The sequence below is a fragment of the Molothrus aeneus genome, chromosome 26, assembly GCF_037042795.1.
Source record: "Molothrus aeneus isolate 106 chromosome 26, BPBGC_Maene_1.0, whole genome shotgun sequence".
NCBI lineage: Eukaryota > Metazoa > Chordata > Aves > Passeriformes > Icteridae > Molothrus > Molothrus aeneus.
In genome coordinates this window covers 4,966,648-5,038,325 of record NC_089671.1, presented here as the reverse complement: position 1 = coordinate 5,038,325, position 71,678 = coordinate 4,966,648, and the positions used below count along the sequence as shown (strand labels likewise).

The window sequence follows — 71,678 nt, the reverse complement described above, 5'->3', positions numbered from 1 at the left end:
ATATGTTACTGAGATAAAGAGGAAGAAAACCTACTGGGCCTCAGTTGTTTAGGATGGAGCAGAGAGGGATTTGGGGTGGAAGTCTGCAATCTGTGATTTTACCTCAAGACATTTTAGTTTCCACATCCTCTGTTCCACGCCACTTGTTCACCCTGTCTTAAAGCAGGTACTTCCTAAAGCTGAGATTAGAAGAATTAGAGTATGAAGAAAATTTCAGACAAAGGCAAGCTCATCCCAATGAGAGGAACGAGAACTGCCAGCCAAAGAGAAAAAGCAGCTGAGAGCAGATTGAAGGAGAGATCCCCAGGCACAGTGGTGCTTCCACGATGCAACAAAGGGTTCAAAGGAGCCAAACATCTTGAGGAAAGAAAACAAAAGAACTGGCCTCACGTGAACTTTAATTTTGTCCAGAAATTCCACTCTGGATCAAAGAGCTACAGTGAAAGTTTAGTTGGAAACAGCATTTTCCTGCACAGAAGTTCAGCTTCAGCAAGTGGAAAACTTTTCCCCTCCTCATGAAAGACTAATTTGTCAAAGTCCTGGCCTTCTAGTCTAAGTCCAAAGGCATCTTTTGAGGAAAAAACAAATGCAAGCCATGTTTGGGCTGTTATCTGGGCAGACAGGGCAAGGCACAGAGGGAACATTGGGAGACCCCTTTAGCAACTGCTCTGCCAAAAGCCTGGAAGCCAAATTACGAGTTACAAAACCAAGAAAGAAAGAGGCTGGTCCACAGGGAGATGTGGACGTGTCCCTGGGCCTGAACTAGGAGGATGTGGAGCACAAGGTGACCTAGAGACAGAGTCATGAGCTTCTGAGATGTGTCTGCTGAGCTTGGTGATGTTCCTGTGAGGAAAGGAGCTCCTGGAGGATGCTGAGGGATGAAGCTTCTGCAAACACTGAGGAGAAGAGAACAGCAAGCAGGGACAGCTGTCTCTTGTGTGCCTCCTGTTGAGTCATTCCAGTACAAGTGGAGCACATGGACACATCTGTGAATTGTGTCCCATTGTGGGATGAAATTTCACATTTCAGAAAAGCAAGAGCCATACCAGCTCTGAGTGTTAACCACCCATGTTGCCCTCTGATGAGGATTTCATCATTTGGTTTATAGAGATCAGACATGATAGATTTACTACCTTCTCCCCCCCACAGTTTATTATTTATTGACATAGTTTTCTTTGCAAATTTTAGTTTCCAACGACTTGCTAGTGTTAGCAGTGGAAAAGCAAAGTGCAGAATGATGCCAGTGAGCTCTGCTAGATGTGCCGAACATGACCCTCGCTGCTGCTCTCAGTTCTTCTGAATAGATTCAAAAAGTTATTGGAAATCTAAAGACTTTTGTTCAAAGCTGGAATTACTATCATTTGGGTTTTCAAGGAACTGCACAAGGAGTTGTTTATAAAAATTAACTGACAAGAATCTGCCTTCATCCTTTGAAATAGGAGCACAGCTCAGGAAGGGATCCTCAGCACTGCAGACACATAATTGTTCATATCCACCTAGTAAACCTCATCTTAGGGGGGCAAAAAACCCAACCAACAGTTCCTTTCCCACACTTCTTGAATGAAAGAAATACTCTCTGATGGCTAGAGAGACCTTCTGCCAAGAATATTCCACCAAGAATATTTATGGCCAGCCTACACTTATTTGTTCTTGTGCCAATGTTGCCCTGTTTAAATGGCTCTTTCTCCCTGGTGCTTTACCCCTCCAAAGCATTTATTACCTTCCTGATATAATCCAGTGAGGATGGTTTGTACTCAGAAAGCTTTTACATCTTTCCCATTGGTTTCTCTCTTGCTGTCAGAGACTGTAAGTACCTGTCCCAGGGGTCACTGCACCTGGTGGCTCACCCCAAGGGGACAGCGTGGCAACAACTGGATCAACTCACAGATTACAAAGAGTTATTGAACATCTTCCTATAATGTCCTGTTTGTTCACTGTTAAATTCTCTGAAAATGGATACAGGAAGAGGAATCTGACTTTTTTTAGTCACAAGGCTACCACTGAGTGACACCTCAGCTATTCGAAGCCAGGGTAGTGAGACATCAGCACAGAAAGAGTCCATGGAGGTATAAATGCACATCTTCATCTAAACATCATTAAAAGTTAATTTATACCTTCACAACAGTGGCCACAACTGGAGACAGGACCTGGTGGATCAGTATTCCAGCCCACAACCCCTCCCCAAATTGCTGCAGGTACTCAATTCTCACACAGCAGCTCAGGGCTCTGGCAGATGTGTCATGGCATTCATGGCATTTCAGAAGCCAAGAAAATGATGTGTCATCCTTGCAAAAATTAGGTTACAAACGTAAAGAAAGGCCAAAAAAAGTCACACCACACAGATCTGAATATTGGTTCTGCCCACCTCAAGATCTGTGGATGTTTGCTCCTGAATGTTTTTGCTCAAGCTGAGGTTGGAAAGGAATCAGCTTGGCACGTCCACACTTGATGTCTTTCTTTTGCAGTGATCCCATTGTTCTGAAACATAATGGGGCAGAGTTTTCTATAGTCCCACTGGGACTGTATCAAAATTGAAATCAGCACTGAAAAGTGTGCTGTGTAATGCTGCTGCCTGCTCTTAACACCATGATTTCAGCCAAGAAACAGTAAGTTATTCACATTTACGCCCAGTGAACTGGAAAGTCTTTTATCCAGGCTCCACATTAAATTTCAGCTGCCAAAAAGGTCTCATTCTTATTCAGGTCAATACTTTTGACTTCTTAGACTTGTCCAGTTCCCAGGGCAGCCCAGGCCTGTGGCAGCTCTGAGGAGCTCTGTTCTCATGGTGTTGTTACTTGACAGCATGTTGATTTTAGGGCACTGGCTTCCTTCAGACTCCTTCAATCAATACCCAGTAAAGGAGTATGGAAAACAAGCTAGTCAAAGGCATTGTATTCTCCCCAAAATTCTGAATTCTTGTCAACATCCTCACCTTTAACATTAAATCTTGAGTCTTGAGGCTATATCTGATTGCAGAGTATTTTGTGCTTTTCTCCTTACCCCAAACACACGTACAGCTGAGGTACAGGAGGACAGACAGCCCAACAGCTATTCCTCAGTACCACATGCATAAACCCTCTATTAGTGTCCTCACAGTGCCTCATTTCACAGATTACATTTCTTTAGAAAAGCCGCTGAGGAACCTTTTCCCTGTCATTTACACTGGTGACATTCACTTAGGGACTGAATTCGTGCTACATGCTGTGGGACAAAAGAGCACCAGGAGCCCAGGGAGGATGCTGGGGAAGAGATGGTATTCAGAGCTCCTACCCTGATGAGAAAGGGCTCACAAACCTGAAGAGGCTGCAGGTGCTGTGGATCTATAGGGACTTAAAATTAAAATATTAAAAAACTTCCAAAAAAATAGGGTCCATGGGGATCATGATAAAAGATGAAAAATTATCAGACTGCTTATCCCTGAGGAAATGATTTTTCTTCTCAGTGATTTGAGATAAGGTTCAGGGATATCCAAGAAGCCAAACTGCCTCTTCCCTCAAGCAGGTAGGGACTGAAAGCACTGGCACAGAGTTTGTGGGGAGAAACCCCAAGTTAAATTGCAGCCATTCCGTAAATGCTGTCTGGTCCCCAGCAGCAGTGACAGCCATGTGAGCAGCATGGGACAGCACTGTGGTCTGCACCAAGCCCTCTGAAAAGGAGCTCTGTTTGTTTTAATTTTCCCTTTCCACAGAAGTTGTGCCAGCACAAAGCCGGGGAAATCGAGTATTTTCTTTGGAAATGCCTCAGAGATAACCAGGCTCTTAGAAAGTGCTGCAGATATGGCACCTTCCACACACACACACCTCAGCAGAGGGCTGAGGGAGCAGCTGAATGTCCCTAAGCTTGCTCTGCTCCTGCTCCATGCTGGGGCAAAGCCTCACAGTCCTCACCTGATGGGGCATCCAAGCTCTCAGTGGGTGCTGGCCTCCTCTCTCCTGGCAGCAAACACAGACCAACAGGCTCTTGTGAGTCTGTACCAGATTTCTGCTCTTGGACATGTCTCACCATGCTAAAATCCATTTCACCACACCAAGCTTCCCCCCAGTTGGACACAGGCTGTATCAAGGGTCATCTCCTCTGTGCCCACAGGCTCTGCTGGGAGCTGTGCTGCTGTGGCCAGCACAAACCCAGGGTGCCTTTGGCACCTTGACATAAAGCACCAGGCCAAAACTGAGAAAATCCACAGCTCATACCAAGAAAGGGCAGAAGGTGCTTTGCTTCCTTCTAAAGATCAGCCAAGGTGGCATTTAAAACCCCACCCAAACACATCTGCACAGGATGGAACACCCACACTCCTGAGGTCGCTGCTCTGCCCTCCACAGGTTTGGGTGCTGGAAACCCCAAAGATACACACTGAGGAATTTTGGGACCTGTGGATGTTTCTGCACCTGTTTGTAAATGCAGCTAATCCAAAATTAGCCAGGAGAAGTGGAAGAATCATTTGTCAGCTCCTGGTCTCCTCAGCCATCTTGAAAAAAATGTCACAGATACATTGACACCTCTGCTGCTGATTTAAATAGCAGCCACCGGCCAGGATCCGCTGCTGGGTGAGGGGCAACGTGGAGCTCCTGTCTCAGGCTCCTCCTGTATCAGATGACTCACCAACATGCCTGAGAAACTCCCTTGGACCACAGACTCCAGTAGCAACCCCACAACAAACACTGTGCGGGGCTGCAGCCACCCCTGGCGTTTGGGACGCGCTCCTGGCGCAGCTCTGCTCCCTTCTGCTGCTGCCCTGTGCCCACGCTGCTGGGCTGGCACTCAGGGACATGGAAACCACCACTTGGCCACAGTTTCTTTGCCCCCTAGTAAGATGTTCAGTCTCTCAGTCCTGTTTTTCCATGAGTACATTTGTGACAGTAAAACCTCCTCCCCAACCCTTCCAGCCTTTCCTGTGAGCTCCTTGAACAAGAGGACGCTCATTCATGCTCTCATTTAACAGAGCATTGCTCATTGTGCTAGCTGGGCCCTTGTGCTGCCCCATCTCTGGACTGTGACTGCTTCTGTGGGGCTCCACTGAAGTGTCCTGATGCACAAATGCATCCTCAGAACACTGGGTTTGTGAAGCAGAAAAAGTCATACCCCAAAGCAGCTCTTGCAGCCCCCCAGTACCTCCTGTGTGCAGAGCAGGCTAAGGAGGGGTTTGTGTTCCAGCCCACGCTCTGGCAGCAGGACCTGCCAAGCCTGCCTGTCTCACATGGAAATGTGAGCTCCTAGGAGTGACTTGGAAAATCATTTCCCCTCTGCCTCTCCTATCATGCTGAGGGCAGGAGTCCTGATTGCAGTGCTCCCAGCCCTACCCCAGGAGAGCTGCAGCTCTACCTCCAAAATGCAAGTTAAGCATTCTGCCTCTGTGGCTCCCAGCTCTGGAGAGGACACTCCTAAGAAAACACTTCTCATGTGCACCAAGAGAAACTACAGAGCTTCCTATGAGCTCATTGTGATCTGCACCGTGACCCTCTGCAGCTGCATCAGACACACCTTCAGCCTCCTCCAAAAGCAATTCTTGTGCCCAACTCCAGCTTTACTCACAGGAGTAATTTCTGCTCATTCTGTTTCACCAGAATTAGTGGGGCTGCACACAGTGAAGGGCTGTACTTTAATATGGGTTAACAGGAACAGACACTTCATGGTTTAAGCTATCCCAGCAAAACCTTAGCACACTAAATATTTTCTCTTCATCTGTCAAGAGAACTTGACCAATATCCAGGGATTTCCCCAGAAAGACTTGGAAAAAAACCTCTGGAATACAGATGATGTATAATTTTCAATACAAGAGTGAAACTATTACATAAAGGACTTCAGAGCCAATACAAGTCAACATCCTATGAGGTTCTCATATATTTTCCAGATGAGTTTCTGCTCTGGCCATACCAGTTCTAGTTTTGGTTTTTTGGTTTCAATGTTGGTTTTTTTTTGTTTGTTTGTTTGGTTTGTTTTTTTTTTTTTTCTTTTAAGGTGCTAGATAAAGCAAGAGATTACCTACAATTTTGGTAGAAAAACAATTGCTGAAATAAGCATCTACTAGTCCTAGAATATAACCACTAAGCTAAGTCTGATGATCTTTCTTAACAAGAGAAAAAAGGGCAATTATTTATTGAAAACATTAAATGTAATTTTAATATTGAACTTTTCCTGCTGTAACTTCACTTGTGTCATCTTGCCTCCACTGATAATTAATTCTCTAAACACACAGTAACTCAAGCTATTAGAGTTAGAAATTCACTTTGTGGGAGTTTTTAATGCTCTGAAGATAATGCGTGTTTATATCCAAAATCATGTCTTTATTTGGAACCCCACTCTTCAAGCACATAATTCTGTAAATAGTTCTTGGCCAGGCAAAAAAGAAAATATTGTCTTCAGGATTTGTCGGCTGTGAGCAAAGATCCCCAGTCTGCTGTGGCTGTGCTAGGAGGGAGCCTGCACAGGGCAAGAAACACACACCCACCTTGGGCTGGGGTGCCAATATTTGGCTGTATTTATTTCCCATTCAATGCTCACCTTTTTTCACACAGTTAAGGAGTCTGGGGGTGGCCCAGCCACAGCATCACTGAGTGTGTCCCCTGACCAACAGAGTCCCCTGCCATCCTTGCTGTCCCAGGTCAGACACAGGTCCTGCCAGCCCAGAACCCATCCCCAGCAGCCCCTGGTACCAGTGGCTGTGGGATTTGATGTCAGCAGCCCAGGAGCCAGCCCTGTAGCACATGATATATATAATTCATTGTTCTCACAGACCCAGGAGAGGCCCAGGGCTGTGTGTACATCCAGATGGAACCACAACCCTTCCCCACTGCTATCTACTGCACAATGTTTATCAGGGCTTACAGACCACTTCCTTTTCAAAACCCTTATTGAAATCTGCACAATAAACAATTTGCCCAATTGGGTTTAGGAAACCCTCAGCCCTTTTCCTTTCAAGGCAAAAGAAAAGAGATTTATTTATTATATAGAAGCAGCCTGGACTCTGGAGGGGCTGGGGGAGTCAGGCAAGAAGGCTCAAGGCTCTGGATGTGAGCACAAGCATTAAGAGGGGACATACCTGCCCCAGGAGACTGTAAGACCTCAAGAGACGAGAACAGATAGTACCCACCCCCAGTCTAGACAGTAAAAGTCACCCAGATCAGAGGTTAAAGCCACTTTGCTGAAGTGTGGCAGCAGCACAGGTGTCACACAGCAGGGTAAGGAGTCACACACAGCATGGCCTCAGCCCTTCCCTTCTACAGGAGCCTGCCCAGCAGGAAAGGCTGAGCTCCTGGGGACCCCATGGCCCAAGTTTGCTGTAGCCAGACACAGCTCTGCCCTTATTTCTGGTTTTGGTCCCTGGATTTTGGTTTTGCTCCCAAGGAAGCTCTGGAAGGCAGTCCCAGGGCCACAGGAGCTGCCAAGAAAGCATCTCTCATCAGATATGGGTGGCACAGGAGGGAGCACAGACACTTCCCCCTTACTGGGTTTAACTTTCAAATGTCTTCCACATCTTCCAGGTGTAAAACTCAGAGTGAATGCTGCATCCCATAGGAATGCCTATGTGCATTAAGGATTTGAAGTGCAGGCACCACATGCCAAGCATGCACTGCTGCATTCAGGACATCAGAAGGGAGACTGAGAGACAAAGGAAGAAGGAAAAGTCTTCCTGAACAGAAAAGGTACATTTTAAACACCATTCCTCCAAAAAGAGGGGCCAAGAGAAGCAAGGTAATGCTTGCTTTTTGGGAGAAGATGCCCATTCAAATGAGATTTTCTGAAAGCCACACAGATATGAGGAGGACTGAGGAAATCTGCTCCCAGCTGAGAGCTGCTGAGACCAAACCTCTGCCCCAGGTGAGCTGTTATGGGGCAGAGATGCCAGTGCAGGAGCAGGGGAATCTTTGAGCCTGCAGCAATTCCCAGGTACAGAGGACTCTCAAAGGGGAGCAACAACTTTTCTTATTCTTTTGATAAACCAAGAATTTCTACCAGCCTGAAGCCTGAGGAGTTCCCTCTCCTTTTTCTAACACGAAAACCCCTCTGAAAATCCTCTGTTGGATTTTTGGTGGGATTTTTAGTTTTTCTCTCTGAAGCTCCCTGTAGTACAGGGTACAGTGGGGAGAAGACACAGTTATCACCCAGGAACAGTAGCTTTGACACAAGATAGAAATAATTTCTTTTCTTCTTTGAACTGCCATCATCTGCAAGGGGCAGCAGAGCCAGGATGCCCTTCCCACCCTGGGGAGGGCAGGCAGCTGCCTTGGGCAGGAGCTCCCACACTGCCTGGAGACTTTGAGCCTTTGCCCAGCCAAGCAGTGGGGAAATGCTGACCTTTCTGCAGGGCAGGAATTCAAGGCAATGCTGTGAATATGAGAAGTGCAGCAGCACTTGGTATGAGATGCCACATTAATAATCCACATAACACCAAGAGAGGGGCTTTCATGTTAAAGAGCTCCACACTTCCTTTGATGAACTTTACACCCCGGGCAGATCTGGCAGGAAATGCAGCCACACCTGGAGAGGAAGGAGTTAATCAGCCAGCATCAGGCATGCTGCAGATGAGAGAAGTCAGGGATGGGTACAGTGGCACCAGGCATGCATCAACTGCAAAATCATTAGTGCTTCCAAAAAAAAAAAAAAAGGAAAAAAAAGGGAGTAGAGCACAGATTTCTGCTGGAGTGCTGGGTAGGAAGTATCACAGCTGGGGCTGGGACAGTCCAGTCTTGCAAAATTCTATTTGCATTTTCTCAAGGCAATGAGTACTTGCTGGGCAAGCCAAATGCAATTAATTCATGGTAAGAGCTGGCAAGTACAATTCCAGGACCAGATTTCCACCCTTCCTGTCCATCCTGACACACACATTCTGCCTCCAAGAAATATAGTCTCATCAGGAAAGAAAGTGAGGAGGAGTTCTCTGTTCTGGGTTCAAGCTCTGCCTCCCAGCACTGAGCTCCAATATCCAGCCTTCCCAGGGCCAGTCATTTTTTCTGTCTGCTTTGGCCGTGGTTAGCTTTCTTTGGGGAGGGGATGGCAATTAAATTCACAATTAATCACAATTTTAAAGCACTCCTCTACTTTTCAGAAGAGAGATGCTGCAGATGGGGAAGTGTTAGAAGGGAGCAGTAAAAGGCTGTGATTAAGCACCTGAAGGTCTGGGATGGCCTCGGGGAGGAGGAGGGAAAACTTCCTCCCCACTGCCCCATCCCTTCATGATAGCACAAATTAAAAACAAAGAGAGCTGTTCAGTCAGGAGTGACTTTAGTTTAAATCTTTCTGTTTCTTGCTCAATAACTCTTTCATTATAAGCTTCCTGCTGGGGGAGTTTGTGAGCCAAGGCTTGCTACTGAACACGCAGCACTCGGGGGCTGCAGAGCACAAGCGGCCAGCACGCCCCTGTCCACACCTTTCTGAATCATTTCAGCTTCTAGATGTGATGGGGCAAATCCACAATTAAAAATTAAAAATATTTAGATACAAGCTGTTCTCTGAGAAGCTCATCCCATGCTGGAAAGTTCTCTAGCAGCTTGAACAGAAGCAGCTCAGGGATTTGCGTGAAGCAAGTTGTTCCTAGCCTTGCACAGATTACATTAATAAAATAACTTTTCTAATTGAAACAGTTTGATAATTTATAAGCTAGTTCCTTTGAACTCTGTAGGAAATTCCCAGGATCTTGGATGGGCTTGTGCTCAAGTTCTCCGCTGTTTGCATGAAGGAATAAATATGAATATTGATATAAGCCCTGCAGCTTAGAGGCCTTGCTAACAAACACAGGATCTGAAAAAGGGAGGATGGAGACAAGTTAAACACAGTCGGAAAACTGACCTGGTCCACCAATGGAATGTTTGAAATGGCTGTTAATGGCTCTGGAACACTTAAACCATTTATATTTGGTACGTAGATGCAAATTGAAGAGCATACCACAGGAATCTCCAAAAAGCTTCCTCTGAAGCCCTGCCCTCAGAAGGGACTATATCAAATTCACTCAGGAGTGGCTGGGTGATGTGACTGTAAGTTTACTGAGCAATGTTATTTTCTGTGTTACCTGCCTGCCCACGTAACTCCAGGGGAAGTGCACAGAGCCCAGACAGCCCAGCGTGGGCTGTGACCTGATGGACACTGCAGGCAGGGCCAGCTGCTTTGTGGCATCCAGAGAGTCCAAATATCTCCCCGGGCTGGGAGCATCCAGCTTCAACCTTTCCAGTACCCCTAGCTCAGATTTTTCTTCTGCTGAACCATAATTGAAGTGAACGACCTCTTCTAAGCTTCAGACCTGTCCACACAAACTTTGTTTATCCAGACTTGTCAGCAGTTTAGCAAACCATAGTTAATTGGGCTGGCTCCATCCCCACAAGAACACTGTGGCCATTCTTTCCCCTTCCAACACCTCTCGACCCGCACACTACTGACACCAGAGAGCCCAAACCCTGCTCCTCCCCAGCACTGCAGTGTGTGTTCCATTCCAACAGGTTCACCACCTTCACCCCCAGAGCTGCCACTTCACCTCACTAGGTCACTCATTTTGAGTATATTTATTTGCCCAAGGCTGAATATCCTGTGTCAGCTGCCATAAGTGATTGCACAGCGGCAGAGGCTCCTCTCCCACACACAGAGTGTGCTTAGGCTCTTTTGGGGTTTGCTCAGACCTCACAGGCAGCTGGATCTGTGAGACATCAATCAATCTTTCAGAACAGTGGCTGACAAATTGTTTTAACCCAAGTCTCTAACCAAAAAATCCTACTGCTCTTCTACTGCAAAAGTTAAAGGGGATTTTTTTCCACCTACAATGAAACCTGAATACCAGGCCTGTTTCAAATTATAGAAAACATGAAAGTTATGATTACAGAATTTAGCTTGCAAGTGGAAGAGGACACTGCCTTCTACCTCAGAGTGAGATTCCAGTGTGCAGCTACAAAAACACACAGGAGAAGGTAAAGCCAGTGCCAAACCGTAATGACTTGCAGTAGCTCTGCAGCAGAGGCAGACTGCTCCTCCTACAGCCATGATCCCTTGGGAGGGTAACACACCCCTCTAAGATGAGCCTGAGCACAACACCATTCCCAGGGTTTCATCCAGTAATTTCTAAAGTTTTCCAAAGGCCTAAGATAGAATGTAACTTTAAAGATAATCAAACCTATAAAAGCTTTAGAGCAATAGCCCAGTGAGTTTAATCTCTCTGAGAGGCAGAACATTCATTAAATGAGCTCGTAATGCGCTAATTCGGGGAATATCTTTTTTCCGAAAGGCTAGCGTTACAAAATAGTGTCACCAGGCACTACCAGGAAAACAATCCAGTCCTCTCTAAAGTTCAGCAGTGCTCATGACGACATTCCTGTCCCGAGACTGCCACCAAGATGTTCTCAGACAGCCCAGGCATATGGAAATCATAGCTCCCACAGAACAGCTGTGTTTTTTGGAAGTGACTTCATATTTTTGGATGTTGTCTGTCACATGGAATCTAACATCTTCAACAGCAAATAAAGCTCTTCCTTTCATCCCCTGCCATGTTTCCTTCGTGTAATAAAGGTGGCAGATGATTTTTTAACTCCACAATCACTTTTTTCCCAGCCTTTCCTTAGAGCACAGGGACTGTAGCTCTGTAAGTGCCTTTGCAAGTTTCTGGTATTTCTAATAGGAATTGCACTGAGATTTTACCCAAGAATGGAAGGATTCTCCTTTCCACGGGCCTCACATCTGGGCTGATCTACTGACTCACTCCCAAACAGTCACTCTGGAAAGTAAGTTCCTTTCCCAAACCCCTGTGTTTCATAATGGCAGTTCCACCACATGTTTGCCTGGCAAGCCACACACATTGTTTGCCACCATCTTCAGGAGAGGTCCAGCCTCTGTGGGACATGCCAAAACCCATCCTGGGCCCTGCCATGCAAACCAGCCGCTCAGAAGGCTCAGGGGTTGCTGTTGGCCAGCACTTCTGCAGCCTCTGGTAGTTAAGGGGTGGCTGACAAGTCCTGTAAGAAGGCAGTGAGAGAGATGCCAGGCTGCAGCAACAGAAGAGATGAAGGGCTGGGTTCACCTTCTTTATGGGTGAAATAGGAAAACTTTGCTTTTGCTTGGCATCTGCCCTTCCCCAGCTACTCCCTGCAGGTGCTGTCCTTGGAAGAGGAGGCAAAGCATCCTGGAGGCAGCATTTGTCCCCACACCCTGGGGCAGACAAGCACAGGTACAGCAGCAGCCTGTGGAGTCACAGAACAGTCCCCACAACCACCAGCCAAGGCAAAACCAATGCTCCAGCCATCCCTCCTGGCCTGCTTTGTGTGATAACCAAGTCTCTCCTCAGCCTTCCCTTCCTCAGTAAACAGGGCTCAAGCCTCACTACAAACAACTGGAATTGTCCTTTTGTCTGCTCACGAACACACTTGATAAATAAACCCCAAACATTTCCATTTGCAGTGACAACCAGCTGCACAGACTCCTGCAGTAGAGCTGCCATTCCATCTCTCCAGGCAGCTGCTCACCCCTGGAAAGCAGCTGGATCTCCACAGGAGCCAAATGGACGAGCACCAAAGGCAGCTAATGAAGCACAGGGAGTGCTGCTCCCTGTCCCTCCACTCAGCATCTGCCCCAGCTCTTCTTTGAGAAGCTGTGCCAGTGACTCCCAGATCCATTGGCATGTGACTCTTATCAATTCAGTTCCTGTAGGTGACCATATTTACTCCCTGCTGTGCCAGGAATTGACAAAAGAGCATCTGACTTAAGCATTTTGAAATAAACTCCAGACATCCATCAGGATGTTCAGCTGTTCCAGGCTCAGCTCATTTTACCACTTCACTCAGATCCCTCAGGCAAACTGCAGATTTCACAGAAGGGCTTGAGGATCCAGATGCTCAAAACAGCACCAGGTTCCTAAAGGGCTTTAGAAAAAAATCTTTTTCATTTTTAAATCCTTAAAGGCCTTATATGTACATTAAAGTACCTTTGAAAGTGGGAGGTATGTTGGTGTAAGCAATTAAGGCACTCTAGGCCTTTACTTCAAATGGACAGACCTAAAACATCAATATTTTCCCTCAAGATCTCCACTAGCTGCCTTTGCTTTCCAGTTTCCTTGCACTGAGAGCACTGCTCAAGGTCACAGCTTGGTTAATAAATCTAGGTTTACATTGAAGTTCTGCATATAATGCTGGAAAAGTCCAAAGGTGATTTTATATATATGCACATTAAAAAAAAAAACCCAAACACATAAAACATATTTCTATCTAGCTTAAAATTAAAGGCAGCAAGAGAGTGTCTTATGACAAGATAATAACTCGATAAGATAAATAAAAGTATCCAACAGAGCCCAGGTGAGGAGTCTCAGACAGGGGTTTGGAAGAGCTACAGACGGTTTTGTTTTCCTGGGTAAGCCCTGCCTGGCATGGAAAATTTGCATACATATATCAATATATATATGGGCTGCTGCTAGCCAGGAGGGAAACAAACAAGGAAGTAGTCAGGAATTGGGAATAGCAGGGTGTCTTTTAGTTATTTAAGGTATTAGCTGAGCCAATGGGCACGCTTTTCCTGTTTTAAATAGACACAATAAGATAAAGGTCAGCAGGGGAATTGGTTACATTTCTCTTTCCCACGTATAGGTATGGCTGTGGAGGATGTAATCCTCCCAGAACACTTCAAAGATACAGAATAATTTGGAGATTTTATAAGCAACACATTGGCTTCCTCAGCCCAGAGCACAGTGCATTATAGGTACCAATTTCCTGGGAAAACCAGAATAATTTGGGCTTTATGATACTAAACAGTAAAACTAAATCCTGTTATGAAAATAAGGGATCCGATAGGAAAAATTACTTAGCAACAAAGCTAAGTGCCCTGTATGCTAATCTTTATAAAAGAAAACATCACACTGTAGGTAAAGAATATTTTCTAATTCGCTTTTCTCTTCTTCAGTAGATAATTGAATTAGAAATCAAGCTCCAAGTGCACCAAGAGGTTTAATAAATACCAAAAGAACCAATAATTCCTTTGGCCAGGCAACAAGATATTCAGTGACATTCTTCCAGATCTATTAACATGCAAACTTGATACAGACACCAGCCCAGCCACAGAACCCACCTTCATTTTCCTGACTTTCCTTCTCAATCCTTCTCAACCCATATTTTTTTCAGTTCACTAAACAATTATAGAAACAGCTCTTTCAGTCAACAAGAAAAGGTACCACAGTCTCACAAACCTGCATATCCCGCTGGGATCAGTAGGAGCCTTCAGCATACTGGGAGTTCAGGCTGACTTGAAATTACATTCATAAAGCACTTGGGTTCATTAGAAACCAATTAAAGACACTGGCTTCTGAAACTGAACCCACCACAGTCAGTTAATCAATCGCTAGTTCTAAAGTGCAAAGGAAGTTATGCTTCTTCTTACAAATTACTTTTAAAGACTATTTGATTTCTTAAAGGAAGAACATTAAAGGTTGAGATTTGTATGTATCTATACACAAACACAGGTACACATTAACACACAGATATGTAAATAAAAGCCCAAGAGAATTTGTCTCATGGGGAGTTGTAGAAGGACCTTTCCAATGGGCACAGTGGGCATTCTGAGTGCTGCTTCTGTAGTCTTCAACATGAAATCTAGGACTGACAAATAGCCAGCAGTCTGGCTGGGGTCTCAAGTGTGCTGTGTCTTGTGTCCAGGTCACCTTTTACAGTTTCCTTGTAGCCTCCAGAATCAATGCTCAGGAGAGCTTCTTGTTAACTCAGCAAAAGGCAGAACCCTGCTGTAAGGAGCTCAGGGAAAAGCTATTGCAGAAGCCAAAGCACAAGGTGGGATGTTATTGGAATGTTCCTGAATAAGCAACTTTAAGCAATCAATTAGTTCCACTTTTGTTTTGGAAAGAGAGTAACGAGACATTACTCTTAGGGCCCAAAATGAACAAGAGATCCATTCCCTCCCTTTCTTGTAAAAAGCCCTGCATCTTGCAATATCTGCTTTAATGGCTCAGTTCTGGTCCAGGGATTTCAAAATGTATATGGCTGTCCTCCAAACCTTCCTTGAAATAAGAGTGTATTTTGGTTTAACTTAGAAAAAATATTCTCATTGCATGCAAATCCCTTCCCTGGCCTGCAGCAGAAATTAATCAGAGAGACCAAGATCTGTGAAAGCACAGTGGTTGGAAAGACACCTCATTGCATCCTTCTGCTTAGCCACTGAGCTGTCACTGTAGGGCAGGGGTACAAGAATATACACAGGGATTGATTCAGGAATGATGTGCATTAGCTCAAGTTTGGTCCAGCAGAGCATCAGAACCCAGCTCAGCCTTACCCATCTCTGGACTCTTTGCTTAATCCACAACAACAGCAGAAAGTCCTAAAGTCCAGCCCCTTCTGTGGCTTTTATCCCAAGAAATGTATTCAATGATTTCCAAATCAAATACGTAGCCAGGGAATAAGGGGATTGGATACTGAGCTTAACTGCTGCTCTTTGGATGCACTCGAACACCAGTTTTTGGAAAGGCTGTTTCTGCAGCTCATTGTGATACTACCAAGAACCTCTGGCACGGGAACAAACAAAAGAAGAGTTGAAGATGCCAGGGCTGGCTCTGTGAGAGGGCAATTTAAAGAATAATGGACCTCCAGTGGTAAAGTCTCCATGCTGTGCTATTCTGCTGGCAATTATTGAGGAAGTTTGTTTAGGATTTAGGCCCAAGAGCTCCTAAGAGAGGCTTGTAAACAGCATGGAAGTTGAGTTTCCTGTTGGTGATAGGAAGATTGACAGCTCACAGCAACCTTTTGTGTTGTGCAATGACAAGTGTGATTGCTGTGCAGTTCCCCTGCAATGTGATTAGATTGTAATCAGACTGTGGCTCTGCTGGATTTCTTGATGCCTTAATTGATGGCCCAAACCAAATGTCTTTCACCAGAAAGAAAAAACCCTGAAACTTGAATTCCTTGACACTGAGTAGGTTTAACACCCTCTAGTGCCATTTGATGCTTGTGGCAAATGAACCTTCTTTCCTTATGTTCTGTGGGTACAACCTATAGAAAGCATGGAAAGATCAAGGGCCAGATTCTGTTTTCTATTTTACTTTAAAGAATAGGGATACATTTATTTTCTCAGTTCCATAAAGTTGTTATGAAGATGAAAATCCTTTTAGAATTAAAAAACAGTTGTCAACACTTAAACAACTGTGGGTACAATCTTGGGTTTATGGAAATCTGAAGGTTGGGTTACTATCACCAGTGAGACAAAGACATCATTTGGTGCATTAAGGAAAAAGTAAGTGCTTTTCCTAAAAAGTAATTTCTTTATATTATATAATTTTATAGCTGTGTTGCTCAGAGCACATTTCTAAATTTTGAGAACTAATATTTACAGATCACCTACTTTAGTGAAGAGTAAGGCATAACAGGATAACTGCTTATATGTATAAGGATAATAAGTTTAATTGAACAGATGTGAAAAACAAACAACAAAACCAAATATTTTTCTGTAAAAATAACTCTGACAAAACAAAATCAAACTAAATTAACTTAATAAATTCGGAAAAAGTGTCTCATGGAAAGTATAGCTAATAAGCCCATCTTGGAATTTTTAAAATTATCCAGAAACCTGAGACACAAACTTGTATTTGACAAACACCGCCAAAATGTTCCAACATCATATGGTATAATACATATGGTTTATATATATATATCATATATAAACACAGACCATGCATGAGAAAGTTGCCTATTCATGCTTCATAAATCAAAAAAGATGATGGAAATACACCAGTATTTAAGAGCTGCTATTAAAACATAGAGACTTCTTTAACCATTTTCCACAAGAAAGAGCAAACTCAGAGATGGGAGCTGAGTTCTCTTCTTGGGCCCACAATCACGATTTCCCTTCAAAAAAACCAACAGAGCTTTTTGTTTTTTCCCTTTCTGGCATTGAGGTTGTTCAGTGATCCCAGGGGAGGAGGCCACTCTGTGGCTGTACATGTTCATTTACAAACAGACTTATAAACCCTAGAAATGAGCTGATGTTCTAGCACATCTTTCCTCTGAGGGGAGCCTGGGGTGTTTCTCTCCACTTCAAGGCCTTCCATTAGCAGCTGCCAGCTCTGCCACAAGCCCCTCTATAATCTCTCATTCCATCATCACTTGAGGACACTTGTAATGCTTGATGGGACTTTAATATAAAACTTCCCAAGGCAGTTGTCAGATGGCCCTGGGTCCTGACCATGACACAGTTCACATGTTCAGGAATATGATTTCATGCTATGTGTGTTGCTGAACTGCAAGCTTTTGGTTCAGACTTCATGGTACTTAATCTCTTCCCTGCCAAAAATTGCTTAATAACATCTCTTATGTTCAGCTGAACTGCTCCTATAGCCCAAAGGGAAAACTTTGTTTCAAGGTGGATTTAAACTTTGCTGTAAAAAAAGAAAAATCTATTTAGACTACTTAATAGAATTTACACTCTTGTTCCTTCTGTCTGTGACGTGCAGGGGATGCAGAGGGGCTCTGCCAACCTCAATGAGCCACTCACCAGCAAGGCAGATCAAAAATCACCACCTGGGCTGTGTTCCACACACCCCACAAAGCCTGGAAGATCTAGAAACTAAATCCAAGTCCCCAAGCACTGTCATACCCACAGAACAACCCTCCCACTGTCACTTTTGAGCTGGGGAGAAAGTGAAGAGTCACTTTGCAGGATGTCCTTCACACAGCTCCTGCTCAGTCTTGTCCCTGTGATGAAATGATCCCTCTGCACAAAGCCCATCCAAAAGCAGCTAAAAAGAGTGGCTGAATGAGATGGAAATAGCAGCCATCCCTCACAGGTGGTGTGCCAACATCAGGGGCTAGCAGGGCTGGAGTCTGAAGAGCAGCCCTCTAACTCCTGAGCAAAACTGGCCACTTTTTGCAAGTTATTTGGAGAGCAAGCTGTGACTGCAGCTCCTCCCCCAAGCACTTCTGTGCTTCGGTCTCTCCAAATTATTTCTCAGCCCAGCTGAAGGTCTGCTGCCCTGTGACCACACTGCAGCCTTCTGCAACAGAGGCTGGCTCCCCAAAACCTGATATTCATTGAGGACATGAAGCTGGGGAGACTGGCAGAGCATTTCTTTCTTTCAAAGACAGATCTGCACAGATGAGAACTCTCCAAGTGCTCTGCAAAGCTGATGCCAGTCACATTTTCAGAGTTCCAGTGTTTAACAAAGACTTCACTCTGGGGATAAGAGCATTGTCCAGCAGAGGAGGTGACAGAGACGTCAAATCGTTCTGCCAGATGTCGGTGTCGTAACTTGTACCGAGCCTCCTTTCTCTTTGTGCACTTGGCCCTGCTGCCTGCAACATGCATTTCCCAGCTGGAAAGGCCTCACACACTCCTATTACTGGGAAAAAAGAAAACTGCCCAAAGGGAGAAAGTACAAAAGGTTTGCCTCTGCTACAGGAAACTGGAACTGCCAACAGTCTTGCTGAACTGAGTGCGTCGGCAGAATTAGGGTTTAGCAAGGTATCAGCAGTGGGACAGAAATTGAGGGAAAAAATTTCCCAAGTCAGGCTATTTTCTCTCAAAACCAAGTAAAATAGAGAAATAAAATTCAGTGATCAGAGCTCTTCACAGTCTGGAATTTCATTGCATGAAAAACTCCAAGGTTATTCTTATTTTCTTACTTTCCAAATTAGGATGCAAATCTCAGCCTCAGGAGTTTATCGGTGCATGGATTTAGGTACAGAGCTTTCATACTTGTGCATATTTCATTTCAGCAAAATGAAAATCTTGTGTTATCCTGCTCTTTCTGATTTTTTAAATACAATGCAGTTGAAAATTAAATTTGGTAATCCAATGATTACAACTTCCTGTAAAAATGAATAAGCAATAAAGTTTACATTTCTGTGAAATGTTTTGACTTAACAAGATCATAGTTTTCCAGTGGAAGACTATTCCTTTGGGAGTTTCTGACCAGCTGTAACTGCAGCATTTGGAATACATCTGTCATCCTAGGAAATGAAGGATTATCAGAACCACAGGAGCACAACTAAGTGTTTGTTGTGGTGAGGCTGAGAGATGCTCTCAGTGGTGGGTGCACCAGGTTCCTTTCTCAATCTTTGCAATTTTTAATCTCTCCTAAATCTCAACAGAGAGTGATGAATTATTGAATCGGTGTGTGAATATAAACACTCAAACTGTGCAATTAGAAAACAGATAAAACTCCAGTAGATGGCGCTCAAAAATATCTCAAATTTGTGTCCCTGCTCGGCTGTCAGGACCTTGGTGCCGTGCAAAGGCCTTGGGGAGGCAGCTCTGCCAGCAGCCCTGGACAGCCCCCTCACCATCACTCAGAGCCAGGGGATGCTCAGAGCTGCAGGGCCTGTAACAAAGGTGAGCTCAGCAGTGGCTGGGAACACAGAAAATACACCAAAAGCAAGTGGATTAAGAGATCTGGGTCCTGTGAAAACACAGAAAAGTTTTGGAGAGATGTTGGGAACCAGGACAGTTGTAGAACATGACTTTCCAGGCAGGAGATTGTCTGGCTGCCAGTTCCTGTGCAATCCTGTTGTTCAGTAATGGCCAGTTCTGGGGTCACCTTTAAATTTTGTAGCTCTGGAAGGAGCCTGTTGTATTTCAAAGGCTGTTGAGTAGTAATTCTTCCACAGAAGCACAATTGGTTTTACCACCACCAGGGGAATGGTTTTTATTGACCATTCTGACCAGAGTGAAAGTTGATACCATCTGACTGAGTCCCTGGTTGGTGGCCCACGGGAAATGAGCTGATGGCCAGTTCCTCTGCAGTGCCACAAAGCCACTGCCAGCAGTGCCTCAGCCACTCCAGGCTGGGACACAGCTCTGGGGTGGCAATGCTCAGTGTGGAGCCCAGAGCTCCTGGCTGTCCTCTGCTTTGTGCAGAGGAAAACAAAGCCCTTCACACAGCCAGGGAAGAGAAGCCTCCCCAGGCTGGTTGCCAACAGGCTTCAGTCCTCCTCTGCAGTACTTATCTCTGCTTCAGCATTAGTGTGAGCAAAACACACATGGGCCTATGGATCCTCCCTGGTTTTTCTGTCCCATCCTGAGCTCCAGGCTTCATGCTTTCACTTCTGGTCACTTTACAGACCAATGCACTTTTCTGTGTCTGTAGTCCCTCTAGTCCTTCTTGACATGGAGCAGCCCAGGCTTCAGTGAGGAAGAGGTGGCAGCTCAGAAAAGCCACCTCAGCCCCACTGATGTCAGCTCCCAGCCTCAGCCCCACTGATGTCAGCTCCCAGAGGGGCAGGAGGCGAGCAAAGCAGTGACTGTGATGTGAATGCTGTGCTCAACACCCATGGTTTGTGTCTTTCACAACACTTGGAGCTGGTGGCAGTTGAGGCTACCACACCTATCATGGCCCAGCTGCTGCAATGGAGCAACTTTAGGGTTTTGCCAGGGGAAGAACAGCTTGCTCTCTAAGTTTTTGGGGGTTTTCTTATAAAAGACAAATGAGGTGTTGGTCCTATATACATTTAGTTGCTCATTTTGCAAGAGCTTAAACATCAGCAATAACTTGACCACCTATATGATCTTTCACATGAGTTATATTACTCACTTCAGCAGTTCTGCCTTCGGGGAGAAAAGGGAAAGGGGTGACAGGATGCTTTACTTCGAGCCTGCATTTCATTAAACTTCTGCTGTACCTATTTTGCTCCAGATTAGGCAACAATTTTCTTCCAGACCCAATCATTAGACTTTCTTGAGAAAACTGTTTATAGAGAAATGGTTAAGAGATCAGGATGTTTCTTTACAAGTTCAGTTTGCAAACCTGTGAAAAGTCCTTCGCTTGTATGCTAGCAGAGGTCATTCTTTGAAGCACCATCAGTTGGTGGCAAAGAATGAAATTACCTAGATAGAAGCAAAGCAGAAGTGGCAACAGAGATGGTCATCTATAACATACCCCATGGATTCCAGGGAAATAAGTCTGTTCCCTAATTCACATGGAGGTCTACTTTGTCTTTTTTACTGTGTGAAGCAGCAGATTTCCCTCTGCAGCACAGTGAGGGTGCAGGGGAGAGAACAAAGAGCAGCAGGCAGTGAGAATGTGACACCATCCCTTCCCACAGCGCTCTGGGCTGCAGCTCTGCTGGCTGGATGTTATTTTAGTGGCTGTGCCTCCCTCCCATGCTGTCCCAGGGCCCGGGAGCCGCGGCTCTGACGCCCGGTGAGCCCGAGGCTTATTCATGTTCAGGAATGGGAGGGTCAGGGCCATCGACACACACCAGCATCCTGCTGCCTATTATTTCCTGCCAGCCCTGGCGTTGCACCAAGCCCTAACATGACAGGTGGATGGAGTTCACAAGGAAATCATGTCATGGGCCAGTTTTCCAGGAAAGCTGTTAACTCTATTCACAAACCCAGGCCTTCAGATGGAAAGGGAACGTGGCTGAGAAGAGGCGGTGAAGGGCTGTTCTGCTGCTATTGATGTTTTTGTCACAGATTATTCACTGACATCTCTTGCTGCAGCACAGAAATCTTTACCTCTGCACAGTGCCTATACCTTCAAGAGAAGATTGTGGCTGAATGCCTTTTAACTTAAACCATGGGGACACTGCCTCTGCAAATCCCATGTGGGCATTTGATGTCAGTCAGGCTGCAAAAGATGGTAAAAGAAACTGCCTTTTGCTGAGCTAAATGCTTCCTGGGAAACAGAAAATAATATGAGGTGAGGATCTAAGACCAATGTTAACCTGGGGATTTAAAATATTTTATAAGAATGAAACTGAGGATAAAGTCCAGGATGTATCAGAAACAAGACTTACATATTTTTAAGTCTCCAAGGCACATTTACTATCCTTCCATTACTCCATGCAGTGTCCAACATCTGCAGTTGTATGTTCTTCTCTTTCTTTCCTCTTTTTCTGTTTTTAAAATGTAGTAATTTTGATATTAGTATAGAAAGCACAGAAGAAGAGTTAAGAGGAAAGGCAATCAATGCAAAAGACGTGTTTTTCAAAATTGCCATGTTTGCTACAAATGCAAATTTTAGGATGCACAAAGTCAGGACAATAGAACTCCGACTGGCTGCTCACAAGAGGAAGGATTAGGTCCTGTGTCATGTTAATAGTGACATCAACAACCTGAATAAAAGCCAAAAATTCAAGTTGATTTTGCAGTTTAAGACCATTGTTCTCCCACATGGTTTAGCCTGTAAGATATAGTCTACACACAGATTTCTGCCAGAATTGATAGTTTTCACATCATACAGTGCAGTTCTTGATATGTAATGTACTTCAATATATAAAAGTCCTTCATGACTGGATAATATTTACACTGATATAGCTAAAATGTCATACAAGCTAGAGGCAACAAAGGTATTGGAAATATAAAAGCAAAATAATATCTGTCAATGCTTAGAGGTACTGGTAATATTTATGCAAAATGATGGCTGCCAATATTGTTCTGCTCTTCCTATTTTGCAGCCCATTGTAAAAACAAATTTGGTAAAACCTGCTAATGATATGCACCAACTTCCACCTCAGATATCAAAGGAGCAGTAACCCTGGATTTGACTCTGGATAAGCAAAGCTGAGGCAGGAACACGGGATATTCCAGAGAGTTTGTTCTTGGTCTGACTCTTCCGGATGCTGATGAGCCTCTCAGGCCTCTCTTCGTTCCACACTCCGAGCTGGTTCCTGTTCTCTGGAGCTGCAGTAACACTGCACATTTGGTGTTTGGTAACAGGAGCTCTCCCAAGTGTTCATGGCAGAGAAACTTAATTCTTGACACAAGTCCATGAAACTAACCTTTCTTTCTCTCTCTATTTTTTTTTAACCTGGAAAATTATGGTATTAGAGCCAGAGTCATGTACAAAACACAACACGTGAAATGACTGGAGAATTGTAAATTGGGCGTTTTGACTTGAACAAAATCTAAGCATTGTCATACCAATCTGATTATTATTTTGAAATACTGTCCCAGGCTATAACTGTCTTTGTGTACAATAGCAATACAGGGTGTAGTTACAGACACAATTTCCTGTGCTTAGGCTTTGCAATTATTATTTAAGATTACTGTAACATTTGCCCAGAGCACCAGCGCAATTCCTCTATTAGATAATTTTCTATCCTTGTGAGGGCAGTTTTGCTTGTGCAGTGCTGCCAGGGCTTTCAGGAAGGGATAGACAAGCAATTGTGACAATAAAATTTGCACCAGCTCCCACCCAGCCTCTCCCAGAACTGAAACACCATTTGTGGCATTCAAAGCCTTTTCACACCAGAAGGGAAGGTGTTTCTGAGCTGGAAAGTCACTTTGATCTCTACAGGGTTGCATCCTTCTGCTTCTCAGATTCCCATGAGAAACACCAAGCAGCAATCATGGAGTTCCAGTTGGCTTTGCATCAAAGACTTGGTGCACTGCAGCACCCAGCACCCAGGCATGAAACTCCAAATCAATCCAGATTAGGTCATGGGGCTCAAAATTTGGAGCAGAAATTTTGGTTGGGCTTTAAGAGCTGAAAAGGATGTGTTGTTCCTGGGTGTGTAGAGAGAGAGAGAGGATAATAATGAAAATATCTAAAAGAAATAGATTTGCAAGAAGACAAAAGCATAGACTGTGAGACATGGGTAGGATGTCATCACTGGTCAGTCAGAAAAGATGCTACTACTGCTTCAGACTGGCCCAAAATCAATGCAAATAAATCATGGGAGAAAAGTCAGTTCCTAAGGCCATGTGAACACTCAGCGATGAAACCTTTGAAAACACCTTCAACAGCCTAAAAATCTCTGCCTGAACTGCTCATAACCTTTGCTTTGCTCCTGCAGGAGACCAGGATCAGGTGCTGGGATTCTCCCACATAAAATTACTGTTTTGCTCCTCTGACTGAAGGACAAACAAGCCTGACTTTGTGCACAGCCTTTCATTTGCTTCTTGGGATGAAGATGCTTGCGCATGTACCTCATCTCTGAAGGACACAGACGATGCTGCTGAGCTCAGCAGCCCCTCTCACCCAGAGGCCTCCCAGCCTGTCCAGTTAGGTGGTGCTCAGGAGACCATGGTGTGCCTGAAGCTTTGCTGTGCCAGGGTCACATCCAGGGTCACTGCAATGTGTCTGTCCCTGCACACAGGGTGGGTACTGCCCAGGTGCTCACAATTAGCAAGGCAGAGGGTGGCCCAGGAACTCTGCTGTGTCCTTGCCTATGCACTGCAAAATTCAAAGAGAGCAGAGATAAGGAAAGGGAAATCATCTCCAGTAGTAGCAGAGCAACTCTTACTCACTCCTATTTACCTTTCCTGAAAAAAAGCTGCTCCAAAACCCTCATCATCTCCATTCCACTGAGTTTGGCTTTTCTTTTTTGACTTGGAGCTGAGCCTCACCTTGTACCTCTACCTTCCTTTCACAGCAAGCTCAGCTGTATCACAGTGATGGCCAAAGGAGAACCCATGTTGGGAAAGACTTCAGGAGAGGGCAATGGGCAGGTCCTGCTCTGGGCTCAGCCTAGGAACCATGGAGCCAAGCTGCCATACACTTAGTGGAAATCACTGCATCTCTACAGTCCCTGCAGTTCTCTCCTCAGCAGCCCCCAAAATTCCACTGACGAAAAAAGAAATGGGGAGGGGAGAGAAGGAGTCAGAAAAACTATTGTGTTCCCAGGGAGGGAAAAAGATGAACAGCTCTATTTAGCTTATCCAGCTTTGCTGATGTCAATCACTTCTCTCATTTTAAACAGGAAAGACACCACTTTAGTCCACCTGTTCCATTATTTATCATGCTATGCGTTTCCCATGAATTGTCACTCATGCAAAACCTGTACATTGTAAGGGGACACCCTAATATTTTTAATGACCTTAAGCAAAGTGATTGACACTAGACACCAGTGTCAGATGTTCTGGTGACGCAACATGTTCTCCTAGCAGCAGGAAAGCTTCCTGCCGTGATTAAGTGAGGGCTATGGAAGTGCTAAAATGTGTTGTCAGCTTTCCTCTGATGCAAGTGATTTTATTATAGCGTCTGGTAACCATGGAGTGTGGCAACGCAAATACTGACCCCAAACATCCCCTCCTGCACATATAGCTCACTCTATTTAAAACACAAGGTGCAGCTTGCAAATCCAGGGATAAGTTATGGATGTAACAAGCTTAAACCATGGAGGGCAGAGGAAATGGTGGCACCTAAGCCAGAATTCCTGGGTGGTTTCAGCAGGAGAAGTATAGGGATCCAGGATGAGCTGCAGAAGGAACCCCCTGCAGCACCTCTTTGGCAGGTGGGCTCTGCAGCAGCATCACCAAAACTGTCCTGGCTGCCAGAGGCTCTGAGGGCAAAGAGAAGACACAGGCCTGTCTCATCTTGGTAGTGGAGAGCAAAAATAACACCCAGCCCTTCTGAGCCTGGAGAAAGTAAGGAGGAAATTAAAAGAGAGGAAAAATAGAAAGAGGGCTCCATGCAACCCCTTTGCCTTCTCATACACACCAGGGTGGAAACCTGTGACTCAGCTCAGCACCACCTGTCCTTCAAGGAGAAATCGTGTTCTGGTTTGCTTCAATTTGGGACAAGCCTCTCAACAATCCATTAACTGAGAAAAGTTGGAAGACCTCTACAACACAAGAGTTGCAGAATCAACACCTCAGCCACAAGTGGGGGACACCTGGCACCTGCTTTTCATGAAGATTTGTAATCCCAAAGCTCAGTCAGCAAACACTACACATAGCTTTGCTTCCACAAGTTATTATTAATAGTTATGTCTCAAACTGACTGTGACAGTGAGTGTCTGCAGAACTGTCTGCTATGATTTTTCAATAACAGAGCTGTTAATCAAGCTGCAGAGGGTTGGACTATCAAACCAAAGTCCACAGGCTGCAGAGGTTTTTGTAAGAGATCAACAGTACGTGTGTTCACAGTTATTGTCACAGGGGTTGTTCTACAAAAATAAAAATATAAAGTAGTCAGAGTTGAAGATACAAGCTGTCTTGATAGCAATAAAGAAATATTTTCTAAAGGTCCAGCAGCACTGGATATTATTTTAATGAAATTTATTTTTTAATTTTATAGCAAAATAATCAAAAGTGCTAAACCTGACCACTTAATTTACAAAAAAAGTCTCATGTTTTAAGCTATGATCATACCTTGTTATTTATGTTAAACAATATAATTACACATTTCTACTGATTTCTATTCAATACTGAAACAAAATCAATATTAGTTGGTTTAAAAAAGGGGGAAAGTACCACAGGTATTGGGAGGGGGAAGTTACATAAAATATAAGAATCAGCTTATTGAGAAAATTGCAATGTGTTCTTATTGCTTTTTTTTTTTTTCAGCTACAGTTTAAGTCCCAGATACTCTGGCCATAAGCTTGTAGTCACTTCAAATGCTATGACTTCTCCTTTGGTCAAGTGTCAGTGTTTTAAGGAGACCTCTGGCATTTCAAGTCAATTCAAATTATTTTCTCAGTTCCCACACGTTCCCTTTCCAACACATTTTTCAGCATGTTGTAGAATGCAGTTAGGATGGTTGCAGTTATGTGACACAGTTTTCTGTGAAGGAAAAATGGGTTTTCCTCTGTCTTGAAAAGAATCACTACCAAGTCTGCAGTAAGAAATATATTGAGAGCACTTGCAGAGTTGCTACAAGTATTTCTTAATCCATTCAATTTTCATTTCAGTTTGTTTCCACAGTTAAATTAAAATCTGCAATCTCTCCTACTGATAAATAGCCAAGTTGACTTACAAAGGTTCTGCCTTCTGTCCAGCCTTCTCCTGGCTGCCTTTAGCCAAACAAGGTTCGCTGGTTTGCCACGAGCGCTGTCTGGCTCTCCCGCCTCTTTGCTTTCTTCTTGTGCTGCCTGATCTTCCAGCACACGGCGCTGGAAGCCAGCAGAACGAGTCCTGAGGACAAGAGGACCAGGCCAAAGACGGAGATGATGGATCCATGGGAGTTGAAGATGTATGCCACGGCAGTGACCACGGTGCCGGCGATCAGGATGACCACGCCGAAGGGAATGGTGCAGCGGTAGCAGGAGAGCTCTGCTCCCCCCGTGGCTGCTGTCAGCTGGCACTCACTGACCAGAGGAATGGTGGTTATCACACAGTCATTGTTGTTACTCTTCTCTGTGGGCACAGAATCAGGGTGCTTTGGGGTGCCCAGGATCTCTTTGATAGGCTCGTTTGTCATCTTGATTGTCTTGACTCGGCCCGTTCTTAGGCTAGAGCAGGCTCTGCTGAGCTCGTGCTGCACTGTGGAGAGAAGAGCATGAGTTCTACCAATAATTACCAATTATTTATAAGACAAATGGGGACACAGAAGTATCCCCTTGGGATCACAAACAACCAGACATTCAGGCCCCACAAGGAGTTATGCACAAGATCAACAGTGACATGACTGATTGTGAAGGATCTGAATCACTTTTTGTAGTAGTCAACAATATGTATGTAAGTTCTGGAAATAACAGAGTCACAGACCAAGACAGACACCAGCATTAAAGTGTTGTGGGCCAAATCTTACATTAAGTTACATCCTAAAGTCAGTATTTCTGGACATAATTTAGATTTCAATGGCATTATGTTTTCTCACAACAAGGTGAAGTTCACACACTGTTTTGATTTTCGCTTACAGACTTTTCACACAGTTTCTTTATACACCTACACACAAAATATTACACAGATTTGCTCCACTGCACATCACAATAACATGGTCAAGTACTAGCCCAGCAAAAACCAGGATGAACAGTGAGCTCTTTCTCAGTGCAAGTGCTACTTAGGGAAAAAATTCAAATTGTCATGACAAGGTGTAGATGTGGGGGGAGTGGGGATGCAAACAGATTCCTGCACTCAGCTCAGCTCAAGGCTAGTGAACCTCCATATCAATGCCAGACTGACAGCTTGCCATTTACACTGGCTTCAAGCAAAAGCAACAGGTCTCATAAATCCATGAAATTACATTCCTGTTACTGTGGGAGGTAGATTTACCATCATATTCACTCATCTCAGATACAGCAGGTTGTTTTCCTCCTGTTTCCAGACCGTAAACACACTCTCAGTCCTGATGGCATGCTCAGTTTAACTGCATCTGCACAGGACACAAATACCTTCTGGCTCTGGGCCTAGGGAATAATCAGAGCCCACCTGCTCAGAGCAAGAGGAGCTAATAGCTCTCCACCATTCCAGAGCTCAGCCTTGTCTCTGGGGCTCTGGTGATGTGGGGTGACTCTGGGGCCTGCAGTGAGCTTTGCCAACACCGAGGCTGCCATGGATGTGCTGTCCTGGACCCAGCTCAGTGCACCCCAACACACACTGCAGAGATTGGGACACTGGGGAGCCACTGGGGAGCCACTGGGGAGCCACTGGCTGTCCTGCTGTGAGCAGCTCCCAGGACTCCTCCACCACTCTGGCGTGGGCTGTGCCGCTGTTGCTCTCATGAGCAGCATGATATGCAGCTCAGAGAACAAGGAAGAGCATTGGCAATGCAGTAATGCTTTTATCACTTTTATCACCTTCACATCTGTGACTAGGAAGTTAATTGCCAGATACTAGTATTCTCCTTTTCCTTTCCCACCACTCCACCCTTGTTGCTAAGATATATTCGCTCATTGTGGAGAGCCCTTGGTTTTATATCTCAGTACCTCCTATAACCGACTGTGGGTTTTACAAGAAAGAGGATTTCACTCTTTTTAAAAAAACACAAGCACAAACAGGCTAAATGCTGGATATAGAATGTTTGCATACAAAGTCCCCTTGAAGTCTCAAGTGAGAAGAAAAGCCCAGATCTGGTTTGCTAAAGCTTTTGTTCTACTTCTCTGGGAAGAGTGCTCAGCTCTCTGTTGTATCTGCTGTGCAGAGCTGCCTGTGGGCTCAGGCCTGCCAGAGGAGCCTGTCCTTGCTGGGCACACACAACACACCCAAGCACACACAGTGACAGCCCAAGAGGCATCAGGCACACACTGAAACACACTGATCATCAGGAAAATCTTTTATACTGTGAGGGTTACTGAGCACTGGAACCTAGTGAAGTTTTGGAGCCTACCCTTGAGATAATCCAAAGCCATCTGCACAGTCAGCATTGCCTAGGTGCTGAGCAACAGGGGGGTCAGACCATAAGACCCCCAGAAGTCCCTTCTAACCATGACCATTCAATGATTCTGCCTGTTTCTGTGAGAGTACTTGGTATCTCCAAGGGCAAGAAAGGGATTTGTTCAGTGCTTATCAGACAAAACAAGTGTTATATCTGTGCTGACACCTCAGATATCCTAAATTCTCCTAGGTTCGGTAGCTGTGTTCTTTGAATCATAAAGCATGGTTAAATGCCTTTTAAATCAGACAGAAAGAGCCCAGGAAAGCCATGGGTTTGCTCTCGAGTGTCATTAATCTGTACCCATGTGGATCTGAGCCCAAGTTCTGCATTTTCAATAATGATTGACACAGCAGAGAGACGTACACTGGTGCCATTATGTTGCTGCACTACTTATCCATAAAACATTACAGAAGTTCAGCATAACATAAGAATGGGGTCCCCAAATGTCACCTTTTTTGATCTTACCATTCAATTAGTGTAAAATTCTATTATCAAATTTGAGGGAGAAAAAATTTAAATATTTTGCATATAAAAGGTCTGTTGGCTCAAATACACTGCAATACCTATACAAAAGTCCAAGTACTCTAACAGTCACTGAAATAGGGAAACTTCCAAATAACTTGAAAAAGCCCATAATAAGCATTATTATTCTGAAAAAATTTAACCTTTAATCAAAATGTATTTACTCCTGTCTCTAAAGTCCTTGTCCCTCTGCTTCAGCTGCATCTTCAATGAGCATTAAATTCTCCTAGACCTCCTATACAGAGATTTGTGAAGAAAGGAGATATATTTATACAGTCAAATTTAACAGGAATAAAAAAATATTCTAATCTATAATAATTAAGTCAATGGCAAAATATCTGTTGATTTCTGAGGAGCATGGTTTTTTTCTGGAATAGGATGCAAGAAGGCAGGCATTCATATAAAACAAATAAACAACCCTCTACTGAAATACTATTAAATTAAATAAACAACAGAACCTATTTGAAGTGTGAGCGAAGGTATCTAGCCCTAGAAAAAAGGGCACTGGATCCTTATTGCCAGCAAAGTCACTTCTGACTTAAGCCAACAGGTGATTTGGTTCAAGTTTCAGGGTAAGAAATTTAGGCAAAGATACCCAGCAACACCAGCATCCTCTCACTAATCATACCACAAGTACTATCTTAAGGAGCTGCTTTGAGTTGGAGGAAGAATGTGCTTCTGTGGCAATCTGTGGCTAACCCTGGGTAAAGGGGAGAGAAAAATTTTAGCCACTAATAAGGGTAAATTTAGATTTATCAAAAAGATATTAAATCCATCAGCTTGTACACCTACCAGATCCAGGAGAAATCCATGGTAAAAGAGTGCTGAAGATGTCTTGTGTGACAATTCAAGGCAGAAAGAGCTGCTCGAGTCTTTGAAGTGTCAGATATTGCTGAATGATGAACTGGAGGTGACAATATTCTAGCATGGAAGTTTCCTACAAGAAAAGTTGTTGGATATTTATCAGCTTCTTAAGAATAAAAGTCATGAGTGTAAAGCTTCTGCTGTGGGCTGACTCCTGCTCCTAACCTAACCAAAGCAGGAGATGTTCTCCCTCTGGCTCTCCTAGTGGCCTCTGCCTCTTTTCTTGGAAGCAGCCACCCATTTCTAGCCCAATGTAACATTTTCCTTTGATGCTGTGACGTCCCAGTAGTGAGTAGCATAATGCAGTCAAGTCCCCCAGAAAGAGCCAGGAGAAGGTAATGCCGAAGAAATACTGTAGATAAAAATCTTATTTAACTTAATTTCTATTGCTCACTTGACCTGTGTGAATAATGATTCAGAATACATGGGAGTTTGTCTCTTCTATGAGTCCAATTTCTTTGAGCAAATCACTCCATCTCCCTGCTCCTCAGACTTCCTAGCTGTGAACTGTCTGTGACAACACACCACTAAAAAAACCTGTTATCTCTTCCACTATAAGAAAACCTAAGTAATATAATCCCAAAAACTCAGAATAAAAAAAGGCAGACTTACACAGTCCAAGAACTCTCTGTAATAAATTCAAGTCCACTATATTTACTATTGTTCATTTCTGTTCTTGGATTTTTAAAAACAAGATTCTTAACTCCAAGAGGGACAAGGAGGACTCTGCAGCAGGGCAGTGACAACTCTGCAGAGAGCAGAGCAATGGAAATTGTTATCAACTGCAGAAACAGCTGTGAAGTCACCAGGCAGCTGGGCAAAACTCACGAAGCAGCAGATTTATGTTGCTAATCTTATTTGACACCCTTTCTAGAAATGCGTGATCAGGAAAGATTATTTCAACATGGAAGCAGGAGTCCTAAGTGGGGATGAGGGTAAATTCACGAGAATAAGTTTGTATAACATTAAACTTTAAGGGTTTTTCTAAGTTATTTAGATCCTACTAACATTTCACAAACACAAACATTTACAGGCACAAATTGCTGCTGTTCTCCAGAAGATCCTTGGAATAAGCCTGTGACATTGCCAAAGTATATTTAGCTGATTATTGATGTTAGCTAACAATAAGGAAGTCTACTTGTTTATCTCATTGATTATATTCTTTTCCACAGGACCTAGCAATTAGTTAACTTTCTGAAAAGTTTGGAGGGAATGCAGGAAAAAAAATCCTGACTTCAGATAAATAATCTAGATTTCATTAAAACAAATGCAGACCTCTGAAATGTGCTTGCAGTCAACTTCTACTTGGATTACAGCAAGGTTACATTTGTTTGAAAGCTCTTCCCAGCACAATTGTGCCCCCTAAGACCCTCTGCCAGCATCTTGCTTGAAAAAAATTATTTGCTAGTCAGTTATTTATTTGTATTTATCCCAGACTGCACACAGTTTAGATATTTTTATTTTAAATTAATGTCTTTATAAAAAATTCTGACAGAGCAACCTTAGAGTTGAAATTTCTTCCCTTCTCCTTCCCCCTCTCACCACAAAACTGAGAAGCAGAAACACATGAAATCTCTACATGAAACTTCCAGCGTTTTAACTCTGAATCATTTCAATGTGGTGCTCTCTCAGGAGGCTTCCTACATACGGAGTATCTCTGTGCGAGAGCAAAGAGCTACTACAACCCTTTCCTCTTTTTTATATTTTACTTATAACCAGTGGGACACATTTGAGTTTTCCGCCTTCAAGCTCTGGACCAGATTCTCTCTATTTTACACAACACTTCAGGCACCCTTTTTTGCTTATGTAAAATCCCAATAAATCAAAATGCTCACACTTCACACTATGGCTATGCATTACAGTGACTACGAAAAATAGCCTCTGTCCCGAGAGGAGAGCCTGAATTCATTCAGAATTCAACAGACTACAGTAATCCTCAACACAATCCCGCAGCTCTGCCCCAGGTGAACACTCCTGGAAATACACAACCAGAATTTGTACTTACAAGACTCCAGGACCATGTCCAGAGCTACAGAGGCAGCAAAAGAACACATTGCCTCCAAACCAGCTGCCTCAGGATGCAGTTTCTCTCACCAAGTTTCTCCCACTAAGTTTTTAAGTAAAATCATGAACAGATTTAAACTCTCGCACCTTTTTCGTTTTCCCGACATAGCCGGGGTGTAGGATGGGCGCCAACCCAACCCCTCCACAAACCAACTCTGTTATGTGCCAGTTGCAAAACTTTCAAACGCGCCTGCTGCACGCCACACACGCACCTGGGCTAAAATCCTCCGTGTCACGCCTGTCCCTGAGTACCTCTGCAAGAGAGCAGAGAGGCGAGCAGGCGGGGAAAGCCCCGTGCACGAACAGCCCTGCGGTGCCGGGGAGGCAGCGCTCCGGGGACACCGACCCGCACCGGGAGCGGCTCCGGCTGCCGAGCCCCCCAACTGCTGGAAGCGGGAACAGCCCTGTGCCGGAGCGGAGCCCGAGCAGCCCGGCCGCCCCGGGGAGCCGGGCACGGGAGCCGGAGCTCCACGGGCACCGGGAGCCGGAGCTCCACGGGCACCGGGAGCCGGAGCTCCGCGGGCACCTGAGCCGAAGCTCCACATGCACGGGAGCCGGAGCCCCGCAAGCACCGGGAGCCGGAGCCCCGCAAGCACCGGGAGCCGGAGCTCCGCGGGCACCGGAGCCGGAGCCTCGCAGGCACCGGGAGCCGAAACTCCGCGGGCATAGGAGCCGGAGTTCCACGGGCACCGGAGCCGGCGGGGGCGCGGCCGCGGGGCGTGGGGTCCGGGGCTGCCAGCGAGCTGAGCCGTGCCAGTCCATGCCACAGGCTGGGCCAGTGTGCCATAGCATGGGCTAGAGTGCCATAGCGAGCCGTGCCTAGCGAAGCCGAGCCGTGCCTTACCTCCCGGAGGCCGGGCGGGACTGCGGCTGCCACCAGCCCGCAGGCAGCATAAGAGGGGATGCAGCTCGCCGCACAAGGGACTGTAAACAAAGTTCTCGGTGAGAGCGAAACAATTAAGGGACCGGAGCAAATTCAGCGGCGGGAGCTGCGGCCGGCGGGGCGGCAGCGGGACGGTCCCGCTGGGCGGGGGGGCCGCGAGGGTGTCCGGGCTGGGCCGGCCAGGGGCCGGGCCTCTCCCTCCGCCCCGCGCTGCTCACAGCCCGGCACAGGGATGCGCACGGCGGGGACAGCACCAGGGCAGGCTCCGCATCGCGCCCTGCCTGCGGCAGGTCACACACACGGGCCGGGGGCGCGTCCTGCAGCCCCCTCTGCCCTCCCGCAGCCCCTCTGCCCTCCCGCAGCCCCTCTGCCCTCCCGCAGCCCCTCTGCCCTCCTCCAGCCCCCTCTGCCCTCCTCCAGCCCCCTCTGCCCTCCCGCAGCCCCTCTGCCCTCCCGCAGCCCCTCTGCCCTCCCGCAGCCCCTCTGCCCTCCCGCAGCCCCTCTGCCCTCCTCCAGCCCCCTCTGCCCTCCTCCAGCCCCCTCTGCCACCCTCCAGCCCCCTCTGCCCTCCCGCAGCCCCTCTGCCCTCCCGCAGCCCCTCTGCCACCCTCCAGCCCCCTCTGCCCTCCCGCAGCCCCTTCTCTCCAGCACCCAGCCCCGGGCCGGGTGTTAGGGCCATCCCGGCTGCAGCAGTGTGGGTGAGGGTCAGTACCTGTCCTGAGCTCGCTGGGTGGCCGTGCTGGGTCACTTGGAAGCACAGTCCCTGCCGAAGTCCAGATGAACCCGAGCTCAACTGCTCAGGAATTAAAGGAGGAGGAATATAGCTCCAGATGGCATTCTTAAAGGATAAAGTTTTATGTATCATTTAGAAATATTTTAACTGGCTTTTCTCAGTTTTAATTACTTATTTTTGCAGCACATCAAATACTACAGGGGTTTGGACAGGATGGGTGTGGGTGTGTATTAATTTTTTACCATGATTTCTGTTACTTCAGACAAAAAGCAGACAAATTATGCTTTTAAGTCTTGTAAAAGGACATATATGAATTTTGTGGTTAAGCTCAAACAAAGTTTATATTTAAAAGGCACTATTTTATCAATGATTGATAAAAGAACAGTGTGCCAGATGTATTTAATCAGCCACTCTGAAAGCATGCATGTACTTTTGACTCCCAGGGTGAAATCCTGGCCTCACAGAAATTAATGGCAAAACTTCCACCAACTTCACAGGAGCCAGGATTTCATCCTGTGTGTTGTTAAGAACTGCCCAGTGACGGAGATCCCCCCAAGGGTTCATCTCCTCCAGACAAATCAGCCAGGTTCTGGAAAAGCTTCACAGCTTTATGCAAGAAACTGTCATTTTTTCCCCCACTTGCTGGTGCTCCCATCAAATACATCAGCATTTGAGCAGAAATGACAAAGAAACTGGATCTGAGGAGAACTCCATTAAGTAGGATCTCTTGACCATTGTCTGGTCCTTCCCAATGCAGGCAGCCATATTTGTAATATCTTTATTAGACTTTGCAAGTTCCACCTCAAAAATAACCAGGTTTCCCACTCCTCCTGTTGGAGACTACAAGCCTTATTCTTTTGATATCTAGGAACTTTGTTTTTAGCTGAATGGGTTCATAGACAATTATACATGGGCAAGTAAATGTTTGGCTGAAGAAGCTACTCTCTCTTTTGGCAATTAATCCTCTAATGACCTAAGAGGGAGAAATTAAACTCTCTCGGGCTTGTTTTCAATCATTTTTTCAGATGTCTTACCAACTTCTTCCATGGAAGTGCAACTATTTTCCTGGCCTACTAGAAATACTAACATTTCAAAATTTTCTTCTGATTGTTCAGGACGTCTGTTTTTTCCCCCAGTATCAGTTTCATTTTTCACTTTATATCAGAAATTTTTGCTGTTTGTACATGTGTGCATGACCTAAATTTCACCCCATTCCTGTTACATCAGTTCCTCTCTAGTCCTTCCAGTCTAGTATTTGGTCCTCCTATGTTGACAGAGAACCTCCCTCTCAGGCTTACACCATCCACAGCTCCACTAGTACATTCTTATTTTTTTTCATGCCAACTCTATTACTGAAAGTATTACATAAAATACTGAAAATTTTACATAAGATACCTCATGAAACTGATTTTTAAGGAGCTATTCTAGTACACATAAACAAGCACCGAAGCTGGGCTTAGAATTCATGTTTCTGTTCAAATAAATGCCCTAACAACAGGCAAAAAAGTCACACACTCTGCTAGACCTCATGCAATTTTTATTTCTTGCTGTGAAGCATAAAAGCTGCAATAGAAAGTGATGGGAATGAGGTCCCTTCTAGTGCTGAGAGATCACTGTGCTCTCCCCTAGAATGATGGCTTTGTAGCACTCAGGCACTGAAGGGTTTAAAACAACTTGGGCACCAGCCCTCTGGCCTTTTAAAAAAAGGGATGACTCTGCCTTTTAAGGTCCTGCTGTGTTCTGAGCACGGCTCTCCAAGGATGTAAGGAAAGAAGGACCAGACACACCCGGAGCAGCACGTTCGGCACCTGGAGAAATTCAGTGCAAACAGCTGAGGAAACTTCAGGGCTGAGCAACAGCTGCAGAGAGGGGTTACAGGTTCACAGTTTTGGACTGCCAGGCTTCAGTGATACATAGCTCCCCTTTAGGACCTGCCCTGAATGACAAAATCTCCTCCCAGGGGCCTAAACACAGCTGCTTAGAGGGAAGTGCAGCCCCAAAGCTGGGCTGATAAGCAAGAAGCGTGTGTGATTCTGGAACTCCTGGCGCCTACCGAGAGAGCAGTTTGGCTCCTAAATTGAGCAATGCTGTTGCTCTGCCGACTGAAACACACTTGCAATACTTCATGGCTTCCTTTGAGTTTCTAACAGTCTCCTGGGCCTTAACAGCACAGCAAACAGTGACTCACTAATCTGGCAAAGTACAACCATTGTGGGCTCCCTATTCACTTAGTTTTTCTTACCTTTTCCCTAACCCGCCACTGAATTTTCCTTTTATTTTATCCCTAAGCCCACACACGGATACAACACATCAGTTTACTGCATTTTGTGAAACTTTCAGAAAGTGCCCTTTCAATGTGTTCAATATATTATAAATTGTCCTTACCACGCCAGGCAGTGTATGTGTTTTGTGATGAGAAATGAAGTCCAAAAACAGCCCAAAGCCAGTTAAGCCAGAGAAGCAAATAATTTCACATTAAATGCTGTAGCTCCCATCTCATGAACACAGTTTACCCCCCAGATGGTTGATAGCTGTGCAAACCAGCCACTCTGTGGGTAATCAGGCTCATGAAATGGATGTGCTTATAATGACTGTGAGAAACCTCTTTGGTGGCTGGGAATATGGAAAGGAATTTTCTTTGAACTCCATTAGATCCTACTTGTGCTTTGGTCAACATCAGTTATCCTGCTGTGCATGTGAACTTTGTTATTGCCTTGCTTGACTTTCACTTAATCTTCCTGCAGTGCTGAAGAAGACAGGATATCTGGAACTGAAAAACAATTATTCTTATCTCCTACTGCTTTCATAATTACATAAAGTTCCCATTTGAAGAGCGCATTCCTTGTGTGGACATGTGCTTTTAATTAGCAGAGGGATGCATCACACCACCAGAAGCCAATTCCTCAACCTTGCATAAGTTGGTTACAGAACCTCTGGGTCTTCAGCCACCGTGGCAGCTTTCTGGCCAAGTTGGGGGAAGTGTGGGAGCAAACTCCAGCCACTGTAATTTCACCACAACCAGGATTTTTATTAGAGACTATTGCAGTAGCATGCAGCAGATTGAGCTGAGAAGTTCAAAATAGGAATGATCTCTTGTCTTGGTTTTCCACCTGCACTGAGTCACCCAAAGAATTTACAGGGCTCAAAGACATGAAGGGAAATGCAGATAAAAAGCTGAAAAAGGGACTAGTCCAAGTTAGTGGATAGTTTCAAGAGACATTTTATTTCATTTGCTTCCCTTCTCAGTAGGTAGGGTATAAAGAACATACACTGTTCCCTCTGCAAATGGTCTAATGAACATGGAGCATTTCAGCCAGCTGTTATTGACTCTCCAACAAAAGAAAGAAAGTTATGAGTTCTAAACTAAGCTATACAGGCCATTGGCTGAATTACTTCTTGTCTGATGAGTCTTTCTGTGTCCTACTTCACTACAATCCTTAGGACTAAATTTATACACAAGATCTACCTAAAATACTGCACAAAGTTAAAATACACAGCTTTTCTCTTACATAATAGATGACTTCTGTGAAATTTACAGTAAGTCAAGTGTCTGACCTAAAGGGTAGTTAAAAAAGAAAAAAAAAGAATAATTGTAGTAAGACCTAAGTAAGTTCTTACTGCTCCCACAAAAGAGAGCTTTTCATATATATCATCTGCTTTAGCATCACCTGCTAAAGGAAATGTTTAGAAATATTTCTACATCCATGTAAACAAGTTAAGAAAGTAGAGGGTGTGGTAGTGATAACTATTTACCAAACCAAGTGAAGATCCAAACAGGCTGTCTTATCTTTTGAATGAGTCATTTTAGGTCATGCAGGTAATGGTGAAATCCCTTCCTTCTGACAGTGAAGTTTAAAATTACCCCTCTTTCCTCAGGGCCAGGTAAAGAGGTTGCACCTCTTTATCTCCAGTTTATTTGCACTGGGAGTACATTACTTTCCAGAGAAACTGTGGCTACAAGATGGAAATCAAAAGCAAACATGGCCAAATGAAAGAGATGGGTTCTGACACCAAGAGTCACAATAAACTATCTACCAAAGGTAAAAAATACTTCATATCAGAAGGCAGAAAAACTGCAGAACTCCAGTTACCCTCTGAATCCTCTTCTATTTGGCTGGAACTGTTGAAACTAGATGCTCCATACAGAAACAGTCATAGTTTGGGGTTAAATTCAACTCTATGAAGAAGGCCATTATAAACCAGTATTTAATAGCCACTTATGACATATGACAGCTCAAGCAGTGCATTTTTTGTGCTATTTCTCTGTAAAAATCACCCTCCCTGCCTAAATACTTGGGAATAAAAACATATATGTAAAATAAATAAACATATAGAAACATATACAGAATACATAAAATATATAAAGGTTTTGATGTAGCAGACAGGTTATATTTTCTGCGTACTCTAAAAATGTTGAAAAAACAGATTTCCCTTTGACTTATATAAGAGAGGAGAATATAGACTGCCTTACACATGCATGGCTGTGATGGGAGATGCTGTTGTTACTTCTCAGCTTTTTGGATGAAGAATCATCTTCTTGAAACTGTAAAAGTCATGAAACAATTTGTGAGAAAGGCTTTTACATGATGCAGTCAAAGCAACAGCAGCAGAAGCTTATAATTGCCTTGGCTGTGTATACTAGAAATGCAAATGTACAAATTGTATAAATGGTAGGGCAGGACTATTCAGCAGCTTTCAAAGTTTTTGGAATTACAGTGGTATATAAATGTCTGCACAGCAGTTGAATTCATCAAAATCCCATGTCTTTAGTTCATCTTCAAGAATTTTTCAAAGTGCACCAGTGCCACACAGAGACAGATAGAGGAAAACACAATATAGCTGGGAACATTCTCCCACATATGGACGTCCATATCCAAAACAAACACTGAAAATCACCTGGGGCCTGAAAACATCAATCTAGTATTCATTGCTGGTTTCAATTCTGGCCAATATGATTTTCTGATGTAGGAGTTGTCCAGTTTCCTGGTTTTGTTCCATACCACAGAATTCATTGGATTACCCAGCACTGATTTCAGTAACAGAAAGGTTAGGTGTTAGCAGGGAATCCATACAGATTTATTTCCATTCTAAAAAACAGGTGGAAGATTTAGGTACATTAATGCCACTGATAGCCCAAATCAGCAAGTTGCCTTGAGGTATATTTCCCACTCAGAGCAGCAGCAGATAATAGAATCATAAAATCACAGAAGGGTTTGGATTGGAAGGATCCTTAACAATCATCCCATCTCATTCCAACCCTTTGCCATGGGCAGGGACACCTCCTACTAGACCAGGTGCTAAACGCCCAGTCCAACCTGTCCTTAAACACCACCAGGGATAAAAGCTAAACCTTCCCATACCAGAAAGCCTGTCTGAAAACCAGGTATGCTAACTACTCCACTATAGGGTAACTAACCTGAAGCCTGAGATCCACCAAGTATGTAGAACAAGTTATGGGCACTTTTGAAACTCCCCCTTATTGCCCCAGAATATTAACCCTCTATTTTCCCTTAAATGGTATTTGGGTCCCTGGTCCATGTGTGGGACTGGATTTTGCTGTATCCAGGCTGCCTTTGGTTCATGTTCCCAGACCCAGCTGCCCCAGCACAGCTGCTGTTCCACAGTGCTGGGGCAGAGCAATAGGAAATCAATCCTGAACACATCCCAGCCCAAAGCCACTACCCAGCAGTGAAGATTCTAAAGGACTTGGGTTCAAACTTCAGCTTATATCCCTAGGCTAAGGGCAATACATGGAAATACAAGGGATAAATAATAACACTTAAGTAAACATACATGAAAACAGAAAATAAACCCCCAGAACAGCTTGTGCTTTCTTAGTAATCACCACTCCTTATTTACCAAGAAAAAAAGGTCACAGAGTAATAATGCCTTTTTTGAAAGTTTTTGTCCCTAGAGTGGCCTTGTGAGATAAATCTATTTTTCCATGAAAGTGCTGGGGAAACAGGGAGTGGTCAGGCAGCTGAAGCCAACTTACTGATGCCATGTAGACAACCATATAATGCAAAACATTGACCCTAAAATAATAGGCAACATGGAGCTGTGATCACTTCAGTCCTTTTGCACAAACAAGGAGATCAGGTAATCACACAGGCATGTGCCCTTGCTGCATGTTAAAGATCAGTTCTTGACTCACAACTCCTTTTTCATACTGGGTCAAAGTCACCTCTGTGCAAACAAGAGCCACAAGCTCTTTCAGTTTCACTGAGCCCTATTTCAGAGAAACAATGGGACTTAGAGGTGAGACAGCAATCTGATAAAAGCTTTGCAAAAGTAAAGAAATATTTCTGCAAGAAAAAATAAAAACTAAATTAGTCTCACCTCCAGGCCATTGCCTCAAATTCCATTTTAAAGACCAAGCTCATCAGCTGGGTGGGCAGCACAGCTTCACTCAAGTCAACTGAGCCAAGAAATTACTCATAAGGGATGAGCCATAAGAAATGTATTCCCTTGATATTTGTAGAACCAACTGGGCTCACTGAGAGCATGCCATTTTAAGTAATGTTTAAAGAAAAAAAAAACCAAAAATAAGACAAAATATTTATACCTATTATGTAAATATTAGTAATAATAATACACATAAGATTACTACAAAATAACTGAAATGTTTGCCAAGCAGTCTCAGTGGGGAGGTGAGAGCAGGTAAGATATGAGCAGATATTTATTATCATTACTGACATTATTTTATGAAGATGGTACAGGTCAAGTTCTGGCATCAAATTTACATACTGGGAGGAAGTTTGTGAGATGCAATCTTGCCTTCTGCCAAAATGCGCTCTCCAAAAGTTTTCTGGACTGTGCAAGGATGAGGGTCAGCCTGTATGTCCAAACCAGTCAGCCAGAAATCCTCATGCTCTGCTTGCAAACCAATTGACTGGAACTGGAAAGGACAGCTGACATAAGTGAACTCTTTGTCAAAGAGCTCAGCCACTTGGCAGGGAAGCTAGAAACACTACATTATTCCAGCTTTGCACAGAGGTTACCACCAAATACATTGGCTGGTGCTGCCAGTCAGTAGATTTGATGACGTCCCACTGCTCAGAGCTGCTTGTTTTATTCTGAAGACACAGTGTTCAGCAGGAAAATCTCACAGGAATTAGAAGAATAAAGCTGTAATGAAAACAGATTTACAACTCCTGGGAGAAGACCTGCCATAGTCACATTTTGAAGGCTTTAATGCTTGGCTGTGATAGGTGGTGTCACTGCAGAGCCAGAGCAAGATGCAAAATGTGTCCCTCGCAGTGGATTCCTCCTGCCCGGGAGCTCATCCCAGTGAAAGTTTTCTATCCCCTTCCATCCTGCCCTCTCCAGTGCAGCCCAGTGCAGCCCAGTCTGCCATGGCCAGAGCCTGCTGCCCCTCCTCTGGGCCAGGCTGGCTGGGCCCTGGTGGGGTGGGCCAGGGCCACACTCACCTGCCAAGCAGCTGTACAGCAGTTTGGGTTCTTTATACAATACTCTCATATGTACAATCCATAAGGAAAACTGCTTGTCAAAATGTGAAGACATACAAAAATACATGTGCCCATAGTGTTCAATCTGTGTCCTTGGGGGACACCCCAAAGGGAAGGCCCTGACCATCACACCCACGGGCCGGTCCCCGTTCTGGTACCAGGCTGATGTCACACACACTCAAAGGCACCACCACGGAGACCGCGCCTAACCCGAGCGCGCACGGAGCGCACCTGCGGGGCAGGGACGTCCCGAGAACCCGCCGTGACCCCCGAGCCCGCTCCCCCGGCTCCGCAGACTCAGCGGGCCCGGCCCCGGGGCGGAGCGGGGCGGGCCGGACGGGGGCAGTGCCCGGCCGGGGCTTGAGCCCGCCCGGCCGCCGCCGGGGATGGCGGGGCCGCCGGAGCTGGAGGGAGCGGCGGGGATGGCGGCGCCGCCGGAGGCGGAGGAGGCGCTGACGCGGGGCTTCTCGGAGGAGCAGTTTGGGGCCGCCTGCCGCGAGCTGGACCAGCCGGCGCCGGCCGCGGCAGGGCCCTGGCAGCTCCTGGTGGAGACCATGGGCGTGCGGATCTACCGGCTGTACCACCAGGTGGGCGGGCTCCGGCTGCCGGCCGGGGGGCGGTGGTGGCGGGGACGGGGGCGACGGGGGCGGCGGTGGTGGCGGGGATGCGGGCGGTGGTGACCGGGACGAGGCGCGGTGGTGACCGGGACGGGGGCGGTGGTTGCGGGGATGCGGGGCCCGCACGACCCGGCCCGCAGCCGCGGGTTCCCCGCACAGGCCTGGGCTCGGTTTCTCCAGGCTCGCAGAAAGCCGCTTTCCGAGTAATGCCATTAAGTGCTGATGAGAAAGCTGCTGGGCCGCAGTGACCCTGCGGAACCGAGCTTGTGAGCAGCTGGATGGGGAATTCCGGGTGTTCGATGTGCCACCCTCCCGAGCCCCCTCGGAGGGGATTTGTGCTCAGGGGAGCGTGTCCCTAAACATCCCGAGCCCCGCCCGTGTCACAGCATCCTCTCTCCGGGAGCCCTCCCCCTTTCCTGCCTCTTTCCAGAACTCCCTTCGCCCTCTAAAATCAGGAGGTGGTTCAGAAAGGGTTGGAGTGAAATTCTTCCCTTTTGGGGTGACTGACTTCTTTAAAGAACTTCCGTGGTTTAGGAACTGACTTGTGATTGACAGTGTCTTCATTCTGACAGATTTATTATTCAATACTGACTTCTAAATCCATATTTAAATATATATATAAATATCCTGTTTTTTAAATGAGTGATCATAGTTTCCTCTCAGCTCCTTCTGGACTTCATGCTGTTCTTTGCATGACAATTTTATATTTGTATTCTAAGAAATTATTTCTGACATGGTAATGTTAGAAAAAACCAGAAAGCATACAGGGCCGGCTGTGCTAAAGTCACAATGGGGTGGGGAAAGCCTCTTTAAAAAAACCATCACTTCATAGACCTTGGAATTTTCTTCAGTGATAAATAGTCCGTGTTTACAGTGTGGATGTGGTGACTGGCAATGGCAAGAGGAGCTTATCAGTAGGTGCTCACAGCACAGGCGAGGCTGGGGTGCCTGCCAGGTATCCATGCAACAATCAGTGAGTTGCTGGAGTTCAGGGTGCTGGGGGTGTTCCTGCTGGAGTGGATGAAGGAGAGGCTTTAGGATTATAGCTCAACCCAGAACTGTAAATGCATTGTGCAGTGAATGAAGGCAAAGGAACTTGGGGAAGCTGGAGGCTGGATTTAGCCAGGCACATGGGACCAGGGAAGCCCTGGCTTACTGCAGTGGCTGTGCTGCTATTGTATGAATGCAGCTGGTAAGATGGAAAGTAGCTCAGGCTTCTCCTCCTCATCCTCTTGTGCTTTTATGCACAGGGACTGTAGAGCTAAAAGGACTATTTGAAACAAAAAAAACCCATTTACAGGTGTCTGTCATTTTTAATGTGTACGATGCCCCTAGTTTGGGCTGGATGGACAGACTACATAGGATGTGAGGGACCTTTTCAAGTCCAATCTTGTGACTCTTCTAGGAAATAAATCTACTGTTTTGTCTTTCAGTTGCTTCAGATTACTGCAAGAGAAGATGAAGTCTAGAAGTAGGGTCTTTATTTAAAGTTGTTACTGGAAAAATTAGATTTTAGCACTTAACTGAACTGCAGCTCCCGTGCAGCAACAGTAGTCCAGGAAGCTGAAAGCAGCAATTATTCTTCCTGTTGCCTTCTCTTTTTGCCTTGTCTTTCCACCTTCTCTGCAGGCTGCAGAAATAGATCTGGGCCTTCCTGCTCAGTGCTGCATTCCAGCCAAGCTGATTGACTCTCCTGATGACATGCCTCAGAAAAATGGAAAAGTTTCACTCTTGTTTTAACTTTCTTACTGTAAATTGCTGTTTTTCTTGTGAGAATAAAATCTCTTAGAAAGATGATGAGTGCATGGGGTTACACAGATGCTGAATAGTTCAGGTTTGAAGCTGGTGATTGGTGCTTCAGTGAAGCCACAGTGAAGATGAGTAAGTAGCTTAAGCTTCTTGCTCACATTACTGTTTTCTGGTACTTCAAATCCTCATCTTCTGGAGCTGATTTGTGAAGGCAAGGTAAAGAAGAAAATTCATCTATTCACTAACAGAATGTTGTATAAGCCTTCTTTTCCTTTCCTTGGGAATGCTTTGATTTGATTTCTACACTATATATTTGAAACACTCTCATTGTTTTAATTTAGTCCTGAACTCTCATTGTTTTAATGTAGTCCTGAACTCATACTAACAATGGTACAAACATTGCTCTATAGACACAGATGGAATTACCATATGTTGAAAGTAACATTAAAGCAGGAGATATCCTGCACCCCACCCCTTCAGTGCATACAGCTTTCTGAAAGAAAATACCTCATAAATATTCAAGGCAGATATGAGTGCATTGTATGTAAGCATGGACATTGTAAAGTATTCTTGTATCCAGCCTGATGTGTAAGCAGAACTAACTTGCCACAAGAATTGAATGCTTCTGGTAAACCTCAGAGTGGGCAGCATTCAGCCCACACTGACCACTGGAGCTGAAAAGGGGACTGTGTTTATGAAGAAACATGCTCCCTCTGGAGCTCCTGATGAAGTAAAAGGGTACTGGTGTAAGGGAAGGAACAGCCATTGTGCAGGGCAGGTCAGCCTGGCTGGATTTACACTTTCATGTATAGATCAAAAAGTCGAGAGGTTAAAGACTGAATCTTATATTGTTTTCTGAGTACTTGCCTTCACAGCTCTTGAGCAGATTTGTAATTTGTGCCCCACCTAACTTCCTACAGCTGTTCTCCCTGATGCAGAGTACTTCCCTTTCCTGTGTGACTTTTCCTCTCTTCATTCTGTTTCCACAGCAATCAGGACTTTATGAATATAAAATCTTTGGTGGTCTTGCTGACATTCCCCCAAAATTGTGTGCAGATGTCTACATGGACTTGGATTTCAGAAAAGAGTGGGATCAGTATGTTAAAGGTAAGCTCATCTAGGCAGTGTAAAAGTAAGCTGGAATCCACATTAATTGTTCCCACTAAAACTTTCTTCAAAGGTATTTTGAAGTTACTGCCTCCAAAGACTTTGGGTCAGACTTGAATATCTTTTGGGATAAGGTTGCACTCAGCAAATACACAAGTAAACACTGAGATGGAATCTCTAATGTCTTAACAGTATTTCTCTTTCCTCTGGAATGAATTCTTTCCATGTTGGTTAAAGGATATGATTGGCATCACTGGTTATGCTGGAGCACTTGTAACTTCTAGTTGTAATGCTTAGGTTAAATTTTAGTACATGTCTTGGAGAGAAATGGGGTGGTACCTTTTGTGCATCTTTGCACAGGGCAGTGGAGCAGTGCATCATGGAATAGCAGGTTGGAGGGGGCTTCTGCTATCATCTGGTCCCAACTTCCTTGGTGAGAGCACAGTCAAGACAAGATGGCCCCGCACCCTGTCCAGCTGAGTCTTAAAATTTGTCCTTGGGGAGATTATTTCAAAGACTAATGTCATTATGAAAATTTTTCCTCAGGCTTTCACCAGTTTGATGCATGATGGAACATCTTTTCCTGAAAGCATGGGTTGTTCTTGGCACCTTTTACAGTCAGGAATGGGTGTATCGAGAGTGTATGGCTTTTACAGAGAAAGGAATAACTAATTTAGTTAAGTTTATTTAATGTTGTCTTTGAAAAGGGGCATTAAACATGAATATCCATATGGTGTTAAAACATCCTAACTCAGCAGCAACAAGGTAAGGGTGCAGCTGATGTAGGTATCTAGTAATCCATATATTTTAAAGATGGGGAGCATTTTCTTTTAAAGCCTGTGCTTGAATTCAGAGCAGGCCAGTAAAACTGAAAAGTGATCTAAGTGTTTTGCTGAACAAAGAGCAGTGTTAAAAACCAAAGACTTGTTAAATATTGTGCTTGTAAGGTTTAGGACAGCTCCATGGTGAATGATTGCTGATAATGCCAGTGGCTGCATTGATACAGAGACCCATAAATTTAACTCGTGTCAGTCTTGGTCAAGTTTAAGGAGTAGTGTCTTCATTAAGAAGTCAAAATGCTCAGTAGCTTTCTTGTAGCAAAAGCCATTTTGCCATAATGAAACAAAGAGTCAGAGTGGAACTCAGCATTATTGTATTGGATGTAAAAATACTCTGTTGAGTTACTTCAGTAGTCTTTAAGTGCATTTAGGAGAAATGAATGCTTCTTAAATAAACATTTACTTTTTTTTTTTAATTCCTTCATAGAGAAAAGAAAGGAAGCTGCTGGGGGAAGCTACACCCTTAAACTAAAACTAGATAATGTTGCAGAGCTGACATTTATATCCTTGCTGACCATGGTTTGTTCAACTGTTAATTTATACTTGTGCTGGTGCTTTAAGTCCAGCATTTCACAGAAATTAACTCTTAGAGGGCTTAAATATAATGTAATGCTTTCCTTCCTACTTAAAAATTGGCACAAGCCCACCTGTTTTTTAGGATGATACATATGATGAAAGTGCTAGCCAATGTTTTAAATGTAACCCCAGTTCAACCTGGCTTTTTTCTTTCACATTTGGGAAGAAACGCCAGAAAACTTCAATTGAGAGCCTTCTTGCTCTTGGTGTTACTGTTTTTATTCCTTGGTGCTCTTACAGCCATTCAAGTGGCAGTCCAAAGGAGAATTCTCTGCTGAACTGCTGGCTGGCATTGAAATAAAAACCTGTTCAGAGCAGAAGTAGCTGCCTTTTTAGCTTCTGCATGCTTCTGATTATCCACAACATGTGGACACCCTGAGGCCTGGTTTGTGCTGCAGCTGCCAGTTCAGCAGGGAAGTTGTGACTGCGGTACCACGTGCTTCTGTGGCATGATGCAAAATGGTTGGGCCTGAGCAATACTGAAACTTGCTAGTCCTGATTGCAGCACCTTCCTGATTGAGATCAGACTTCCCAACAATTTCACAGTAATAACTGACTATTGAAGCAGTAAGTGCTGCTGTCCCTATTATGGATAGAACAGACTTGTGATCTCTTGTAGCGATGCTCAAAGAAATCAGATTATTATTAAAATGCACTATATTCTGGTTTGAAGTGAATGCAGGTGGGATGTGGTTTATGTTTTTTCCTGTGTTTGCAAAAAAACACAGGTAAATGAGGTAGCTAATAAGAGTTGTATTGGGGTCTTTAAAACAGTGTCATGGTGCATTTGTTAAAGGAAATCTCTGTGGTTAGGAGTGAAAGCTAAGAGAATAATCCAATGCTCCAGTGACCTCTGGTGGAAAACATAAATGTTGTGGGTTGTTACAACACCAGGTGCATCCAGTGCTGCTCCAGCTGGAGAAGAGGAGAAGATGTTTCTGTGGGTGACAGCTGATCTGCAAGGCATACCAACAGAATCCTGGTTTGGAATATATTATATAGGGAAAGAATCTCCCATCTAGGGCACTGTTCTTGCCTTGTCAGTGAGATTATTGGTTTATTCTGGCCTCACTTTCAAAAACCTGGCTCTGGAGGATATGGAGCACCTCAGGCACAAGTCTGCTGTAAAGGAAGAAGAGACCACTGTGACTGTTAAGGTGAACCACCTTTCTGGATCACACTCTTCTTTACTGCAGACCCTGAGCCAGCAGGAGTTGACCCTGGCTCAGCCCCAGGGCTCATCAGGTCTCTTGCCCTCAGTGGCAGTTGCTGCCTCAGGGAAGGAAGCTGTGCTGTAGATAGGTTTTCAAACTCGATTATGTGGTTTATTAGAACTAATTTTTCTCCTTCATGCCAGACTACTCTCCAACTGAGTCACTGCCATGTTTTAGGCACTATTCTTAGGTTACTTTTTTTTCATATTCTGCTGCCTTCTGATTTGAGTTTCCAGGCAGACTGAAGGTGGTGTAATGAAGGCTCATAAACTGCTCAAGATTCTAGTTTGCTGTTGCATGTATATACTGCTGTGAAATTCCTGACAGCTTTTCCAAAATTCATTAATCCTCATGTAAGATGTCTTCAGGTCTTAGAAAGCTGCACTCATCCTAGTTCCATGTTAATTCAGTATAATTTACAAGGGTGATGACATTTCTGTGAAAAAGCATGTTGTACTCATGACTTAGACTTGTGCAGAACATGCACAGGTGAGGAAAAAGCTTTGAGATGGAAAAGCTTTGAATGAGCAAACTGTTGGAAAAGGAATTTGACTCTGCTGCCCTCAGAATTGTTCTCATTTTTTGTTCTGTGTTTTTTTGGATTTTTTTTGTGTTTTTTTCCCCCACCAATTAATCCAATAGCCAAAAAAAAAACCAGGCCATGTATTTTTGTGTATTTGATTCCTGAACAATCCTGGTACAGAACTTCTTAATGTCTCTTACTGCTAAAATCCTACATACCTATCAATTTTGACATCAGGGTTGCATGTAAAATGTGTTCATATCAGAAATCTGAGCAGTTCTTGATGCCATCTATATTTCTGTTGCAGTAGAAATTAAAAATATCTAACAGTCTTCTTCTTTCAAATGTAGAACTATATGAGGAAACATATGATGGTGAAAAAGTAATCTACTGGGAAGTGAAGTACCCTTTTCCTCTCTCAAACAGAGATGTATCCTTTCAAGTTTTTGTTCCTCTTGCAGTTTCTGCCACTTGGTCATCCAGGAATCCCAGCAATGAAGTGATTCCATCACTCTGCTGCACTGATCTAAGATCTTGCAGTCCTTGTGTTACATGAATATATATGGCATGAAGAGGAGTGTGGGTGCCTCTTCCCACACAGAGCTAGAGCTCCCATAGCTGAATTACTGCTCTGCAGGATTGAATCCTGTAAGGACACGAGAAATAACTTGAAGGAGGGGCTGTTTGTGATGGAATTCACTTGTCAGCTCCTCATCCCTCAAAGTGACATTGTTTTGACGTGGCTCCTCAGCTTGCAGTGCAGTATGTCTATATCCGGGAGTGCCGGGAGATGGATGTGCAGGGGAGGAAGATCTGGGTTGTGCTAGCAAAAAGTGTGGCTGTTCCTCAGTGCCCTGAGAAGCCTGGTATTATCAGAGTTAAGAGCTATAAACAAAGCCTGGTAATTGAAAGTGATGGCAAGGCTGGATGTAAAGGTAAGAGGTCAAAAAAATGTGTGACAAGTCGTGTAGGCAGGGAGTGTATATATTAGCAAAACACACAAAGAGGGGGACTGGAAATTTTAAGTCAAGGGTTACTTTAAAATGAATGAAACCTTTGGAAATGTCCATTGCAGTGCACTACTGTGGAGAATCTTTTTATGTAGCAGTTGGGCTGGGTGGTTAAGAATAGTCCACTGACCACTTCCTTCTGCCCTCCCATCCCATCCCCAGTCTGTACTTATTTCCTGCCAGACAGTTCAGCTGGGGAGACTCTGCTGCAATTTTCTTAACTCAGCAATGATTCAAGTATTGTGTTTGACAGATGTATAGATTAAAGGGTTTGCCTAGAACTTGACTTCTGTCTGAGATTAGTTTTTTAAAGACAGTCTTATTTTATAAGACAGGGTGCCAAAAATGGTTTACAGTAATCTAAATGCCTGTTTTGGCTCTGTCAGCTTCCCAGAGGTAAACAGGGAATGCCTGTATTTACTTCACATTTCACTTCAGGACCAGTTGAATTTTTTGTGCAGAATTTAAAGTAGAACTTCTGTAGTTGGTGCTTCAGTGATGCACACTGACAGCTTCTGTCACAGTGTGTTAGAGCTGAGTCTCAGGTCACTGGTATCTGGTAACTTCTCTCTCCTCTCTAGTCTATATGTACTATTTTGATAATCCTGGTGGCATGATTCCAACCTGGCTGGTCAACTGGGCTGCCAAGGTAAGGAAAGGATACAGATAATGGTCTTTGGCTAATCTGTTTCAAGCAATGAATTCACTGCAGTCATACCCATCTTCTACGTTTTGGGCAGAATTATTTTTTTCTGAAACAGATATATCGGCGTTCCTAGCTTTTACACAGTCCCATGTTTTCTGTCTCACAATTGTATGCTCTCACAGCAATGGTCTTAATTAATTTACTTATTTTAATTCCTGTCAAACTCCTTTGGTTTTTCAACCAGGCAGGTAAATTTCTGCATCAAACCCCAAATAATCTGTGTTTCAGAGAATATATGAATAGCCTCAAGACAAGCAAACTTCAGTAATGCAGTTTATTCCCAAAATATTCAAGGAATGGCTTGATGCTATGTACCAGATCTTAGACTTTATCTTAGAAAATTGGATATTAGATCTTAGAACTGTATCTGTTTGAAGTCCTTCATATATATAAAGGGAATGCTTATCTTGCTTATAGTTTTTATTGGTTTCATTATGCAAGAATAACTTTTCTGCCTTTTTCTTTACAGAGTGGCGTGCCTGCTTTCTTGAAGGATATACAAAAAGCTTGCCTTAATTATTCTAAGACACATAGGTGTTGAAATTTATTTTAATCATTTAATTCCTAGATCTCTGCTCTTACAGGAGCAGATGTTATATATTAAACTGGATAAAATCTACCTCTAATATTGGAAAGAATTTTATTTTAGTTGAGTTATGCCTTGAGTTTTATTAGATTTTTTTCAACTGAAGAGCTAGCCACTGGCAAAGTAGCTTTTGAAAATACTCAAGTTTAACCTTGTTCCCCATGCTTTGCTTATGCTGGTTGTCAGGTATCAACTAGAGGAGTTCTGTGTTGGATATGTTACATCCTTGCACAAGAGACAACAATCTTACTAGAAAAATGTCTGAACTTGGACTTCAGATTATCTGCATGTGTTATGCCTGGATCTGCTTTTGCTACCCAAGTTTGTCATTCTTAAACTCCCTGCCTGATATAAACCTAAAAAATGCTGAGGAATTATGTAAATTACTAGAAATGTGCAATAGGAAGTCTGTGATGCTAATCTGACTTAAATCCAGCTGTAAAAAGATCGAGCCTGAAGCATTCAGAGCTCCTTACTTCTGTATGAAATGTAAAAACCTTTCTTTGTGTCCAGCTAGAAGAAAAAGGAGGTGACTTCTTGCATGTCTGATTTAAGGGGAACAAGTTTTATCTCCAGAGTCAGTAGCCTTACCTATAAAGCAGCTTGGGCACCAACTTGAAACTGGAGGTAATTTTAAACTGGGTGCCTGCCACTGAATGTGGATGAGCTTGATGTGGAACTTGGGCTTGCTTGCATTTTTAAATTTCATGCTGATATAAAGAATGGATGGTGACAGACTACAAGCTTAACTGAAACAGGAAATTAAATTTCCAGCACCTTTTCTTGGGGTGGTGGTGGGGAGGGGGAGGAGGGACAGGAAGTGCATAAAAGAATGAGAGGGCACCATTCTCAGGGATTTAAAATATTCAACATTTTTCGTAAATCAAATCCTGTTTCTGAATGAGTCTGGTAATGGAGTAGCTTTGTGTTGTTAAAAAATAAACAATTGAAATGATGCATTTACACCTTGTGTGAATATTTCCAATAAATCATTATTTTGTCCATGTAGTGTTCTTGTTCTGTCTCCTAGGTTTAAGAGTTCCATGGGCAGGTCACAAATGACAGGCTGATACCGTGAGCTGCCTTACTTTTAAAGGATTTTGAAAGAATAAGTTGGATTAGAACTAAGCAGGATTCTTGTGTTCTGCCAGCAGTTCAGGCATTTTTCAATGTGTTTAACTTGGAGACTGACACTGGATTGAATATTACAGTGTTACACAACATGATATAACAAAATTTTGAAAGGAGGATGAATCTTCCTGGAACAATCATGCAGACTAATTAATTTGCAGTTTTTTCTGAACAAAACTAACCTCTATGCCATAACAGTCCAAAACTTTCCTGTAATTGTAAACCTACCTTAAAATTTGAGTTGAAATGTTTACAAGCAACGTGTACCTAGTGAGCTGAGTATGTGCACAAAGATGAATCATGTATAAAATAGGTCATTTTTTCATTCTGTCTATCCAGACAATCTAATTTTGTTTAGTCTTTAAGGAAGTGAAAGCGGGAGGAAGACTGAAAGCATTTTATAATCATGAATTCACTTTGTCTTAGTTACTTGTCACCAAGACAAGGTATCCATGTGTGTGCAGTGTGCTGAGACACTGAGGCTGAGGGCTCAGGGGGCTGAATGGCTCCATTGTCACTCCTGCTGAGAATTGGGTTTCCTGCAGACCCTGCGCTGGCTGTGTAGAATACACAGCCTTTGCTCACATTTCCATGCTGAAATCATTGCACAGGCAGCTTCTTGTGCTATCCACAACTTTCTAAATTAAAACACGTTTGATTAAACAGCAGATACTAAACCCAGCTCTTCCACTGTTTACAAGCAACTAAGCAATGATGTGAGATGAAAGCAACATCAGATCTTGTCTTTAGTTCCCTGTGGGCTTTTAAAGTAACATAAATATGCAGTGACACTTCAGTTTAAGTCTGGGTTACTACACCCATCCTGTATTACTAGGGAAGAAAAGTTCCAGCCTGTGAGATGAGGCTTCATATCTGCATGGAAGATTGTGACTAGAAAGAGTTGGTATTTTCAGTCTTTGGATGGAAAGACATTCTTAAATAATTTTAAAGCATTATTAATGATTGATTAAATATTGATGTTCCATAAATTATACATGTGTCATGTGAGCCTTTCTGGATAGCTTGAGCGGGAATTTACCTGCAGTGAAAGTTGTTAGGTCACCATGCATTATGAATTCTGGTGCACAGGGTTATAAAACATGAAACCCCCTTCCCATGCTATTTGTTCATGTAGCACCTTGAAGTTGATTTTGTTTCACCAGCTTGCCTAAAACTGGAGTGCAAAATTAGTTCTTTTAGCGTTCTGTTGTAAGTAAATGATTATTTGAATAAAAAATGAGTGAACATTTCTGTTAGGTGATGACTGAGCCTCTCATCTTCTCTATCCCACCCCAGTTAACAGATTGGGAGGTATCACACTACAGATTAACAGGGACTGATGAAGTTTTCTCAGCAGCCAAATAGAACTAGAAAAATGCTGTAGTTTCAGTCAACAAACAGGCATCTGCTCCAAAGTGCAATATCAGAGTTTGCATAAATCATAACAAGCTTTGGATCTATTCTCATACAGAACTTCTGTTCTAAATTCAGCAACTCTTACCGAAACATGTTTTGGCATGTTCTCCACAGAAAGAAGTGGTGTTTTTTTTGGAATGACTGGTTCCCCATCCCCTGTTTCCATGAGGAATGATGCTGTAACAAAATTAATATAAACTATTCTTCCACGATGTGTTCCAGCCATTCAGCTCCATTCTTTCCATGCAATCTCTCTGTAAAATGAATGTATTTGAGTTGGAAGGTAAAGTAAGGCAAAGATTCTCAGTAACCCAAAGTCAACACAGAGAATGATGTTAGATTCACAGTCACTGGTGCTGCCTCTTAGAAGATGATGTGCAAAGGGAAACACAAGTTGTCTTTGCTCAGGAAACAACTGGTTGATGCTTCACTTCTTAAGCAGGTCATCATGTTTTGTGATTTAGTGGAACAAAAAATGTGGGAAGACAGGGGGATAGACTGCTGATGCTCATCCATGCTAGTAGATGATCTATCTTCCCAGCAACAATTTTGCTTCCCATTATGACAGTTTTCTATGTACAAAGAACATTTTCAAAAGGGATCTAATGATACTTAAATGCCATTCAGCTGAGAGTGATTTCTCCCTGAGCACAGATTTGCCTTCCTCTATCAAGATGATAATTCGTAACCAAATTTACTGTCTCACTATAGTTCTCTGATCAAACTACTACACTTTCAGACAAAAAACTTTGTTTTCACTCCTGTCAGTTAAAATGCGCTGAAAACTTCCATAGAAGTGCATTTCCAAAATAGAAAAGAAGGCTTGTGGCAGGAGCAGAGTTGTTATAAATCCAGATGGACTGCAAGAAAGATAAATGCATTTTGAGGAGCAATAAAAAAGAACAAATCTCTACAGCAAAATTGGTTTTGCTGGGTTTTTTCATACCACTCTTGTTTGCAATTGCAGACTTTGGAGTCCTGATCAATAAGGTAAATAAAACTGGGTTTAAAGCATCCTACTCTTTCTTCTCTGTAACTGCCAAGGAACGTATTAATTACAATTACATTTGCACACATAAAGAGAATGTTATCTTTCTGTTAGCTCAGTATTCTCTGTTCTTTGAGAACTTGACCATAAACAATTTTTCTCATTTGGAATCCGAATGATAAATGTATCCTTAAGTCCTGCTGTGAGACAGGAACATTTTAAATGGAAACTCACCACTGGAAACCTTCATTTCCAAAGTAAGGACTGCATCCTGTGAATAAGTGTTTCAGTGGAACCTGCCTTAATAATCATGTCAAAAGGCCTTAAACATACATGTTCATTTTAGCTGTGAAAAATTTCCTGCATCCCAGCTGTGAAGCAGGTTAAACTGAAAGCTGTTCCTGCATTGTAAGCACAAGTACCTGTAATATTAAGATTTAAGTGAGTTTGCCTTTATCTATACTCTCTCTATTTCCTGCAAATTCTAATATTTTTCTAAGGCCTGTTTCAGCTCTGGAGGCAAAAGAGGTTATGTGATGGACTGTAAGGATCAGGTTTTGCTCCAAGCTTAATTGTCCTATCATTCTTCTTGTATGGAAGAAACCCATGAGAATTAATCATGTTATTCCTAGGATGACAAGTTTGGGATTGAAGCAGTTCTTCTACAGCACATAAGGCCAAGGGTTCCTCTGTTCTGTGACCAGAGGCCTGCTGTGAAGTTACAAGGCTCACTGCATTTCTGCATATTTTGGAAGGTTTTAAGTCTTTCCCTGTTTCGATCACTCAGAGCCATGGGGAGTTTGGCTTTTATTATTCCTGGTGCATATATGTGTCTTCCAAAGCATGATAGAAATTGTGTGTAATTGCCTGGAAATGGATATTTCACATTCAGCTGCAACTTGGAGTTATATTTTAAGAGTGGAGTTTAAATATTATTTTTATTGAGACCGGGCTACTGCTGTGCATTTTAAAGTTAATGTGTTTTCTCAGCATGGAAGCCATAGAATCGATTTGTGCATTTGAGTGGATCTCACAAGAGCCCAAAATCGCCTGGCCAACCATTAACCCTGTGAAAGGGTCATGATGCTGTTCTACTATTCAAATTAAAACAAACAGTAGGAACATGCCTTCAGCAGGAAATGACTGTGACACTAGAAGGGTCTATTGTCTCAGAGTGTGAGGTGGGCATGTGTAAGAGTACATGGCCTTCCACTGATTTTTTTTTTCTTGTAACATGGGAATAAACTGACCCTTGATAACATTTAAGGTGTTGTTCTAAGAACCATGAAGTTGAGAGCATTACCACTGAATGAATAATGAGCTTGATAAATTCACTACAATCACAGTCAGGAATTTAGAAAAACAACTTTTAAATCCAAGCGGATTTAACAAGTTAGAGAATAAGGATAAAGAAGTAATCTGAGGATCTTTTAAGGTCTTTCAGCAAAGACAGGCCTAGAAATACCTGCCAGGTCACCAAATGCAATTATAGGCATCACATAATATAAGTTCTTCCATTGCATGAAGTATGTTTAATTTTGTGCTTAAGCCATCCTTTCTTTCAGACTTGTAATTCTGTGCTCAATATCTTTGCTAGTAAGTTTCTTGTGAAAATATGACTTGGGTAGAGAACTTGTATTTCGCTCTTTTTTTTAATCATCTTTTTTTTTATGGCCAGTAGATATCAGAATGCTTTATGCCAAAATAAAGAAAGTTTTTCTCAGTGATGATAATCAGCAATGAAACAAATTGCTTTGAGAGACTCTAAAATCTCTGGTTTTGGAGATACTCAAAGCTGAAGTGGACAAGGCCCCAGAAAATTTATCTGACCTTGAAATAAGAGCCAGCCTCAAATTTGTTGCTGCTCTGGTCATCATTTGACTGCATGATGAGATGATCCCATATGTCCCTTCCAAGCTGAATTATTACAAGATTTTCAATATTAATAAATCTAGGAGATTATAGTGTGAATCCTTCTGAGAAGGCAGCATTATTTTCTTTCCAAATGCTGTTATTTAACAGACTGACTTCCAGTGAGGTACAATGAGTCACACAAGTGTATGAAAAACCTACAATCAAAATCTGTATTAAAAACAGGTACATAGATATTTTTGGCAAGATACTTTTTGTAAGCTGCTTTATTGCTTTAGTTTCTTATTGTAACTAAAATTATTGGTATGAAGTCTGTGAGAAATCTGAGAAATTTAAACTAAATTAAATGAAGGCAGACTTTCTTAATTTTTGTTTGTGAAACAATATCATAATAAGCATTACATTACATTACATAAGCAATAACATTATTGAGTGAGAGCATGGTGACTAAGTTTGGAAAAGGGCAGCAAGAGCACACAAACTGAGGCTCAGCTGCACACTCCCAGAAATGTTACTGGTGCCATTTGTTCTTGCTCATTTCCTGTTGCATCCAGCAGCTGCAGATCATATCTGAAAGGTTAAAAGCTGGGAAAGGGCCAACTGGGCAAGGCTGAGATGTAATCAAAGAGAAGATGAAATACAGATTTCGAATATCTAAGAATTCCATGATGATCCTGTAGTTTTACCTTAACTATCAAGGCAGTCTTTTTAAAGACAGCATGCTAAGCCAAATAGCACTCACAATATTTTAGCCTTATACATGGTGGACTCTCTTTTTGTCAGATGGTAATCTATATTCAATCACATTTAATTAAAATTAAATTCATATTAAAGGATATTTACTGTTAGTAAGTAGACTCCTCTTCTTCAGATCTGGTTCTTATTACCAGCCCAATTCAATATTTAGCAACAGAAGAAGAACAAATCTTTGTGTTGATCCCATAGTGGACTTTCCTCTCCCCAGCTCAATGATGGATATTTCCAATTGACATTTACTGCTGAATACAATGTCTTTTACTGTCACATGTCTTCCCCTTTCCCTTCCCCTTTCAATACTGTGTCAACATTTGGGATGAGCCCAAACCCTAGTGTGTGATCTGACCTTCTGACATTGTAGCCCACTGAGCTACCAACCTGGCCCTGCTTCCTGCTCCAGAGAGGGAGCACAAACAGCACTCTCAAGGATCATCTTCTGCCCAGCTATTATTTTTATGTCTGTTGCTGCTTGTCCATTTTAATGTGTTATAAAAATCTTGCATGGATTCTTGGTTGCCTTCCCAAAATATGCGTTTGGATCTGTGGATCTGTATTTATGTGGGAATAGGAATTATGTCTTTTGGAATTTGTAACTGTGGAAATTAAGAAAAATGAGGGGGAAGAATAAAAATCACTTTGAAAACACAGTAGTAAATATGAAATGATGTTGGTCAGTGTTAAGCGGGGCAAGAGCATTCTGAAAACAAACTATGGTTTTTGTTTAAAATTATGTAATTAAATATATCCAGTATATTTTATAATAAAATCTTCAATTTAAACAACAGGGCAGCTTTTCAGGGGCATTAGTCTCTTTTTTCATTTAGCAGAGACATATTTTGAAATATGCAAATTGCATGTTTTCATTTTCTGGGCCAAATAATGAAGGAACACAAATGTTGGCCAGAGTCCCCAGAAACGGGACTATCTTCTAATTTGTAAAGCTGCAAAACTGTGTTAGTTTATCACAGTGGCACTATTGGAAACTTCAGGTTCTTAGGGCATTTTAGATAAGATAGCTTTGACTTTTGCTGTTTTCTGTTTTCTCCTCATATTTTGAAAGGTAAAAAAAAAAATCTGCATTGGTCCACCCTTGCCTTGCAGAGAGGCTCCAACACAAATACTATTTTGTCTGGGAGTAAGTTTTTTACCGCTGCAAATAAGGGAAAAAAAAAAAGGTTCCTTTTAAACTCCTCAGAATGGCAGTTTCAGTAAAACACCTTCAGTGGTTTCCCAGCAGAGATCAAAGGAATGAAATCCCAGAGGATTTGGACAGTGGGGTCTATTTTTGGTAGTGAAACATCCACACAGTTCCTCTGCTTTACTGGGGATATCAGAGGAAATTTCAAATGCTCTAGAAGCTTATTCTGATGTCACAGGCTTTTGGGTGGGTTAAAAGGAGAAATATTGAACCTTTCACTTTGGATTCCTCTTTGTTAGTTGCTGCTTATCAAGCAAAATGGTGTTTTTGTCTACCTCACCTTCATTGTCCCACAAAGAGCAATTACTTTATTTCAAGTATTGGGGAAATCTGTAATACAGTAAACTACATGAATAACTAAGTTTTAATTTTTCACTTGGTTTTAAAATATACGTTAAAAATAGTTATTTGATTTGTTTCAAATGCAAATACAAAATATTTAAGCTTTTCCCACCTCATTTTCTTCCCACTTTTCAATTATTAATTACTGAAAATAAAGTGGAGCTAGAGAAGGATGCTAAGAAAGGTATAGCAGTGAGGAAAATAAATCTTCCGATTTGGGCAGAAAATGGGCACAATGCTCCAATTGTCATTGAAAAATTAGGGGAAACCTATTTTTACTTTTGTGAAATAATTTAACGTTTTTCAGCTCATTTTCCACTGCTGCAGAACAGTTAATACTCTGGATAAAACAGAGGCAAAGTATTAAACTATCAGAAGGAAATAGCCCTCTCCTCCTCTCACAGCTGTGTGGCATGGGCAGCACTTGAGACTCATCCCCTCTCACACTGCCTAAGAGTTCTAACTCTGGCTTTGCTCCATATCTCTGCTTCCCTCTCAGCAGATCCTTTAGCAGAATCCTGCCTCTTTTCCCCTGGGTGGATTCTGCCTGTGTTGAAGAGTGGCTGTACAGGGCAGCACAGTCAGAAACATCCATCTCTTCAAAGTGTTGGTGATGCTGCCTCATAAGGGACCAAACTCAGAATGAGTTGGAACACCCCAGTTTGGGAACCAAAGGGGCACTGCAGGATAGAAATAAATATATTTAGTATTATCCTAACTTTGGCTTCAGTAGTTACCCAGAGAGCAAACCGCTGTCTGCACAGGGAATACGATCGTTCCTTAATGGACTTCAGACAGCAGATACTGATAATTTGAGGATGCTGACAAACAAAACTGCTGTGTTCTGATCCAGTGGGTGATGTTCTAAATTGGCAGCCTCGCTGTCTTACAGCATGACCTTGCATCTGCAGCCTGGTGAGTCAGCTGGCAGCAGGATCACTGACTCTGGAATGTGCCAGAGGGGAGGGAAAGCAAAAATACCTCGGTGCAGAAAGGCATGCATGGGAAGTAACTGAGGGCAAGGCAGCACCTGGAAAAGGGCAGTAAATAGAGCTTAGTAGTGAGGAAAGACTACAGGAAACTGGGTACCCAAACACAGGAGAGCCAGGAAGGAATATCAAAGCATTTGCAAAGGGCCACAGGTACCATGTGACAAACAAGGGCACCACCGGGCACACAGCCCTCACTGGTCTGTGCAGGGACAACAGGAGTAATGTAGACACAGTACCTTTCTTTTTTTTTTTTAATCTGAGAAGTCACATCAGCATTTGGTTTCCTTTTTCCTGATACTTTCCTGATGTTTTGTGTAGCTTTGGAAAAACACCAGAAAAAAATTGAAAAAAGAAATTTTATTTAGCTATAAAAAATAAGCATTTTCCTAATTTATGCTATTCAGAGACTAAAGTACTATAATACTTTTGTATATTAAAAAAAGTAGGATCTGGCCATCACTGAAGAAAAAAATGAAGCAGACTCTGAGTTGGGACTGTCAGTCCCTACGAAGGACCTCACACAAGTTTATGTGACAATCATATACAGAAGTAAATTCTGGTGCAAATATGATACAGAATTTTTACCCTGCTGTTTTACTGTCTCAGTGAATTGAATAAGAAACCTCAATTCAATATTTAAAATCTCATTAAATCCCTCCTTACTCTGACACATGTGCACAAACAAAACACATCCCATCTGGTCATAGGCATCTTTGAGTATTTGTTTAATGGCTCTCTAGCTGTGAGGACTGCAAAAATGCTTGAAAACCAAGTACACCCTGAGATCTGACAGCTGGAAGTTTTAAGTCTTCCCCAAATAATGAAACTCAGCAAAATGATGAATTGCCAGCCTTGTTCTTGGATATATTAATTACAGACTGCAACTGCCTGCACAGGGTGAAGTCCTGCACTAAGACAGTGGGAGCTTTGCTTTGCCTTTCACCTACACAGGCTTTTTTCAGTTCCTGTTCATGTCCAGTGTGACAAAAAAAATTAATTTTTTCTATGTTATGATTTTTCCTGGTCACCATGAGAACAGGGAAGCACTCAGTTTTGTGCTTTTGTTTACTACTAATAAAAACAGAATGGATGAAAATGTCATTTTGTCTTTTAAACATCTACCAGGTAACATCTTTTGGATTATTAGTCAAAACTGCCTAGATAAATGTAAAATATTCCTTCTGCTCCTCCCCAAATTCAAAATTAGACCGAGAGCCCATTCTAATAAAAATTAAGAAAATGCAAAATCCCCAATGTTATATCTGCAGTTGGCTGCCCTCTACTTTCTTTTATAAAGGCAGATTTTAAAGTACATGAAATTTGCTTATAATTAATTATGATCTAAGGTTTTTAAATTAAAAATGTTTTATTAAAATTAAGGCCCAAACCAAATCTGCTTAGGCTGCGGACATTTAATGACATAAATCTTTCAAAGTGTCTGTACTTTTACAGGCAAATTTTTAAAAGAATTGAACTAGATGGATTAAAAGCTTGGAATTTTTGCTAATCCCATTTAGGTTGGAATTCCAGACTTTAGGTTCAGCAGGTCAGAATGGGGTTGTTCACTCAATTCCATTACTACTTTACTATGTCCCTGTAAAGGTTAAATTAATATTTGTGTACTTCTCTTTACACCACCTTTCATATGGGTCTAATTATTGTGCAGAAGATTGATAATTTTAAGGAACAAGCATTGTCCAATGTAGGATTGACGGGGGTAGCATGGTCGGGACGGACGGACACGAGAGGTCTCTGCAGCCAGGTGGTGGAACTTGGGGTTCATTGCAAAAGGCCTGGTCGGGACATTGCAATGTACATGGTCGGGACGGATGGACACGAGAGGTCTCTGCAGCCAGGTCAGGAACTTGGGGTTCATTGCAAAGGGCCTGGGCGCAGGGCCCTGCTGGGAGCTGCCGGACACAGCTCAGAGCAGGACTGAGAGAAGAGAGGGGCAGAGAGGATGAGAGGGAAAGAGAGCAAAGGCATAAGAGAGTAAAAGGGGTAAGAGCATAGAAAAGTAAGAGCTAAGAGGGAAGAACTAAGAGATAAGAGATAAGAGTGCGAAGTTCCCGTTACAATACAATAAATCTTCTTATGTGTTGAATATTCTGATTCTCACTAACCAATCTAGTACAATATACAATATCCTATGGTATTTCTATACAGCCTATAAGAATCACTACATTACCGTACTGTGTTACATTTTAAACCCTAAAAACTCCTTTTTGGGCCCCTTCTGTCAAGCTGGCAGGGTCTGCTCTGACCCTTGGACCTGCCTGCACGCAGAGGGTCTTGTTTCTTCAAAAGGGGATTACCTTCAGCTGGCCACAACATTGTTTTCCAGTTGTTCAGAAACTAAGGGATGTCAAAGCTTGCTTTCATTTCAATCTCACTTATAGTTTCCATATTCTCAAAATCTTTTGCCAGGCAATCATATTTATAAGGCTTTCTTGTTTCATCTTCCCCAACAGTCCAAAATATAATTCATGGAAGTTTCTAACAGTTTGCTGTTTCTCAGTGAGACTTACCATGGCATAATATCACCAATATCTGAAATATACACTCTGAAATATTTGAAATTTCACACTGAAACCTTTTCTCATCTATCAATAACTTGGCTCAAAAGATGGATTCTGGTATTAATGCCTTCATTTGAGGAGAACAGGGTCTCTCACTCTCAAATATATATAAACATAACATGTCACCACATAGCTCATGGCAACAGCATATAAAGGTTTGCCTCTGAAGAGATTTACTCTGTGAGGACCCTATCTGTGAAAAGTTACAGGGGAAAAAAGGAACCAGTGTAAAATTGTAGGTTGTACTGGTTCTGTTGATAAAATATTGGTTCTGCTTGAAGGAGTGCAGAAAAATGAAGTGCAAAGGACGGGATAGAATCTTCATTATGGCTGAAATGAAATGACAGAGTAGTCAGTGTAATTGCAATGAAACCTTGCTTTCATTAGTTTATCTTGATGTGCTTTCATCAACATGTGCATTATTTACACACTAAAGACAGAATATGAGAGAAAGTGCTTCACTCTGCCAAAGGCAGAACAAGAAGTGAAACTCAAGTTTTCTGAATCAGCCACTACAAACCCATGCAAGACACTTTGACTTTCTCATGAAATAAACAGCATGTGGGCAACTCTGCAATGCTCCTTTGGGTTAAACTTTACTCAAGAACATCCAAGTTCACTCATACAAATTTTATTAGTCAAAACTTTGCCTCAGCAAAGAAGTCTGCTCAGTCCACAATCAAGAGGTGTTTTGGGGAAAGCAAGAGACAAAGTTTCTCTTTGAAAAGATGGCTTGGATATTCCTGAAATCATAGCTCCATCTTCCATCTATCATCTCCATATCAGCACGTTTCTGCAGGGAAACCAGGCAAGTGTTCAACAATTCACAGACTGTTCCTCATCTGTTTTGGACAATAAGAACAGAGATTCTCGTACAGTTACTTCAACTCACACCCAAGGAAAACCCCCAGTGTAAGAAAACTGCAACTATATTTTTGTACACTGTCTTTAACATCATTTACTATTATCTTATATTCAGTGCAATTTCATAATGGCAGATTTGCCTAAATGTGACAGGCATAAAGCACTTTGATTTTGCTGGTGTCTGAACTAACAATATCCACAGTTTTCTTGGCAGACACAAAAAGAGCTTCATCAGGTGGCCCTTGCTGGGAAGGAGCTGTCTGCAGCCTGAGAAATGGGGGGCGTGGGCATCTCAGAGCAGCATCAGACTGGTGACCCTAACAAGCTCAAAGGAGAAATGTGGCTGCATTTTGCGCTCAGTTTCCATTCCCCAGCCCAGATCAGCAGTGTCCAGGTTTCCCTGGAAGTGCAATATGGCACTGCCCTCTAGTGCCGTGCGCCAGACCCAGCATGGGCCGAACGGCTCAGACGCAGAACTGTTACAGCACATGGAAACATTAGGTTAAAAGATCTCATTTCCTATCCGCTGCTCTCTGTGTCAGCATTCTGCAGAGTGACGTGATGACTTTTGGTCAGGACCTGGGATCTGTTTGATGCTTATATGGAGTAAAGTGAGGATGCAACAATGAAAAACTCCAAAATCAGGCAAGAGGCATGAAAGAAACTATGCTAAAAAAGTGAGATAACATCAGAGGAGAGGGATTGTTCAGTGAGTGAATAATCCCCAGGCAGGGTAGGGTTGTCTTTTCCTCCACAAAATAAACCCCCTAGAACTCTTAGGTGGCTTACAGATGGTTTCCCATCGAGTTTTTCCTGAGATCATATAAGAAAAATTTGTCAACATTCAAGACTAAGGCAATGTATTGGTCGATATTGAGTCCCTCGACTCATAATGAAAAGAATTATAATTAAAGTTTTGCTTTATGAGACCAGCTTCTGGATGCTCATAAAACACTTGGTGGGAAATTATTCTGAACCACAAATAAAGAGCTGCAAAGGGAAAAACACATTGGAACTGCATGGGCTCTGAATACAGTTAGGTAGGATGTGACTAAAATAACCTTGGCTGTCAGCACTATCTCATGTTTATTGATGGCTGTAATTGAAGCATGAAACTGAAGCATGGCTCATAACTGGCATGAACAATGTAGAGTTAAAATATCTGCAGGGGAAGATTCATGAAAAAGTCTTCTCTGCATTTCTGTCATTTAAAACCTATTACTTCTTCTCCAGATAGAGATGCTGCTCAGGAACTAGAAAGGTTAGGATAATTATTCATTCAATTTGGACAGTACTGGGAAAAGTCCCTCAGCTATACTGTTCTTTTTTAAAGTATATTCTGTATCAAGGTGATAAACTGAATGTAAGCAGTGTGAGCATCATTCAATATCCACTGAAATCTTTAAGTGTTCTCTTTTTACTTCAGTAGTCATCTGCCTAAGCCCTGAAGGCAAAATTATAAGTTAAAATTAAAATTTAAAGATTTTTAAGGATTCACAGTTTTTTGTTTGTTTGTTTTTGTTTTCAAACATGACTGAAAGTAAAAATGAAACAAATTACATTTTCTCTCTTATCTTTATTTTGGATCAAACCTATGAGTTCTTATTTATGCTTTCCTTTTTACTGAAGCAACTGAATAGTTGCTTCATGGTTTGACCCACTAAGATGAAGTAGTTTGATAAATCCTGTATTACATCAAAATATGATGTTGTAAAACTGCATTCTTTTATTGACAAAGGATGAAATGTCACACCAGCTGCTGCCAAATACAGTCACTCATAAGGCATTTGTGACAATCTCTTAGTATAATCAGTTTTATATAATTTAGGTAGCTGTCTTCATTTCTCTGTTTGGTGAAAGTACACCAAAAGAAGTAATACTTTTTGTCTTTTTTTACCAGTTAATTGAATTATATAGCTCGGAACAAGAGTAGAAATAATATTCAGAGTTTTTTCTAGGAGAGCACAGAGGAAAGCAACACATTGTCATAGTTCAAAGCAAATATTTTTCTATTTTTAGACACTTCTACCTTGCAACATGCAAGAACCCTACAATAACATCTAGCCAAGTACACTTCACCCTATAGCAAATGGAATGCTAAAAATGGTAAAATCCAAGACAAATTTGTAACATTTGTTTCTTGAATTTAATAAAAATACCAAACAGGAGTGCTGGTGAGATCTGCAACAGCCCTCTGGTGTTACAAGAAGCAGATTACAGATCAAATCTTCATTTCCTTTTGCCCTGCATTGGGCTAACATTTTATGACCTTTATAAAACATCAGAACCAGGGGAATGCTGTCATTTTGCACTGTTTTGTGCAAGAAGAGCCCAGAATCAATCCTGTCTTGAATTTACCATTCAGCCTGCATGTCATCCTCAGTGCTGCAATGATTGCAGGAGCTAATCATTTACCTCTGTGTTATCACCACAGGATGTAGCAGTGATGTACCTATAAATGATCTTCTTGAGCAAAGGCCTGCCATCTTGGCTGCTCCCTCCCCTTTCTGGTCCCTCTCCCATCTCTGTGTATATTCAAATCATCATTCAGGCTCTTCTGATACAACATTTTCCAGCATCAGTGTCAGGTCCTGTCTCCCAGCCCCAGATGGATGACCAATAACATCAGCTGGGAATGAGCTTTTTATTACTGGAATTCCTTGTGCAGTGCAGAACCATTCACTCAATAATTCAAAGCAGGCATACAAATCTCCTGGCTTGGCAAAGAATTCATCTTCCTTCAAGCTACCAAAGACTGAAAAGAGCACCTAAAAACCTGGCCATTAGCTGTTTCTTTTATTTGCAATGTACATAAGGCCAGAGCAATAGCAAATGGAACTCTTTCCCACTGAAGAGAAACAATGTTTTTTCTAATCTGCAATCAAAAGAGGCTTGACACACATTAGTACAAGAATATTGCTTTCAAGTCAAACATTTTCCTATTGTTGCAACCATAGCAATGGAATAAGAAGTTGCAATCCTGGGGCTGTTAATGATGGATCTGAAGCTGGTTTTGTTCTGTGACCTTAATGGGAGGTGTGATCCAAGAAGGGAGGCTGCTGAAGCATGTAGGAAACAGCCCCCTTTACAAATCAGACTTAGCTAAAATCAGCTTTTAGAAAATATTGGGTCAGACTTATTCACAAAGTTAAGGCCATTCCATCAAGGAAATAGAAAACAAATATTCAATTCCTGCGTAAGCAGCATTACTCTACTGATCCAATCTATGTCTTTTTTGGAAAGACCAACATCTTTCTTCTGCAGTAATTGATGTCATGTAAACTTGGCAACACAATGGTAACTGCAGAAGCTGATCCAGGAGAACATAACAAGAAATGGATTTGTCATGTAAACTTGGCAACACAATGGTAACTGCAGAAGCTGATCCAGAAGAACATAACCAGAAATGGATTCAGTTTGAGAAACCAATTAAGCAAGGACTTAACTACAAAAATGAAATTGCTGGTCTGAAGTGTAAAAACCAGCCAGAAAGATCATAATTGTTGATTGTAAGCTCAATAAGTCTTACTGACCAAATATGCAAATACTTCCCTATCTGAACCTGAAAAAAGGGGTGTGTTGTGACAGCAGGATGAGTTTCCTTCAGATTATATAAAAATGATGGACGGGAATGATTTGTGGCATGGGAAAGTTTGCTCTTGTCGCAAGGGAAAGAGCTACTAAAAAAGCAGCCTTGGGTTGTCTCAGGGGTAAAGGTTTTCCTGATTGAGATTATTTATAGACAATTAGTTTTTATGGTGGGCATTTTATTATTTTCTTTTTCTCTTGAAAATTCCATCCGTTCCTTGTGATTCATTTCTGATGTTCCAGATGAGTGAAGCATATCAAGGTGTCCTTTGTAGAAAAATTCAAGCAGCAACTCAGTAAATTCACCATCACTGTAAGTAAATCCAACAATCAGAAAATTACTAACATTTGTCAAAAAGGTTCTGTCTTTTCCCTGGAATAATACTGGAAATAATACTAAAATACTGGAATAAAGTACGGAATAAATGATGTTCTTTGAAACGAATCCTCCACATCCCAGAGTGCATGTATATGTATGTATGCTGTAATGAATTTCTCTCCAGCTAGATAAGAACTCTCATGAGCAGTCTGCATATTTAAAATATTTTCTGCCAGGATGAACACTTTGCATGGGAAGCTGATTGCTGCTCCTGCTTTATTGTACTTGCAGAACAGGCTCATTGCCATGGCTGTGCTGTACCAGGGTTAGTGCACCACACTGTCTGCTGTACTTCAGCAGTTCTATTATATTAGCATGATTATAATCTGAGTGCCCATTCTCTGGAACATTTATTCCTCTAAATCTCTCATCAGTGGTTCTATGGAAAATAACACTTTTTATTCCATTAAAATATCCCATGTTCATGCTTTCATTGATGGAAAAGGCTCTTAAAAATCAACTCTTAAAACCCCATCTAATAATGTCTGTTTACTAAATCCTAAGCCACTTTAGGATGATGATGATATGATTTAAAATTCAGATTAAAAAGAAAGATACAATCAAATACCATTAAAATTTCAGGACAATGCTTAGAGGGCTATATTGATAGATTATGTTCTTGTCTGCCTTCCAATCTGTTCTTCAGACCGTTCTGACTCTTCTCTGGACCTTTGATATTTGCCTCCCCAGAGAGACTGCTGGAGATGAACTGATGCACTATATCCCTCAAAATGCTTTATATCTCCAGCCTCACCTTGTCCAATGTCCATTTTCTGAATACAGAGGATTTAAGGGTTGTCAGGAGGCATAAGAGCTGTGGGCAAAGTGTTTTCTGTGCACAGATTATATGGATACAATCTCTGTTACAGTGGGAATGAGGCAATATTGGGTTTCAAGTTATTTCTCAGCCAAGTCTACAAAGTGAGGATGAAATTATGACATATTCATGTCACAGAAAAGCTGTTCAGTTGTTCTTAGAATCTGTGCTGTGTATAAAGTAGAAGTTTGTTTGGTTTATTTACACCTATAAATGTTGCTTCTAACAACCCCCCATCCCACCTTTGTGAACAATTGAAAGCACCAGACAAAAAGGGAAATCTGCCTCTCTCCATCCCTGGTAATTTTTAATAATTTCTGTGGACCCTTGGCCACTATGCAGTAACAGATGTTATGAATCATGAAACTGGACTGCACAGCACTGAGATGCTAAAATATCATCCTGATGAGTACTGAAACAGCTAAATCCCCCCCAAAAAACAAAAACAAAAAACCCAAACAGACTAAACCCCCAACATTATGGACTTAGAGACAATCCTAAGGCTATTGTAAATCACCACTATCTACTCTGACTCCCCTGAAATTCTGACAGTGTCAGCCATCTGAGACTGGTCCTCCTCATGCAGTAATGTGGAGAGTATTATGCTTTACCACAGCTTTAAAAAAAGGCTATTCTTATTCTGACTGCCCTTCTCCATTTTTAACAGGACAATAAGGAAGGAATATACTGTTTCCTGTCTTTTAAATAAAGTAGTTTCCTTCAATCTCGTTTTCTTGAAAAAAATAGGAATTATAAAGGTAGTTTTAATTTCCACTCTTCTTATTTTCTTGAAAGATAATTCTCTTTTTCAATGAAAATAGAAACAAATAGTTGAAGATGGATCTTCATCCAGAGAAAATATAATTAGAAAGCAGTCTCTTCAAGGAGGAGTGACATTCATCTGTTTGAAGACACAGGATCTTTTAGCATAATTAGAATGGTCTCATTATACAGCTGAGCACTTTGTGTCTCTGCCCTCCCACCTTTGGGTATTGTATTTCACCATGTTGTCCAATGGCTGCCTAGGAAACACTGAGGTGCAGTTTGCATGTCTCAGTCCTTCCCTTTTGAGCTATTTGTAGTTCTGGATCACTGGAAAGAGCATGCTTTAGATAAGCAAAATTTATTTATTAATCAAAATGGGCAAATCCTTGCTTAAGCAGTTAACGTTCTTCCTACTTCACATCGCCTACAGATTTGAATTACTGGATAATTTCTTGTATCAAATTCTAAATACTGAAGTCTATAGTTCCTTGTAGAAAAATGCTTGTATATTTTCTTCCAGAAATTACTGCAAGTATGAATTTGGGTTTTGTATCTTGCACATGAAGTGTCTCTTTAATGTGTTTTAGATTGCACAATACCAAGTGCAAATTCTTTCTACATAACTGCAGTAATTGTCAGAAACTGCAAACATTGCAATAGCCTGTTGGAGGTGGTAGAAATCTCTTCTTGCATGGAACAGTTAACTTGAATCTGCCCTAGAGGAAATGGAAGGGTCTACATGCTTAGCATGAAAGAAGTTATTGCAGTGATTATGGACTTCTTAGTTATAGAACTCACAAAACACAGTGTATTTATTCCTATATTTGCCTGTTAATTATACTGTATTTAAGACATTTTCATATGACAAGGTGTTTGTTATGCAAGGGATGGGAAAGAGTGAACTGGTAAAAATTGAAACACTTCTACTATTTTAAATAAACCAAGAAAGACTTATTTCAACTGAAACTCTAATTGGAATTAATCAATTAACTCTAACCTTTTCCAAGTTAGAGATTCCATCCAATTATTTTAAATAATTTGCCCATCTAAAGATCTTGCAAAAAAAATTACTGTAATCAAAACAATCCAATTACTGTCAATCCAACTGATTTTTCATTACATCTTTATTGTGAAACTGAACAGAAATGGCTGCCAGGGGATTTTAATCTGTTCTAGTGAAGTTTAAACTTTTAAAATAGTATACAGCTATATGAGCAGGAATTCAATAAATCTACTTGTTCCATAGAAAGATAAATGTCTTGGTTTCCATTTTAATACCCTAAATCAAGGTTATTCAGTGTCAAGTTTTTCTACACTGTAAGTGTGCAGCTGTAGGACCAAGGCCACACACAACTCTGGAGTACAAGCTGGATATCAGGAGTGTATCTCTCATATCCAAAGGCACTGGAGCTAAAGATACCAGTTTAAGTTCTTTTCTTCCAATATGAGTACAGACAGATACTCCAGTTTTTGATTCCCTGTATGGGAAATTAAAAGCCATCTTTTGTTTCCTCAGATGGAGTCAGTGTATGAGCCAGAAAGCCTATTCCCAATGTCAGTAATATGAAGCAGTAAATAACTACTAACTGTGCTGCAAAAAGATGAGTATTTCTGTGTCATAAGTAGCCTGGCAGCTATTCAGCTCTACTTTATTAATAACAATAATGATCTACTGTGTTAGAATCTGAAATGTTTTCAAATCTGCCCTCTACCCCATGAAACTTCAAGATTAGGTCTGGCACAAACAAGAGGCTGCTGCTACAATGCACGAAGAAGTGCAGGAGCCCCAGCTGGTGAGCATTTCATTTATCAGCATTCACCAGTGAAAGACCCTTTTTGTCTGCAGTACATTAGAGCAAGTAGGAAAAACTAATAGCTTTGACTTCAGGAGGCCAGACAGTCTGTAGACAAGCACTGTGCAGATCTCCAGACTGCCCCACGAAGGCTCCTCGGTTCTTGCCCTCAACACTCCTATTATTCCCTGGCAATTGCTGCCAGTTGGCTTGGTAACCATGGACATATTTGAACAGCTGAATTCTTCCCTCAGTTGCACTTGGCACCACCACAGACTTCAGGGGAGCTACAGGGTGTAACTGAGGGCAGAACTTGGCTCTTGGCACCCACTACAAACCAGGTCAAGGCCACCAGTTGCATTTTTACCCTTAATACTTTAATCCATAGCATTAGTGAAAGGAACCTAAAGCATGCACTGTATCACCTTGCCTGGGAAAGCCCTCGGTGTGGCCATAAGAAGATGGTGTGCACGGAGCTGTGTCTGTTGCCAGCCCATTTCTGTGACAGGAGCCCATTTCTCACACCTGCAACGTGGGCTCGGTGTCACTCACGCTGCACCGATCACACCGAGCTCAGCCAGCGTCTGGAGCTGCGCTTGAAACGCTGCTTTGTTTTAATCACATGTTTTTATTTCATGAAATAGACCTAAGTATCCTGAAACTAAAGGAGTGTTTTTTCATGCTGCTATAATTTGTGAAATAATGAGACATTTTGGTCTGTTAACTCCTCTTAAGTCTCACCACAATGTTATGCTTTGACTTCATTTGTGGTTACAAAATATTTACTTTTCTCTTTAGCAGATTATATGAAGCTGTGTATTTTGTCTTGGGAGATATATACATATATTTATATATATTTAATCTCAGTAGAAACTGTTAGTAAAGCTATTTTTGTACTCTGATCTGGTTTTGCATCCTCTTTGAAAATATTTACCAGGATAATGTGGATTTATTTGCTGATGTGGTCTTTTCTCAAAAAAACCTAAAAGTTGACATACTAATAATGTGGATTTTTTTTCACCATGCAGGTCATATGTATACCAATATTTCCTTACTTGTATCGGGAACAAATTCCCCAAACAATTATTTAGTACTATTAAACCTTCTCTCATTGGAGATTATAAATGGAAGGTGGTATTTTTTAAATTGCCAGAGGGACTTAGGATCATAAGCCTTCTAAAAAGTCAGAGTGAGTTCTTACTAGGTCAAACTCCAGAATAAAGGAGGCAGTACTGTCTACTTAGGATTTAAACAGCAGAACACCTGGACTTACTTCTTTTCCTTTTCCATCAACATCCAGTCATCAAAAACCTGATCATCACTCATGTACTGAGCTGCTATCCAAGTAGAATAGCTGCTATCCAAGTAGAATTCAGACAGTGGAGATCCAATGCAAATCTGAAGAGGTACAGCATTCAGGACTTCTGATTCCTCATTTGAGCCAGCTGTAGTTACGCTGCTGCTTATGCAATACGACTATGAAGTAATTAACAATTTAATTAAAAGTTTGTAAGAGGTTATGATATTCTTTGAGAAAAAGAATTGTGTATCTAGTCATGATTCTCTGCTCTGTCACCTCCAGTGACAATTCAAATCTGACTTCCTCAGTGTCTGGGAATGCCCCTTTAGGCAGGTTTTCCATGGTAATTAGAGACCATCTCAGCCAGTTCCTGTCTCTCTTCATGCCCTATCAGCTCAGTGCCTTGATGTCTCCATCAGTGTCATTATCTTGGGGACTTCTCTGGTTTCCTTACGGAGTCCCTGCATTTTCACAGGTAGCTTTTCCCATAGATGGTATTTTCC

At 42.6% G+C, this 71,678-nt stretch overlaps 2 protein-coding genes across 5 annotated transcripts; one reads left to right on the top strand and one right to left on the bottom strand.

The window, feature by feature from the left end:
- Positions 1 to 25,881: 25,881 nt before the first annotated feature.
- TMEM100 (transmembrane protein 100) lies at positions 25,882 to 33,379 on the bottom strand. 3 transcript variants are annotated; one of them, XM_066566005.1, is made up of 3 exons: positions 33,228 to 33,379; positions 30,248 to 30,392; positions 25,882 to 27,099 (listed from the first exon to the last, which is right to left on the bottom strand). In XM_066566005.1, the coding sequence occupies exon 3, from the start codon at positions 27,035 to 27,037 to the stop codon at positions 26,633 to 26,635; it is 405 nt and encodes a 134-aa protein (XP_066422102.1). In that variant the 5' UTR covers positions 27,038 to 27,099; positions 30,248 to 30,392; positions 33,228 to 33,379; the 3' UTR covers positions 25,882 to 26,632. The 3 variants fall into 3 exon arrangements, with proteins under 3 accessions (XP_066422102.1, XP_066422104.1, XP_066422103.1); XM_066566007.1 differs by having other exon boundaries at positions 25,882 to 27,094; XM_066566006.1 differs by lacking the exon at positions 33,228 to 33,379 and adding an exon at positions 32,596 to 32,632.
- An 8,453-nt stretch (positions 33,380 to 41,832) lies between these two features.
- PCTP (phosphatidylcholine transfer protein) lies at positions 41,833 to 51,399 on the top strand. Of its 2 annotated transcripts, XM_066566001.1 has the most exons (6): positions 41,833 to 42,055; positions 44,824 to 44,941; positions 48,444 to 48,523; positions 48,857 to 49,028; positions 49,685 to 49,752; positions 50,279 to 51,399. In XM_066566001.1, exons 1-6 carry the CDS (start codon positions 41,855 to 41,857, stop codon positions 50,348 to 50,350), a joined length of 711 nt encoding a protein of 236 aa, XP_066422098.1. In that variant the 5' UTR covers positions 41,833 to 41,854; the 3' UTR covers positions 50,351 to 51,399. The 2 variants fall into 2 exon arrangements, with proteins under 2 accessions (XP_066422098.1, XP_066422099.1); XM_066566002.1 differs by lacking the exon at positions 49,685 to 49,752.
- Positions 51,400 to 71,678: the final 20,279 nt, after the last annotated feature.

Excerpts from the sequence above, each read along its gene's own strand:
- TMEM100 (XM_066566005.1), bottom strand. The coding sequence starts at position 27,037 with ATGACAAACGAGCCTATCAAAGAGATCCTGGGCACCCCAAAGCACCCT.
- PCTP (XM_066566001.1), top strand. The coding sequence starts at position 41,855 with ATGGCGGGGCCGCCGGAGCTGGAGGGAGCGGCGGGGATGGCGGCGCCG. Across the intron at positions 44,942-48,443 it reads GTGGGATCAGTATGTTAAAG|AACTATATGAGGAAACATAT; the intron begins GTAAGCTCATCT and ends TTTCAAATGTAG. Across the intron at positions 49,029-49,684 it reads TGGCAAGGCTGGATGTAAAG|TCTATATGTACTATTTTGAT; the intron begins GTAAGAGGTCAA and ends TCTCCTCTCTAG.